This window comes from Mobula birostris, chromosome 1, assembly GCF_030028105.1.
Source record: "Mobula birostris isolate sMobBir1 chromosome 1, sMobBir1.hap1, whole genome shotgun sequence".
In the NCBI taxonomy this organism is placed as follows: domain Eukaryota; kingdom Metazoa; phylum Chordata; class Chondrichthyes; order Myliobatiformes; family Myliobatidae; genus Mobula; species Mobula birostris.
Window position 1 is genome coordinate 204041347 of NC_092370.1, and position 72089 is coordinate 204113435.

At 39.5% G+C, this 72089-nt stretch overlaps 1 protein-coding gene and 1 long non-coding RNA gene across 3 annotated transcripts; one reads left to right on the top strand and one right to left on the bottom strand.

Annotated features, from left to right (window-relative positions):
• The first annotated feature begins 6580 nt into the window (after positions 1–6580).
• Positions 6581–54048, top strand: LOC140211717 (uncharacterized). Of its 2 annotated transcripts, XR_011889566.1 has the most exons (4): positions 6581–6648; positions 6783–6840; positions 51031–51231; positions 53393–54048. It is a non-coding gene; the product is annotated as an uncharacterized lncRNA (long non-coding RNA). The 2 variants fall into 2 exon arrangements; XR_011889572.1 differs by lacking the exons at positions 6581–6648; positions 6783–6840 and adding an exon at positions 48445–48513.
• Positions 54049–56638: 2590 nt separating this feature from the next.
• Positions 56639–59850, bottom strand: arf6b (ADP-ribosylation factor 6b). The gene is made up of 2 exons (XM_072269411.1): positions 59723–59850; positions 56639–59636 (listed from the first exon to the last, which is right to left on the bottom strand). Exon 2 carries the CDS (start codon positions 59414–59416, stop codon positions 58886–58888), a length of 531 nt encoding a protein of 176 aa, XP_072125512.1. The 5' UTR covers positions 59417–59636; positions 59723–59850; the 3' UTR covers positions 56639–58885.
• Positions 59851–72089: the final 12239 nt, after the last annotated feature.

Below are 72089 nucleotides of genomic sequence, written 5' to 3' on the forward strand. Positions count from 1 at the left end.
TCGATAAATAAATAAAAGTATCCTGTCACCTGCTAGTTTAATTCTTCATCCACTCTGACCTATGTGTTTGTAGACTTCTGTACTATTATAATGAAGCCCAATGTAAGCTGGAAGAACAGCACCACATCATCCAGATCAGCACCCTGCAGTCCTCTAGACAATTCTACAAATTAAGATTTATCACTTTATCGATATCAGCATTGACCAGTCTGTCATCTTGGCTCAGTTTCTTTGCTGTCATTATTATTGCCTGGGTTGTGCATTTCACATCTTTTACGTTCCTTTCTTTGTATTCTTTCTTCTTGACAACTCCCCTTATTAACCTCGTAACCTGAATACTTCTACAGTTTTCCCACAGAGCTACTCCGGACTCACCCTGTCAGGGAGATCTGTTTATTTCTGTCCATCACCCATCCTCCTGCTGCTGAAAATAACTTTTCTCATTTTCTCAGTTCTTATGAGAAGTATTCAACTTGAAATGTTAATTCCATTTCTCTTTCCAGAGATGTTGCCTGAGGCTCGCAGGCATTAGTTTAATTGTCATAAACATTCCAGTATCTACTATTTCAGTTACTGACACAAAACATGATTTGGGCTTGTTGAATATAAATTATCTTTTACAAATTCAAATTAGACCTTTACACCCCTGTACTAGAATATAGCTAGTTAGTTCTGTGAAAAGGGTCAGTGCCAGTAGAAGTGAAACTAATTGTTGTCGTTATTTTTTAAACAGCCATTTTTGTTAGTTTTCCACAGTCAATTTTATAACAGTCTGCCTTGTGCTATGTGATACTGATTTCTGATTAGTCTATCTCTAAATGGGCATCTTATTGAGAAACCATTGGTCTCTCAAAATTAGTGCATAATTGCAAAGGGCTTTTGTGCTGAAAAAGATGCATTTTCATCTCTTGTGCACCTATAGGATTGTAGTATTGAAATGGGCTATTTGGCCCTTAGTTTGTTTCAGGGTTTATACCCCACTTCAGTGTCCTCCAGCCTTTCTTATCCTAATCTATCAGCATGACCCTCTATTCATTTTTCTCTCTTGCACGTCCTCCTCTACTAATGTATCTTTATTATTCACTTAAGCACTCCTACTTACGGTGAGTTCCATATTTTCATTGATCTTTGAAAAGGGTTTCTTCTGCATTCATGTTAGATGCCCTTGTTGTTTTTTTCTTTGATGATATTAGTTATGATGTTCCCACGAATGGAAATATTCACCATCACTCTGCCAAAACCTTTAATAATTTTAGATCCGGTAGATTAACTATCTGACTACTTGAGGAAAAGATGAGATCCAGTCTAGTAATCCTTTCTTGATGAATAGATCTTCATTTCAGGTATACGTATACATTCTCTCTTCACAGCCTCCAATCTATCTTTTGATGTGCACTGCTGGTACAGAGGCAGAACCTGGGATAATTAATGTGTTTTTGTAAGTCCTGATTTGGTGTAAGTTTGCAATAAATTTGTCAGGTAATTTTTGTCTTGGTATATGGATTTGTCAGCAAAGTATTTACCTGTCTTTTGGAAAGATCTGATTGAAATAGACTGGTCCTGGACTTATTTTTCATCTGGCATAGTTTGCATTTTGTTGTTTGATTGTTTGTGGTTTTTGTATTGCTATATTTATGCTCTATACTTGGTTGGTGTGGCTATAACGAAACCCAATTTCCCTCAGGATCAATAAAGTATACCTATCTATCTATCTTGTATGTTGGACATTCCATGCAAGTTATTTTACATATGAATATAGACAGGAACTTTAAAATTGTAGAGAACTCTTTCAACCAAGCGATTTTCTCATCACAGTCTTCAGAAGCTATTGTTTCAATTATTGTTGGATGAAAGAAGGAAATAGAATTTTATTGAAAATCCCTGCATAAAATGTTGGTTTTATATTAGATCTGAAGAACCATGGCCATTCTAGTGTTTTTCTGCTCAACTTTGAAAGATCTCTTCTGGAATGGCTGTAGACTTCCTTATTTTGTTGTGGGAATTCATCCATCTTCACAGGGAGACAACATCACTTCATTTTTTTTTGTTTGGAAAATAATTACATTTGTGAACTCAATGAGTTTTACAAGCATATTATTTGGATTTTTTTTACCTCACAAGTGTGAGGTTACACATTTTTGGATGTCAGGATCAAGGATCAACCTTATCTGCCATGTACTGTACATTTACACATGTTAGGACATTGTTGTGATGTGTTGGGGTGACATGCAACAAAAAACATCCAAATTCAGCAAGTAAACAAAGATTCTATAAAATAAATTTAGAAGTACAGATATGGAATAAAAGGTGCATAAATACATAAATACCAGCATGTAAATACCACAAAATAAAACATAAAAAGTGTTTATAATGCGATGCAATGACTGAGGTAATAGATGGGGGGAAGGTTAACTAGAGTAGATGTTCAGATTAACTGCTTGGGGAAAGAAACTTTTAAGATGATGAAGTTTTTATTTTAATAGCCCTATAGCACTTTCCAGAAGAGAGCTTTTGGAAAAGGCAGGTAGTTGGGTGGGTAATGTCCACAATTACTTTTCCTACCTGCTTCTTTGACCTGGACACATACAAGTCCTGCAATGATGGTAGACTGCAGCCTATGTCCTGACAGTTCGCTGAAGTTATTGCATATTGTGAGAGGATGCTGTGAGGATGACATAAGGATGCTCTCTGTGATGGCAGTGTAGAATTGCATGAATATATTCCGGCGAAGGTGAAATTTTACCAACCACTGCAAGAAACCACTTTGGAGGCCCAATCAGCGGAGGGACTACTGCTCTTTGACGCTGTTACTTGCAGGTCAGCAAATCTTGTATAAAAGGAGAGCTTTGCGGGCATTCAGACATTCCAGAGGCCCAATCAGTGAAGGGAGCAGAGTACTGTGAATTAAATAGAAGAACAGAAGGGACAAGTGGGGCGGCCATTGGTGGAAGTAGGCCAGTGGTGAGAGTAGGAGCTTGACTCAAGAGGCTTTGATGAGAAGAGGCTGAGGCCAAAGAAACAGGTAAGAAGGGTAAGTTTTTTCTTTTGTTTTACCTGAGTTGGTCTTGGTTGCCCACTGTACCATGTAGACAGGATGGCAGATAATGCTCTTCCTGTGGGATGTGGGATTTCATGGAACCTGATGGTCTCTCTGATGACTACACCTGTGGGAAGAGCAGCCAACTCCAGCTCCTGAAAGACTGCATTAAGGAGCTGGAGTTGGATGGACTTAGGATCATCCGGGAGGCAGAACAATTGATAGATATGACTTTTGAGCAGGTGCAGCATTCGGGGAGTAGATGGGTGAACACCGAGAGAGATAAAGGGAGAAGGAAGGCAGGCCATCTCCCTCAGCAACAGGATACTGCTGAGGGGGGTCACCTATCTGGGCAAGGCAGCAGCAGCAGCAGCCAGACCAATAGCACTGGGGTCGGCTCTGAGCCTCAGAAGGGTAGGGTGAAGTCAAGTGGAGAAGTAGTCAGAGGGGACTCGATAGTTAGGGTGGCAGCAAAAGCGATTCCAGGATAGTGTGTTGCCTCCCCTGGCTGCAAGACTCATTCAGAAAGTAAGGAGGCATGGGATCCAAGGAGACCTTGATTTGTGGATCCAGAATTGGCTTGCCCGCAGAAGGCAAAGGGTGGTTGCAGATGGGTCATATTCTGCATGGAGGTCGGTGACTAGTGGCATCTGTTCTGGGACCTCTTCAGTTTGTGATTTTTATAAATGACCTGGGGGAGGAAGTAGAAGGGTGGGTTAGTAAGTTTGCTGATGACACAAAAGTTGTGAGTGTTGTGGATAGTCTGGAGGATTGTCAGAGGTTACACCGGAATATTGATAGGACGCAGAAATGGGCTGTGAAGTGGCAGGTGAAGTTCAATCCAGATAAGTCTGAAGTGATTAATTTCAGTAGGCCAAATTTGAAGACAGAATATAGTATTAATGGTAAGACTCTTGGCAGTGTGGTGAATCATTAAGATCTTGGGGTCCATGTCCACAGGACACTCTAAGCTGTTATGCAGGTTGGCAGTTTTGTTAAGAAGGGATATGGTGTGATGGCCTTCATCAACCATGGGATTGAGTTCAAGAGCCATGAGGTAATGTTACAGCTATATAAGAACTTAGTTAGACCCCACTTGGAGTACTGTGGATACTATAGAGAGAGTGCAGAGGAGATTTACAAGGATGTTGCCTGGATTGGAGAGCATCCCTTATGAGAATAGGATGAGTGAAATTGGCCTTTTTTCTTTGGAGTGATGGAGGATGAGAGGTGACCTGATAGAGATGTATAAGATGATGAGAGGCATTGATCGTGTGGATAGTCTTGAGGCCTTTTCCTAGGGCTGAAATGGCTAACGCAAGGGGACATAGTTTTAAGGTGCCTGGAAGTGGGTACAAGGGGGATGTCAGAGGTAAGTTTTTCACACAGAGAGTGGTGGGTGCGTGGAATGCATCGCCAGCGAAGGTGGTAGAGGCAGATAAAATAGGGTCTTTTAAGAGACTCAGATAGGTACATGGAGCTTAGAAAAATAGAGGGCTATGCAGTAGGGAATTTTAGGCCGTTTCTAGAGTAGGTTACATAGTCAGCACAACATTGTGAACCGAAGGGCCTGTAATGTGCTGTAGATGTTTATGTTCGATGTGACAAGAAACACATCCTCTGACAAACCTTTTTGTTAATGGAGAGATGTGATTATCCAACAAGAGGTCCTGTGAAATAATGATGTCCGGGTATCTGAATGTTGAAGCAATGCTAACTGTAGTGTTGTTAATGATGAGTGGGTGGAGAGGAGACTCATTTTTCACAAAGTTGATATGCATCTCGATGACTTTGAGTGAGTTCAGCTCCAAGTTGTTATGATTGCACCAGGACTCTAGCTTGTTTACTTCCTGGTGCTACTTTGATTCATCACCTCTGGCGATTAGTCTGATAAAAATGGTGCCGTCCATAAACTTCATCAGTTTATCTAATAGATTACTGGAGGTTCAGTCATTGGTGTATAGAGAAAATAGGAGAGGAGAGGAGAAGGAAGGACACCCCTGTGGTGCACCAGTGCTGGCAGAGCAGGATGTGGAGATGTGCTTGCCTAGTCTCACATACTGCTTCCTCTCAGACAGGAGGTTTGTGATCCACTTGGAGATATGACCTGGTCAGATACTAACAGTAAATGGCAGGCACCTCAGGCGTATTGGTGTACAGTGCAGAGGAACCCTGGGATACAAATTCATAGCTCCCTGAGAGTGCTGGATAGGACAGTGAAGGAGGCATTTGGCATGTTTGCTTTCATCAGCTTTGTGTGCAGGAGTTGCACTGACATGTTACAAATCATTGGCCAGGACACACCTGGAGTATTGTGCACAGTTCCAGCTTCTACTCCGTAGGATACATATGACGAGTAGAGAATGGATTGATCAGGATGTCGCCCGGAATGGAGGATTGTACTTGTCAGCAGAGACTGGATAGGCTAGATTTATTCTCACTCTAATATAGGAGTCTGAGGGAAGACCTTAGAGACTGATAAAATAATGAGGCGGAGAGAGGAAAACTGAGACTCGTTCCTAGGGTGGGGAAAGTCTAAAGCTAAATGACACAGGTTTATGGTAAAATGGAGAAAATAAAAAGAGATCTAAGGCCACAAATGATGGTCGGTATGATGGGACAAGCTTTCAGAGGATGATACAATTCACAGCATTTAAAAGGCATTTGAGCAGGTGGTTTGATAAGGAGCAGAGAGAGAAAAGTGCCTAATGTTGTCAGACAGGATAAACACCACAGTTGGCATGGATGAGTGGGGCTGCAGATCCCATTTTCTATGCTGTACTACTCTGTGACTGTAACTGCTGTCAAATGATATAGTTATACCAGATCCAGAGGCTGAGGCTGCTCCTTGCTATCTTAAAATATCAAAATTGATTAGTCTTGGACCAGCACTAAGCAATCCAGTCTGTGTTCTTGTGGACACACTGACTTAAGAAAGATAACTCTGTTGCTTCTGCTTATACAATTGAATGTTTCTGTGTTTGGTTGTGCTCTCTGTCTGAATCACAGAGTTTCACCATGCATGGTTGCATTTATGGGGCAGCTGTGTGATGGGGCAGATTTGAAGCCACGTGCTTCTGATTCAGAACATGAGTTAATGTGCAACTTCAGAAACTGAATCTAGGTTGACGTTTCAATGCAACGTTCTCAGAGATGGTTTTTGGATGAGACATCAGTTTGGGTTTCATTAGTATGGTCCAGATTTATTTTTCAACAGAAGAAAAAGATGATCTGACCTTCTTCATGTTGCACTTATAAAAAAAACTAAACCTGTGCTATATGAAATCTAGTTGCAATGCTTTTTCGATGACAATAAAGACCACTTTCAGAAGTGTTTGAAAACTTGTGAGACAACTAAAGCCCAAGAGAAACACACTTTTCCACTCAGTGTCCTGGAAATTATCTAGGTACAACAAAGTGATGAATAGTATGATCCAGAAGCCTTTTCCAGTCAGATTTCCAGTTGACTAGTCACTGTTGAAAGCAATCCTGCAAGTTTAATTCCTGTCAAGTTAGCATTGCAACAGCATGCTAGTCACATTATAGGACAGCAACATGAATGTGTCTGAGAGATGTTGACTGCCATTCAGCCAGAGCTAAAGTGATTTCAGGTAGGATTAGAACTAAAATAGAACGATGTAAAATCTGCAAAAGAATGGATGTAATCATTGGGTCAACATAACTTTGACCAAGGTTATGATGATTTCTGTCTCCTGGACTTATGTTATTTCTGGATTGCTTTCAGAGCGATAAGGAACATTTTTATTCCTTTGTACAATCAACTGCAGCAATTTAAGTGGCATGTAAGTAAACCCAGGCTTTCTGCATCTTGCTCCTTTTATTCACTTTTTAACCTTTAATTGAAAAATGCCTTGTTTAAAGAGTAATGAAACTTCATAGCAAATGTAAATTTGTTAGATTCAGTCATTCATTGGTGGTTGTGTGAAAGATTGTTTAAAATAGTGTGAACCTTATTTTTAAAAAAACTTCAAGAATCACAGTGAACTCACATTTATTGCAGTGGTCAATAAGCTACATAGTTAGAGGTGTTAATTGAGACATATAAAATTTTAGGTGCTTTTATTTAATTACTGGTACTTTGAACAAATATTCAGAAAGGATATTTGGCCTTTGTGGACAGTGCCAGTTTGCAGACATTACAGATAAATCAGATGAAACAAAAATTCATATTAGAGAGAAAACACAAGGAATGTGTTTCCTTTTAAAAATGCTGGAAACCTGGCAGGCCTGGTAGCCTCTGTGTGTGAAAAATGAGTTAATGTTTCAAATCAAAAATTTTTACTTAGAACTGGAACACAGCGGTAAAACGAGCTTTATGAAGTGGAGCGAGAGTTGGGGTGTCTATGGGGGAGGAGGAAAAGCAAAAAGGAAGATTTGTGATAGAATGAAACACAAAAGAAATTAAGTGGAACAAGAAAATTCAAGTTACTTACTGAAAAACCAACTGCTCTTCACAGCAGTCATTGCCTCAGCACAGCTGTTAAACTCGTAAAGTCAAAGCAGTATTACCTTTTAAATAAACATGCAAGAATTATTCAAGAAATCTAATATCCCCTTCTTAGATTCCCTTTATATTCAGCTTACGCCCAGTACTGCAACTTCTCTCTTCCCCTTGAGGATGATATAATTATACATATTTAGATTACATGACTGAAAAAAACCATGTGCATACAACAGTTAAAGGAAGTAAGACTGCATGACTTAATAGCAGTGCATATGTATCTGTTAAAGGATGTGGTGAATCTTTACATGTTCTTGTAATTGAGACCTTGCATGACAAACTACTGGTTACATACAGAATTTACGATATTCATCGTAAGTGCAAAGTTATTGCTCATTTCCAGGTTCAGATGTTTGTGGTGTGGAAAATCGTTTCCTACAGTAACAAACTTGCATCAGTATAGGCAAGTAAGCCTCAGATTTCAGAGTTATTGGACTCTCAATTGTCAGTAAAGTGAAGGGGTGAGTTGTTAACTATAAAATCAGGTGGAACTTACCAATAATCTGCTCGTTGATTTTCAATTGGTTCAGCCAGGATGACTTTGCTTTTGACCTCATTACAACCTTGCTGCATAGATGAACAGAAAACTTGTGGTGTGTTAGACCATCTTTGAAAGCAAGGTCACGTTGAATTGCTTGTATGATAAATGAGCTCTGGAAAAGCTGAATGGTACTGGGGGAAATCCATCCCATGCCGTGAATCATATTTAACATATAAGTCTGGAACTGGGCTATGAATCGTATTTGATAAATGTGCATTTGTGTGCCATCCTTAGAGAGCTGTGTTCTGTTCTGCTCTATGATGGAATCCACTACTTTTAAAACAATTTCACCTTGGAAAGTGTTTTGTTTGAATAGCACGTTATTTATTTTGTCTGTATCTGATGATAGATCTAATATTTTTAAATGATAATGTTTCAAAGTTCCAGTGTGTTTGAACATTATTAGTGTGTACAGCCCCCACTATCTGATAATTGGTGCAGCTAAACATAGAACAGTACAGCACAGGAACAGGCCATTTGACCCACAATGTTGTGCCAAACCAGCTCAGAAAATCAAAAGCACCCAAACACTAATCCCTCCACATAGGTCATGTCCATATCCCGGTATCTTCCTTACATTCATGTGCCTATCCAAATGTCTCTTAAAAGCCTCTAGTGTATTTGCCTCTACCACCAAACCAGGCAGTACACTCCAGGCATCCACCACTCTCTGAGTAAAAAACTTACCCTTCACATCCCCTTTGAGCCTAGCCCCTCTCACCTCAATACTAGCCCCCTGGTATTTGAGATTTCAATCCTGGGAAACAGATATTCTCTGTTCACTCTATCTACGCCTCCCATAATCTTGTAAACCTCTATCAGATCTTCCCTCAGCCTCCAGTGCTTCAGAGAAACCCCAAGCTTATCCAGCCTTCCGTGATAACACATGTCCTTTAAACCAGGCAGCATCCTGGTAAACCTCTCCAAAGCCTTAACATCCTTCCAACCAGAACTGTATGCAATACTCCAGATGTGGCCTAACCAGGGTTTTAGAAAATTGCAATATTACCTTGTGACTTTTGAACTCAATGCCTCAGCTAATGAAAGCAACCATTCCATAAGCCTTCTCAACCACCTTTTTGACCTGTGTAACCACTTTCAAGGAGCTATGAACTTGGATCCCAAGATCTCTCTTGCTCAGCAACACTGTTAAGGACCTTACCCTTAGCAGTGTACAGTCTCCTTGTATTTGCCCTACCGAGGTGCAACACCTCACATTTATCTGGGTTAAACTCCATCTATCATTTCTCAGCCCATACCTGCAACTGATCTATATTGTCACAAACACGAGGAAATCTGCAGATGCTGGAATTTCAAGCAACACACATAAAAGTTGCTGGTGAACACAGCAGGCCAGGCTGCATCTCTAGGAAGAGGTACAGTCGATATTTCGGGTCTTGACAAAGGGCCTTGGCCTGAAACGTCGACTGTACCTCTTCCTAGAGATGCTGCCTGGCCTGCTGTGTTCACCAGCAACTTTTATGTGTGTTGTATTCTTTGCCAGTCTTCTACACTATCCACAACTCCACCAATTTTGGTATCAACCGCAGATTTACTAACTCACCCACCTATATTTTCATCCATGTCATTTATATACATCACAAACAGCAGAGGTCCCAGCACAGATCCCTGTGGAACACATTAATTATAGACCTCCAGCTCAAATAGATCCCTTCAACCACTACCCTTTGTCTTTAAAATGCAAGTCAGTTCTGAATCCAAACAGCTAATTCACTGCAGACACCATGCCTCTTAATCTTCTGGATTAGCTTCCCATGAGGAACTTCGTCAAACGCCTCACTAAAATCTATGTTGATAACATCCACTGTCCTACCCTTATCAATCCCTCTTGTCACTTTGTCAAAAAACTCAGTCAAGTTAGTAAGGCCCAACCTGCCACGCACAAAGACAAGCTGGCTCACCCTAATTAGGTCATGGGTTTCCAAATACTCATATACCCTATCCCTAAGAATTTTCTCCAGCAATTTCCCTTCAACTGATGTGAGACTCACCGGTCTATAGTTCCCAGGATTTTCTCTTATTCTCTTCTTGAGGTACAACATTAGCCACCCGCCAGTCCTTCGGGACCTTGCCTGTGCTAGAGAGGACATGCAGGTACTGGTCAAGGGCCCAGCAATCTCATCTCATCTCTTGCCTCCTTCAATATCCATCAGGTCTTGGGGATTTATCCACCTTAATACTCATTAGGAGACCCAACACCTCATCTCCTTGACCTCTAAACATCCTGATGTATTTAGACATTCAGCTCTGATCTCCAGGCCTTCCATATCCTTTTCCTTGGTAAATACTAAAGCAAAGTACTCATTAAGTATCTCATTCACATTCTCTGCATCCATGTAAATGTTCCACCTTTATCCTTGAGTGGTCCCACCCTTTCCCTAGTTACCCTTTTGGTTCTGATGCATGTTTAGACTGCTTTAGGATTCACCCTAATCCTACTTGCCAAGCACTTTCCATGACCCCTCCTGGCTTTCCTAATCTCTTCTTTAGTTCTTTTCTGGCTTCTTTATATTACTCATGCACTTCATTTGATCCTGACTTCCTGAGCGCACACCAATTACTGATGGTCCCACAGTCGTGCCTGAAAATATTAGCAGAGCAACTGGTCAGGCATCAACATCTTGTTGTGCTGTCTTATGATCCATGGGATACCCACATAGCATCTAATTCCCAAAGAGAAAATATACAGACTCTTCCAGCCTTCACTATGGGTGCATATTGGCTTCAGCACCACAAAAATCCTGAGTTCATCATAATGGAGTCAGTGATGCGTATCCCTAACCTGCCGTTCATTTTTCCTTTTAAGCCAGGTTTGACACATTGATTGCTGTGGTGTCAGAGAGCCGGTCCACAGATTTGTGATTTTCCATCTCTGATTAATGCTTTCCAGTAATTGACTACCACTGTTGTGTAGAGTTCCAATATCAGGATGTCTAAGCTCATTAATTCCCCAAATACTGTAAATACAGTGCTCAAGATCGAATTTGTGGCAGAGCTCTTACAAAGGAATACTTTGTCCTTAGCTGAAGCACACCAGTCCTTGCACCATCCTTGCAGGTGGTTGAGTCAGATTGACTTTGGCCCTCTGATCAATCAGTTAATCCTTTATTTCCTTTTCATGACATCAGGATGTCACAGAGTCATTTTATAGTCAATAAACTACTTATTTAAGTCAATTAGAGTGCTGTATGACCCTATTAAGCTTGTCAGGGCCTGTCCTTGCTGGGAGGAAAACTTCTTGTAGAGGAGCATCAACAGTTCATAACCAACATTGTTTAAAGAGAGATATTTCCTGCCAGTTGTGTGGTTTGAGGTTACTTTCCCCAAAATATTCCTCCATCATCTCAAAGTTCAGCTATTTTATCATTATTCCATGGGTGGGTATCATGTTCGTGATCTCCTTCCTGTTTCAGCCACGTGCTGTTCTGTTGTTAGTGTGAGGTTTTCATCAAGGTACGGTGAACCAATCCTTAACATTTAGAAATAATGAACAGCCCCTGCATCAGAGATGCTGAATAAAACTACTTAAGCATTTGGCCCACTCTCCGAAGAGTTCTCCCTGTGAATACATGGAACAGTTACTTGCTCCACAGTATGTTGGAGCTTCCCAGTGCAGATGCCTGCACAGATGAGAGATGCTGTGCTCTGGGTTAGAATCCACTACTACTCCCCCATCACTGATCCAACAAGAGTCTCTGTAAAACATAAACACTTCTGATTTGAATTATTTTATAGAATCAACTCCAGAGAATCCAGCATTCTATTACCAAAAATAGGACATTGTTCCTGCTTAATTTAAAAATAACACATTGATTGGAAAAAAATTTAAAATATATTGAATGGAAATATTTATTTCATATCTGGTTGAACTTGAACAAATTGACTTTTATGAACTCATGAGCTATGAATTTCACTTTTTAGACCTTGATTGAAGATTTTCCCTGGGGAAACTGCTTAATGAAACAGTTAGGTTCTAACTTTTATATATTTCACATGAGCTAGTTATGAAATGGTGATTCATCTCCTGACATCTTTCTCCCTTCTCCAAGGCACAAAGCAAAGTGTGGTACTCTCCTTTTCCCTGTATGAGTGTAGCTTCAATAGCACAGGAAGCCTAACGCCACGTAGGACAAAGCAGCCTGCTTGATCAGCAGTCCATCCAATCTCAAACAGTCTCTTCCTATACCACCCATGCACAATAGCTGCAGTATAAAAATGCACTGCCGTTCATCCCAAACCCACAAAGTCTGATACCAAGTAGAATGAGGCCAGATGCATGGGGACTTCCCCAGTGCAGGTCCCCTGACTTGTGAATAGTTGCTGTTCCTTCATTATAGCTTGGCCTGACCAAACATCAGCAGAGGGGGTACCTTCACTGAGTCTGCAGCAATTTCAATGCAAGTTTAACGTATCACCTCAATCATTTAGTTCTTTCTAAAATGAGATCCAGAACTCTGCCTTTTTAAAATAATAGGGGGGAGGGGAGGGAGGGGGAATGTCTCCCCTCCCCCCCCTTTAAAATAATAAGTACTTTGTTAATCTATATGATTCTGATTTTAATAACTGTAACTCTAGATTCTTCTACTTTTTACATTTGAACACACACTTTCTAGGGGATATGCAAAGGGAAGATTGGGGTAAAAAGACTATTAGAGGAGATCAGTGTTGTGCAACTAATTTTAGATTGCTACTGATGAAAATTAATTGTTGGGTAGGAAATCTAAAGTATGTAATGAGTGTTTTTATATACATATATAATACTGCATAAGATTATTTATATTATGAAGCACCATCTGATCTATATTTTTCTGTCAAATTTTTACTGATGAAATACCTTGCAAGGAATATTTCTTTGGCTATGTACAGTAAATGTTTGCCGTGTCATGGCCATCGGCTGTACCTAGTTTGTAATATTCAGTTCCATCAAAGTCAACAGAAACTTTTCTATTGGTGATGACCAAAGTCACAGTTCTTTAAATTATTTATAGGACTGTACTATGTTTTTTTTAATATTAACAAAGATGCAAAAGGTCTCAACTGCACAAAGCAGAGTGGAAATAAGTTCAGATAAAACTAATGGTTTCTAACTTCCAAAAATTTGTTAAGAATCAGGATTAAATGAATGGCAATTTTTAACATTCAGAGCCTTTGTTCAAAAATGCCTTTGCCCTGAAATTAATTAATAACATTAGTCTTTATTTTTGTTCCTAAATCTTTGGTTATACTGTATTTATATATCTTTTTCTTCATAAAATGTGCAGAGTTGGAGTGTCTGTTCTTGTAGATCACCACTTCATACCCAAAATTCCTCAAACTTCATTCACTTAAAATATTTCTCCAGAAGCTCAATCTCCACACAGCTGAATGTGCTCAACTATCTTACATTTGTGGGCTGTGCTATAGCTCTGACATAGGCACATGTCCAAATACAATTCAAATGCATGAAGCAGCAAGGGGGAGGGCCAGAGACAACACATTACATATGGACCTTATGTTATTCTTATCATCTGCAGACCAATTTATGTGTGTGTTTTAAGTTGGGGGATATTGTCAGAGATTAACATTAAACTTTCTAAAGCCATGTTAAAAAAGCACAAGACACTTATGAAAACTTAATTTCAGCTAAGATTTTTAAAACATGTCTTGAGAAATACTAAACGGACTCCTCCCTACCAGCCCAGCTTGTCTGGCTATAGTTCAAGAAAATCCATGCATCACTTACTTTGACTAAACTAGTTTCCCTGATGCATTCCATATGTCCTTAAAACAATAGAAATTAATTTTGTATATTTTTTTAATTTCTCAAAAAAATATTTATTTTAAGAACTTTAACTTCAAAACGCATGCAAAGAAATAGAGTGAAATTGATCTGGGCCAGCAACACAAAATGGACAAGGGTAGGATGTCATCTCCCTGCCTGATTTTTATAAGGCCATAAGGAAGAAAAGAATATCATAGGCAATTGCTGGCAGCAAAGTTCCCCTTTCAATACTCCAATTCATTGAACTGCAGCACTTAGGCAATCTAATTAAAGACATGTCAAAAATAATTAAGTTCCTTCCTTTTCAGAATGTTCTTCCAGCACAAAAACAGAGAAGGCAGAACTAAAATTAATGTTGCATTGGGACTGGATAAGGAGTAATGGGTGAGATTGCAAAGGAGGTGGCAGGCAGCAGGGATTTCTGTGGAGATTATCCCCCTTATGCAATGACTTAGCTTTCCAACATTTCCATAGCCTTCTGCCAAAGGCTTGATAGAAGAATGATGGAATCTTTACAGAGGTCAAACATCCCTTGAGATTTGTAATGAAATCCATCCCAGATGTGCTAAAAGACTTAGTTGAGAGATCTTAGGGTCCCTAAATGGAAGTAACTTGAATAATTCTCAATTCATTTTTATTTTACAAGTTAATGGAAAATAGTAATCAAATTTCATATTAATGGCTAGGAAGTATCTTGCATAATAAATAGAGGGAAAAAAATTACACTGCTGAACAGTATATTGTTCTCATTTGGAACATCATGTATGTTATTAAGTTATGCTAAATGATATCATGATCTACATCAAAACTGGGACTGATCAAATCTGGCAGTGCTTGCAACAAAGGATGTAAAGTGTGCAAAATATTCCATTCAGAAGCTTTATCATCTGTCATACTGACAAGCATGAAAATTGTCAAAATTGACATTATTCCATGATTAACTGGTTAAAAAAAAGAATCCAACTCCTCTCCTGCCCCTTACATTCCCCAATTGAGAAGAAACATGTCATGCAACGTATTTTATCTGGAAAACCAGTTTAAACTGAGTTCCTTCTTTTTTTTGTTGGGAGCCGTTAGCTCTTCCTTTTCAGGGACAGATGGTGAATGGGTGAACATCTGTAGAAATTCATCCAGCATCTGCCCTTGCACCACTATCCACAATTTTGGCAACTTTCTTCCTTGTCTAGCCATTCTTTATATTCTTTCCAGCAACACACACAAAATGCTGGTGGAATGCAGCAGGCCAGGCAGCATCGATAGGAAAAAGTACAGTCAACGTTTTGGGCCAAGACCCTTCGTCAGGACTTTCATATTCTCTCATAGGCTGGAAAGATGTGTTTGGTAGTAGTATCCCATTAAGGTGCTACTCTTGCTCAAATCTTACCCAACTCTCCCCCCCCCCCCCCCCCCCACTATTCACTTTCCACAGGGATCATGCTCTCCCTGATACCCTTGTAAGGCTGGCATTTAATTGCCTAGTCCTAGGTGTCCTTAGAAAGATGGTGAACTGCCTTCTTGGACTGCTGTGGTCCTTGAGGTATACCCACAATGCTCATAACTAAAGGTTGAGAAGCAGGATAGTTTAGTTGCATCATAAATGGGTCTCACTTCCCAGATAGAATCTTCTTTAAATATTAGGTTTGAAATAATTGTAGGCTAGAGATGCACTCACTGTTGGCTAAGCTGAAAATTAAAAAAAAATCATTGAGCTTGTTTTAAGAGTGGAGGAAATTACGAAGCCAAATTAGGCCACAACTGGATTGGAACCAGAATCAGCAAAGTTTTGGGTGGCTCCCCATTCAATTGTCCACTTGGTTGAAATATGGTATTTAAGCCAACCTAATTAAAGACATGTTAAATATAAAGTGTTAATATTTAAAAATGTATGAGTGGAAGTGATTCGTCATGCTTCAGATAAAGTATTTGATCTCTCCTACTTTAAGTCTGCTAGATTCCTGGCCAGAAATGATCATAAATTCATTACATTTTCTTCCTAAAATCTAAGTTTACCTTTGTCCTAATTTTACTGCCATATGGCTGCCTGCATGGATAGGACACAGTCTGATCACAAACTGCCAAAATGACTCAGTACTTAGTAGCAAGGAGATAAGGTGAGTGAGATTTATTCCTCGTAGTTCCCTCCCTTTCAGCAGGGGAATGCTGGTGCTGCTCATGTTACTGCTTTATAAATACCCACATGTGAAGACAGTGGAAAAAAAACTTCCAGTAAGTTTTTTTTCCTCCCTAAGGTGCTTAGATTTCTGCTTTGTATTTACAAGCACATTAGTTCAGTTTGCAAATAATGGCCTTCGGCTGTATTACATCAAAATGATCTAAGAACTGACAAAATTCTCCCTCTGAGTTGAGACTTAGGAATTCACACACATAAAATTCTAGTATGCATCTTCTAACAGTAATTGTTTTATAACTAGATACCAAGATGAAATTGCTAAACTGAACATACCTCACACAAAAAAAAATGATGTTTGAAACCAAAAAAGATGAAAACAACAAAAAAAGAGGGAAATGCTCAGCAGATCAGGCAGGGTTTGTGGAGACTATTACAGAGTGAATGGTTCAGATTAATGACCCTTTGCCAGAAATTCTACTAGTCATTTACTTGGAATGTTAGCTCTGCATCTCCTTCTGCAGGTGTCACCTGACCTGCTGAGGTTTTCCAGCATTTTGTAATCTTACTTTAGATTTTGGGAATTGTGTAGATAAAATGCAAGGATTAGTGAAATTTCCAAAAAATAGCTTTCTTTTTCATCATCTTTGTTGCTAATGAACATGAGATATGTGTATGGGTTTCCACAGCAGACAACTGTATTTGGTTAACAGGGAGCAGATCTTAATAAATATGGTTGATTTTAAAGATATATATATATACATAAATGAAAATGATATATGAAATATCATGAAGTTTCAAAATTTCATAAGTTGAAGCATGATTGAAATTACAAAGACACTGCACAACGCAGTATTTCCCAGCCAATTAGAATAAATTCCTGGAGACTTTTGGCTTCCAAATTTGTAAGCGGTGAAGTGTTTACAGCTGCATAGCTTTGATTGTGGGGAAATGTAGGCTAGTGCTATACAATGGAACTTAAATTTGCTTCTGTTTGCATCAGTCCTCGAAAAACATGCAAAATTCTGGTAGGCACTAACAATATGGGTGTAACCTTTGGGGTGGAAATGGGAAACACGAGCGGTTTGGAAGAGTTTGGGCCTCATCAGCTCCCTTATCACTGGTTTTGTGGCCAGTCCTCAAACCCCAAAAATGATGCACTTATTACTCTTGATTGCTTCCTGGGCTAAAACAGTGGAGTCTATCTCTGTGGCCTCTTATTCTGGTAATCAAACTAACAGCAATAAAATAGACAGTGTACGCTTAATTCCTAAATGACGATGAATTATAAACAAAGATAATTGAAATTATGGTTTGTCTATTTAGCATCAAAGTGCAATCTAATACAATACAAGGGATTAGGACAAAGCTATCCTAAACTGGAAAATAAAAACAATTCATTCACTTTTAGCCACCAACATCTTAAGTGAACTGCATTTGAACTGTTTGTTAAACATAGCTACTGCTAGAGCTTTGGTTTATGCACATTATGGTAAGCAGTCTTGCCCTAACATCTTCCTTACATAGTCAGAACCAGACTAAGACGCCTACAGGCCACCAGGGACAGAGTCTGTGTGCATACTGAAGTCTCCAAATAATTTTTCCCAGCAGTTAACAGAAAGAAATTTCTGCTCATACAGTGCAGGACAGAGAGACTTCAAATCAATGGAGACTTGAAAGGAGTGGTGATGACAAAGAGCTTGATGTCATTATAAACATGTTTTCGAATTACTATGAGGGTGTGAAATGCTGGCATTGTGTGTAAACCTCCAAAGCAATGCACTATAGAAAACATAGTTGAACTTTATGCATACACTATACTCCAGGCAGGAACATGAGTGGACTGAATAGTCTGAACAGTAAGTAAAAGATATTTTTCTTTAATTCTAAATTCTGCATTAATTTGCACTTTTCTTAGTGGCAGAGAGAATTTTGGAACAGACAATTCCAGACCGTTATGTGGAGGCATTGGAAAGGGTACAGAGGAAATTTACCAGGATGCTGCCTGGTTTTGAAAGTATGCATTATGATCAGAGATTAAGGGAGCTAGGGCTTTACTCTTTGGAGAGAAGGAGGATGAGAGGAGACATGATAGAGGTGTACAAGATAACAAGAGGAATAGATAGAGTGGATAGCCAGCACCTCTTCCCCAGGGCACCACTGCTCAATACAAGAGGACATGGCTTTAAGGTAAGGGGTGGGAAGTTCAAGGGGGATATTAGAGGAAAGTTTTTTACTCAGAGAGTGGTTGGTGCATGGTATGCACTGCCTGAGTCAGTGGTGGAGGCAGATACACTAGTGAAGTTTAAGAGACTACTAGATAGGTATATGGAGGAATTTAAGGTGGGGGCTTATATGGGAGGCAGGGTTTGAGGGTCGGCACAACATTGTGGGCTGAAGGGCCTGTACTGTGCTGTACTTTTCTATGTTCTGTTATTTCTTGTTCTTGCGCTTACGTTCATGTTTCCAGAGGAAGGGAGTAAATTTTGTACTCTGATGAGGTAGTCTACCTATCAGAAAGTAAAAAGGAGATGGAACTAAATTAACTCATTAAAACTTCTGCTAAAAGGAAGCCTCTTTTTTTGCAATTTTGTGACTTTGCACAGATGCAGTATATTTTAAGAGGCAGGCAGCTGCTTGGTAAAGCTGACAGAAATGGTATTATGTGAGGCAGTCCTGGAACTAACTATATCAGGTTAGGTGCATCATTTAGAGATTTCAATGTGTTCAACAGCCCCAGCAGCAAATTCCAATGCAGTGGCAATTGAGAACATTTAACAAAATTCAGTCATACGAGATCTATATTGACACAGTCATACAGAAATGCCTTAATGCTTAATTAAATAGATTTTAAAAAATAGAATGTCATTCCTGAAAAAGTTTTTAAAACTGGTAGACATACTTAAGATTGGTGTGAACTATGTCACATGAGCCTTAATTTTGTGATTTAGTATTTACTACCTTGCCTGAGTTGTCTCATTGAAAGATTGGTTTTAAATATTTAAGGGCCGGAGGAATCTTAGATGAATTAATCTCTGATCTAGTTTGTGCAATAAAAGGAAAATAAATACACATATTGACAGGCAGCGGCCAGTTAAGGGACGTGGACTTTGACTTTTATTATTCATCCTTAATTGACCTTGAGATGGTGATCCACCTTAAATCTCTGTTGGCCTGATTAAGGTACTCCCACATTATTAGGTAGGGAATCTCACAACATAGCTCCAGTGATGATAAAGAAAATGAAATATATTTAATTGTCAGGATAGTGTACATATGTAACAGGGCGAACTAACAGATCGTCACATACCTAAGGCTTTGCAGCACCACTTCTTGGCAGAGGTTGTTGCTCTTTGGAGAAGTTGTTGCAGAAGCCTAGGGAGGTAATTACAGCACATTTTGTAGAAGATGTGAACAGCTGAGGTGGTGATGGCATACTGTACTGAACATTTGAGTTTTGAGACCTGAAATCCTGCAGGGAACTCCTGATTTCCATGTTGTAGGGGATTTGGGGAATCGACCAATGAACCTGTTCACTATAGGAAAAACAGTCTTTGATCTCTGCTTGCAATCATAGTATTTTGTGGCTGGTCATTCAGAGTTTCCAGTAAATGCTGATTCTTAGAATGCTGTTAGTGGGACATTCTGTCTGGAGAAGTAGCACCATTAATACTGAGAGAAAGTTGTTCAACACTGAGTCTGTGGCGAGGAAGGCAAATATTAGCATTCATTTCAAGAGGACTAGAATATAAAAGTAAGGATGTAATGTACTTGAGCCTGAAGACACAAACTTAACAACAGCTACTTCCATTCTGCCAACACACATCAAAGTTGCTGGTGAATGCAGCAGGCCAGGCAGCATCTCTAGGAAGAGGTGCAGTCGACGTTTCAGGCTGAGACCCTTCAACAGGACTAACTGAAGGAAGAGTTAGTTTATAATGTTAGAAAGATATGACTAAATAAGCAGGTCATATAGTAACATTTATTGATACAGAATGATAAAAATACATGAACAGTTAATATAATTTGTCAAAATATCAAGGGATAATGTGATTGAATAGTTTATTATTTGGATTAATTTATAACCTGTCAACTACCTTTGCTAACAAGCATGACCATAGCTCTGTAACATGACAAAACCGGTTTTAAACAACTTGTTCTTAGAACAAGTGAATTAAACACTAGTACAGATTTCAGTACATTGGCATCTGCTTCCCTTTCACCTCTAATTGATGATATTCAACACCTTAATTCGATTTTATGCGCAGATTCGCTGGTTGTGGTGCCACTGCATGGACATTATGCTATTTTTTTTTCCTGTCAGTCTACTTAGTATCAAGTGGAATAGGAAGTAAATCTTTAAAAATTAATCAGAGTCTGCATTTCACTTTGAGATGGGTCACATACATTTGCCAGTTCTCCGTGTTTCAACAGATAAGACTGTAAGACCATAAGATAAAAGAGCAGAGTTAGGACATTTGACCCACCCAGTCTGCTCCTCCATTTCATCATGGCTGATCCAATTTTCTTCTCAGCCCCACTATCCTGTCTTCTCCCCGTATCTCTTCTAGCCCTGACCGGTCAACAATCTATCAACATCTGCCTTAAATATACAAACGTACATAAAGATTTGGCCTCCACAGCTGTCTGTGACAAAGAATTCCACAGATTCACCATACTCTGGCTAAGGAAATTCCCCCACATCTCTGTTCTAAAAGGATGCCCCTCTATTTTGAGGCTGTGTCCTCTGGTCTTAGGATCTCCAACCATAGGAAACATCCTCTCCACATCCACCCTATCAAGGCCTTTCTCTATTCAATTGGTTTCAATGAGGTCACCCCTCATTCTTCTGAATTCTAGTGAATACAGGCCCAGAGCCATCAAACACTCTTCATATGACAAGTCGTTCAATCCTGGAATCATTTTCGTTAATCTCCTTTGAACATCTTGTCTAAGATAAGGGGCCCAATACTGCTCACAATACTCCAAGTGAGGGCTCATCAGTGTTTTATAAAATCTTAAAATTACATCCTTGATTTTATATTCTAGTTCTCTTGAAATAAATGCCAACATTGCATTTACCTTCTTCACCACAGACTCAAGTTAACCTGTAGTGAATCCTGCACAAAAGTCCCTTCGCACCTCAGTTTTTTTTGTATTTTCTCTCTTATAGTCAACCCTTTCATTTCTTCTACCAAAGTACATGACCATACACTTCCTGACGCTGTATTCCATCTACCATATCTTTGGCCATTCTCCTAATCTAAGTCCTTCTGTAGCCTCTCGACTTCCTCAAAACTACCTGCCCTTCCACCTATCTTCATATCATCTGCAAACTTTACAACAAAGCCATCAATTCCATCATCCAAATCATTGACATGCAACGTAAAAAGAATTGGTTCCAACACAGATCTCTATGGAACAACACCAGTCACCGTCAGTCAGCCAGCCAGAAAAGGCTCCCTTTATTCCCACTCTTTGCCTCCTGCCGATCAGCCACTGCTTTATCAATGTTAGAATCTTCCCTGTAATACCATGGGCTCGTAGCTTGTTAAGCAGCCTCACGTATGGCACCTTGTCAAAGGCCGTCTGAAAATCCAAGCACACAACATACACCAATTCTCCTTTGTCTATCCTGCTTGTTATTGCTTTAAAGAATTTCAACAGATTTGCCAGGCAAGATTTTCCCTTGAGGAAACTATGCTGACTACGGCCTATTTTATCATGTGCCTCCAAGTGCCCTGAGACCTCATCCTTCATAATCGACTCCAACATTTTCCCAACCACTGAGGTCAGGCTAACTGGCCTATAGTTTCCTTTCTTCTGCCTCTCTCCCTTGAAGAGTGGAATGATATTTGCAATTTTCCAGTCTTCCGAAACCATTCTAGATCCTAGTGATTCTTGAAAGATCATTACTAATGCCTCCACGGTCTCTTTAGCCACCTCTTTCAGAACTCTGAGGTGTACACCATCTAGTCCAGGTGACTTACCTACCTTCAGACCTTTCAGCTTCCCAAGAACCTTCGCTCTAGTTATGGTAACTTCACACACTTCATACCCCCTGACACCTGGAACTTCCACCATACTGCTAGTGTCTTCCACAGTGAAGACTGATGCAAAATATTTATTCAGTTCATCCCCCATTACCACCTCTCTAGCATTGCTTTCCAGTGGTCCGATATCCACTCTTGCCTCTCTTACACTTCATGTATCTGAAGAAACTTTTGGTATCCTCTTTAATATTATCGGCTAGTTTACTTTTGTATTCCATTATTACCATCTTAATAACTTCTTTGGTTGCCCTCTGTTGATTTTTGAAAGTTTCCCAATCCTCTAACTTCCCACTAATTTTTACTCTCTTTGGCTTTTATGTTGGCTTTGACTGCTCTAGTTAGCCATGGTTCTGTCATCTTTCCTTTAGAATACTTCTTCCTCTTTCTGATGTATGTGTCCTGTGCCTTCCAAATTGCTTCTAGAAATTCCAGCCATTGCTGCTCTGCTGTCATCCCTGCCAGTTGTCTTTTCCAATCAATTCTGGCCAACTCCTCCTTCATATCTCTGTAATTCCCTTTACTCCACTGTAACATCTTCTCCTCTCAAATTTCTGGGAGAATTTAATCATATTATAATCATTTTCTCCTAAGGGTTCCTTTACCTTAAGCTCTCTACTCAATTCTGGTTCATTGCACAACACCCAATCCAGAATAATTGGTCCTCTAGTGAGCACAACCACAAGCTACTCTAAAAAGCCATCACATAGGCATTCTAGAAATCTCCCCTCTTGGGATCCAGCACCTACCTACATATTGAAGATGCCATGACTATTGTAACATTTCCCTTTTGACATGTATTTTCGGTCTCAAATAATCCACAAATAATCAAACGCATCTTTATTTTATGGCTTTGTGTGCAAAGGTTTAGGCCACTGCACAGGAATTATGCTTGAAGTTTATTGTTTAGCTACCAAAACTCTTGGAGGTGACCAGGTTGAAGCCATAAGGCTTGAAGATTGCAAACAGGCCAAAGATATGGATTGTGGATCACCAAAATTTTTAGTGGCACCATTAGTTTTGGCTACCTTTTTATATTTATACTCAAGTTCGTAATTCTTAAGGAGAGCTTAGGGATCCTTTTTTTTAAAATTGTAGATGAAAAAGTTAATTCTATGCATTGAAACATTTATAAGATAATCCTGTATGGAAAGGAAGACACACTGGGCTGGAGGTGGCATTTGTTTACATAAAATTGATGCTGGGAAGCCAGCCTGAATCTGGACCTTGGGTTTTATTGATATTATTTCGGCCATTTGTTACTACCATTTGTGCTGCTACAATTGATTTTTTTGAGCATAAACACCTTGTTAATGAGGGAGGTCAGAGGAGAATAGCCAGGCTGATTCAAACTGACAGAAATATAACAGTAGCTCAAATAACCACGTACAACAGAAGAGCACCGCTGCATGCACAACAGGATGAACCTTAAAGTGGATGGGCTTAAGCTTCAGAAGACCATAAACGTACTCAGTGAACATTTTATTAGGTTCAGCAGGTACCTAATAAAGTGGCCACTGAGTATAAATTGATGACAGAAAAATTGGAGGGGGGGGAGAGGGAGGGAGGGAGGGAGGAAAGGAGGAAGTTTATAGACATGTAAAACAGAATAAGTTACAGGGAAATAATTGAGGGAATAGGGTGATAGGATTGTTCTGAGAACTGGCAGAGGATTGATGGGTTGAACGGCCTCCTATGTCACAAGCAAAATTACTAAATGAACAGTGGAATGTTTAACTGTTTGGCCCAAGCACAGAAGGTCAGTGGGCTATGTTCCAATTGGGATATGTCTGGTGAAATGCCATATATATGATTCCTTTCTTTTTAAATCATTTTATTGAATAAGTATACAAAAGGTAAGCCATATAGGCACTAATACACTGTTAGAATATAATAAAATTACAGGAGATATTAAAACAGAAAAGAAATGATACAATGTAATTTAAACATAAAATAATAAGGTAACATAATAGTATACATATATATATATATCTCTCAATAGAAAAAGGAAAAAAAACCCCAAAAAAACCACCGTGCAACTAAACTAAAAGCAAAACAAAGCAATGGGCTAACTTGGAAACAAGTAGAGTTAAAAGACTTAAAATCACGTCCTCAAACCCGACCTCCATTAAAAACAGTAGAGAAAAAACAAGAAGGGAATACATATATATGATTCCTAGCATCAGAGGAACAAGTTAAAGTAATGATTATAAAGAGGCTAGCAGACTGAAACTAAAAATCTGGTTACTATATAAACAAACATGAAAAATTATGTTAAGATCTATTCCAAAATAGCAAAGAAATTCCACATTCAGATCTAGGAGTATTTTAGTAACAATATTCAAAAGGATTTAATTTCAGTGTTAGGCTACTATGAATTGTAGGGAAAAATAGATACCTTATGGAGGGGCCTTCAGGGGGAAGGGGCAAACGTGAGGCAATATGACACAATATAGTAAACAGATTAAACCATTAAACAAGTACCCTTTACCTCAGCCCAACTTCTAAGCTCTTAAGAATAAGCTGTTTATGTTGAAAATTGAAAGAAAAACAGCAAAAGCTGGAAATAATCCGCATGTATTCTAAGGAGTTCTGGCCAGAAACCTGATTGTACGTGGTCTGCAAATGCTGATTGACTAGCTGTGTTTCTCCAGCATTTTCTATTCATGCCCTTTGGCAAGCATCTACTCAGTCTGACAATATTTTCCAAGTCTATTCATTACTTACTCACTCTATTCACTGTTCCCTGGGTACAGAATAGCAGCTATTGACTAAGCAGCATTACTTTTCATCTGCCTGCTTCCTTTTGCCTGGTTTTTTAAAAAAATATATAGTTCAGCATTTTTTTTTAAAACTCAGTCACAGGATGTGAGCATCACTCATTTCCAACTGCCTTTCAAAATATGTCAGAAAATATTCCTGAGCTGCAACAGTCCTAATGGCAGAGGGCTCCTCATTTGCTGTTAGGTGGGAGATTCCAGAATTTTGAGGCAATAAACTAACTAATGAATGAAATAGCCGGGATGATGTTTAACTTGGAGTTGGCGATATTTCCACAGCCTCTTATCCTTACTCTCCTGGGAATATCAGTCAATGGTTTGTGAAAATCCTTCAAAATAGCCTTGATGAATTTTTGCAGTACATCTCAAGGTGGGAGGCAAAACAGCTGCATTAGACTAGCAGTGGAGGGAGTGGCAGTTAAATGAACTGCTTTGTCTTGGCTTGAGCAGCATTCATTCAGGCAACTGTTCCATTATCCGTTTGACTTGCAGGGAGTTACCCATTGCGAAATACCAGCCTCCCTCCCATACAATATCTATGAAGGAGATCCTGCTAAATTTCTGGAGAATGATTCCCCCTCTCCCCTCCCCAATAATGATGTTGAGGGAAATTCAGAGAAGGTAATAGCATTAAATGTCAAAGAGAAATGGCTATATAAACAATCAGCTGTCCTCACAAAGGCTAACATGTACATTTTGAATATATGCCTTTGCCTAGAAACTGTCAAACTCTGAATGGAGGTTTTCTTCATCCTCTGTAGAGAGGCTTAACAGCAATGATCCTGAGTAGTTAGTCATAGAACAATACAGCAGGGATATAGGACTCTCGGCCCAAGTCCGTGCCCACTACCATGTCCATACATCTCGTCCCAATAGCCTGCTTTTGGCCCATATCCCTAAGCCCCACCCCTGCATTTACCTATCTAAATGCTTCTTAAATGATACTATTACACCTGCCTCAAGGAGCTTGTTCCATATATTTACCATCTTGTGTGGGAAAAAGTTACCCCTCAAATCCTTTTAAATCTTTCCCCACTCATCCTAAATCTAGGGCTCCTAGTTTTGGACTCTCCCACCCTGGACAAATAGCTTACCAAGGCCCATCATGATTTAATTAACCTCTACAAGTTCAGTTCTCACTGCTCTAGGCCAAAGACCTAGCTGAGACAACCTCTTTCTATAACTCAGGTCTTCTAGTCCTGGCCACATCCTTATAAGTGCAACCTCACCAACAACTTATAAAATTGCAACAACAGCCCAACTCCTATACTCAATCCCCTGAGTGAAGTCCAGCATGCTAAGTGCCCTTTTCTACCCTGTCTACCCATGATGCTGCTTTCATTGAACTATAGACTTGTTCCATTACAGTCCCTTGTGGCTCACCATTTATAGTATTAGTCCTACAGTCTTTTGCCGTTCCAAGATACATCACCTTACATTTATCTGTATTGATCAGCCCACTTTCCTAACTGATCAATATCCTCCTTTGATCTTCAATAAGCCTCACGACCAACAGCACAACCTAACTCCATGTCATCCGCAAGCTTACTAATCAAGCCTTGTGTGTTAACATCTAAAACATTTATATATTTAATGAGTAATAAGGGTCTTAATGCTGACCCCAGCAGCACACCACTAGTCTCCAGCCTCCATTCCGAGAAACAACTTCAACCACCTCCGTCGGCTTCCTACCTCTCAACCAATTTTGAACCACCTAACTAGCTCTCATTGGATTGCATGGGACCCCATTATTATTATTATTATTATTTTTTTTTTTTTTTTTAAGACCAGCCTACCTTGCAGGACCTTGTTTGTTCCCAGTTTATGTGACAATTCTTCCATGTGCATATCAGTGAAACTTCTCTAATCCCAAACAAGCAGCTCCTCCTTGAGTATGACATGCCTATAGGTTTCTGTTTCTTTTGCTGGTATCTGAAAGATCAGGCATGATTTCATTGAATGGTAGATTAGCATTAAGAGGTCTACACTTCCTCTACATATAAATTATCATCAACTCCAGCCTGAATGTTGTTTGGATTCTTCTATATAGAGGCACAGGCAATTTAATAATCTGGTAAATTAATAATGTAACCAATATCTCTGCACTGAACAGTGCTGGGATGGGAATTATTGAGTTGAAACCACAATAACCAACCAACTCAGTGCGAGGCATGTCTATACCCCATACAGCCTCCCCACTGATATCAACAGAATAAAGTTGCTTGATATTAAACTCAGTCAAATCATGTAGCATTGTCAAAAGCCGCCTGTGTTCTGCTTATATTTGGACCAGGCCTGTAAAGAGCTCCTGGCAGAACCTAGATTGAGCAACAGTGGACAGGTTTCGCATGACTGCATTGTCAGTAGCATTCCCATGAATTCCACTTACTTTTTAATTCTACCTTTGCATCTGTCTATACTCAGAGCTCATAACCACACAAATTGCTAACTGTGTCACCAGGTGTAGCAGTACCTGATAGTTTGAGAACCATTGCTCTGAATTATTTGAATGCTTTCCTGGCTGGTATCCCATTTTCCATCCTGGGTAATTGGAGAATGACCAACCTCTAATCAAATTCTGGTTTGTGAGCAGATAGAATACCAGTTTTAAAATGCTCATTACTGCTTTGGTCCATATCTGTAATGTCCTGCAGCTATGCAGTCCTCCTATCTCCGGACTTCAATTCTAATCTCTTGCATTTCCCTCATTACCGCTGATGGCTATGCATCCAATTGCTAATCATTGGAACTACCAAATCAAACTCCAACCAATCATTGCCTTGTGGCTTAATGACTAATGCGAAACACAATTTGATACTGAGCACCTAGTGACTACACAAGGGGAACTATGTAATTGCAAATATATAACTGCACAATGAATATTACATTACATTCATATCTAATGCTTACATATGAAGATCCAATCACACTTCTATATACACAGCAGCATCTAATACAATATTTTAGAAGAGTTTTACTTTAAAACAGAAAGACATCTGCAACTCAATGTTTCACATTAATCAAAATTCTACTCTCACAGTTGCTTTCCCTGCATCCACAGTAAAGCACTTCTTGAAAGCTACCATTGTTTTAAAAAAATATCCAGGCTCAAGGTGACCAACATTTGTAATAGGGCGAGTGCTGTTCACACAAGTCAGGAACCATGACGTTACTAAAAAGAATAAGGAAAACTTGGTTCAAAACTTGTTAATTTGTCTTAATACATAATTGGGATTTAATGAACTTCAATTCGGTGCTCTCTTGGAGAGCATTTGCAGGACAGCCCCGAAACAATCCAAATATCTCATCTGGAAAATCATAAAGTAGGACTGACCTTTCTTTATAAATTCCTCACTGGATTATGGCAACAGATTACATTCATACATATTATCAGTAGAAATATCTTAACCAACATAATTATAAAAAATGACTGCACCATCATAAAATAGACTAATATTAGAACTATCTGGGTAACTAAGTTCTCCCTGCAGAGCAATGTCAACTAACAGTGTTTCAATTCTTTCCAATAAAGAACCATATTACATGTTCTTAGCTCCTATAAAGAGTTCAATTATTTGAACTATTTGTCAGAAACACCATACTCAATAGATTGTTATTCACCCGTGTCACTTAATAAGTCACTACAGATTTGATGGTAGGTAACACACCATATCATTAATTGCCAGTTACAGCTGTGCTGCTATCAGTCAATGCATAAGCCCATTACTGCACAAACATTGTCAAAGGTCCTCCCTGGATACTTTAATCCAGCCATAGTACATCACCTACCAAACTGGCAATGTGATTGATGTAGTTTTCAGCTATGTGACGGAAATCTTTTGTTAAAAATATAAAATGCATTCAGAAATAACCGAAAACAAGAATGAACCTCCTTCATTTAGCTGTAATTTTCCCTGTATAATATGGGTGTCCACCTCTGGTGGTGGGGCTTGTGTCCTTTCTCGGGCAGCTCACTCATCTTTGGTCCACACCGGGCACTCAGCACTCACCTGTGGCTCCAAGTAGCTGTTTGCATGCCACACCCCAGTATACCGCTTCCATGAAGGGGGCTAAACCAGGTGAGGGTAGCCATCAGCCTCATACCCTGGGGAGGTAGAGACATGCCTGACTAGCATATGACATCAGCTCCAGTGGGCAGATGAGATCATAGAAAACATTGCTGAGGCATAGAAAACATTGTGGTCATCCACTACAACCAAGGAAGGTTCCAGTTTGTAATGCTTGTTAGTCCCACTGAACCCAGACTTCTGAAGTCGAGAGAGTGGAACTGCCCCAGGGCAATGGCTTTCCCACTTTAAAAACTCTCCTGCACAGGTTTCCTGTCATCATCGGACATGGACAACCACCACCAATATCCAGTACTTGTAGTCATTGAAGAATGCAAGTCTATTTACAAAGCTTGGATCAAAATTGTTCACAGCTACTTTTCCTAATTCTAGATTCTTGAGGAACTCCAGGCGAGGCAGGGGGCAGGCGGTATGGAGGGGAAGGGAGAGGCAAAAGTGGATTATGATCATTAATGGATAACAATGTGTCCAAGAAGCAGCTTTTTTTTTTACTGAAAGTATTTTTTTCTTTGAAACCCATCTGTTTAGTTTTTAAAAGCTGATATGGTTAATAATGAAGTGACAAACTGAATGAATGTCTCTCGCTTTGGTGGATAGGAGGTCTCTACCTCTTATGCATTTTAGTTGTTTCAAATCAAGTCCTGGAATATATGCAAGCCAACAGCATAAAAATATCCTTAGTTCAAGACTAATCATCAACATCCAGATATCATTTATAAACATTTGATGTAAGAAATATAAAAATATCCTAAATTGGTACTATGGATATTTCTTAAGGGTTGGTTAAAGTGGAGTTATTTTCTTGGAATGATCTTTCTTCGACTCCAGAGTATAATTTCTGAACGGAAGTGCCCAATACTGATGTTGGCTGTCTGAAATGGAAATGTTCCATTATGAAGTAAAATGAACCGCAGTTGGAACTAATTACTTAAAGATCAGCCTGAAAAGGGCCATGTTTAGAAGCAGGAATAGATTAAGAAAATAAATCCCGCAACAACACATATTAAACTGGGAAACAGAAGAAATTGTGGGAGGTCAGTTGTTTTCCTTGATGAATATCCTTTTTCTGGCATTGATGGTTTTCTGGGATTGATTACCAAAACCATGAAAAAGTACAGAAAGAGCTAGGCTCTGCAGAGAAACACAGAATAGAAACACATGAATCCAAGCAGTATTTGCCAAATTTGAACCTAACAATTGCACTAATTTGCATTTGAATTATATATTCTATTATTTCAATCAAGTAAAGAGGTGTTGTTTGGAGGAACAGAAATAAGTGGCTATCTTCAAAGCACCTGCATGGAGAGGGATAAAGTCTACTGATTTTTGCTCAGTTTGAAGGTAAGGATTGGAAGTTATCCTCTGTTCCAAGTCAAGCAAGGTTACTGCTGGATCTACGTTAGCTGGTCATCCTTTTGTCACTGATATTGGGGCTTCTTCCCTGATGCTATAAGTAAAACAAGCTATAGGATCTAATGTCCTTGAGTTACAAATCTTTGATATTTGTGAAAATTGCAGATGTTATGATATTCTTGGTTTACAAGATAGAATTGTCTTTGTCCAGAAAATGGTAACAACCTTAGACATTGAAGGTTATCAAAAATTAAAGGGGATATTGATCATCTAAGTTGACTGAGGAATGGCAATTGGAGTTTAATTCAGATAAGCGAGAGGTGTTGTATTTTGGAAAACCAAATCTTGGTAGATCTTTCACTTTAGAAGAGGGACTTGGAGTTAAATACACGGCTCCCTGGACGTGGAGTCACAGGTAGATAGGGTAGTGAAGGCAGCATTTAGCATGCTGGCCTTCAATCAGGGCATTGAGTGTAAAAGTTCAGAGGTCCTGTTGTGGTGAGGCCATACCTAGAGTGTTGAAATGGTCACCCAGCTATTAGAAACGCAGTAATAGTCAAAAAAATGCTCAAGCACAGAAACAGTCCCTTCTGCCCACCTAGACTGTGTCAAACTATTACGCTGCTCAGTTCCATTGACCCACAACTGATCATAGCCCCCATACCACACTGAGCAATGTGCTTATCCAAATTTCTCTTAAATGTTGAAATCAAACCCACATCCAGAACTTCTGACGGCAGCTCAACCCACTCTCACCACACCCAGAAGTTCCCTTCACATTCCCCCTAAAGGATGTTATTAAACTGGAAGAGATTTAGCCAGGATTTGAGTGACTGGTTAATAGGGAAAGGTTGGATAGGCATGGACTTTATTCATTGGAGTTTAGGAGACTGCGGTCATCTAGTAGAGTATAAAATCAAGCAACACACACAAAATGCTGGTGGAACGCAGCAGGCCAGACAGCATCCATAGGAAAAAGCCCAACTGATGTTTCGGGCTGAGACCCTTCATCAGAACTAACTGAAAGAAGAGATAGTAAGAGATTTGCAAGTGGGAGGAGGAGGGGGAGATCCAAAATGATAGGAGAAGACAGGAGGGGGAGGGATAGAGCTAAGAGCTGGAAAGTTGATTGGCAAAAGGGATACAAGGCTGGAGAAGGGAAAGGATCATAGGATGGGAGGCCTAGGGAGAAAGAAATGGGGAGAGCAGCACCAGAGGAAGATGGAGAGCAGGCAAGGAGTTATTGTGAGAGGGACAGAGAGAGAAAAAAAGGAGGAAAAAATAATAAATAAGGGATGGGGTAAGAAGGGGAGGAGGGGTATTAACAGAAGTTAGAGAAGTTAACGTTCATGCCATCAGGTTGGAGGCTATCCAGGCGGAATATAAGGTGTTGTTTCTCCAACCTGAATGTGGCTTCATCTTGACAGTAGAGGCTGTGGATAGACATATCAGAATGGGAATGGGACGTGGAATTAAAATGTGTGGCCACTGGGAGATCCTGCTTTCTCTGGCGGACAGAGCGTAGGTGTTCAGCGAAACAGTATCCCAGTCTGTGTCGAGTCTCACCAATATATACGTATAAAATCATGTGGGGTATAGATAGGGTAAATGCTCCCAGTCTTTTTCTGAAGGTTTGGGGAATCATGAGCTGGAAGGTATAGGTTTAAGATCAGAGGGAAAAATTTAATAGGAACTTGACAGCCAAGTTTAAAAAATACACAAAGAGTGATTTGTATGTGGAATAAGCTACAGAGGAAGTGGTTGAGATAGGTATAATGATCTTTAGAACACAGATACAAGGATTGGAAAAGTTTGTACAAAATTAGACCCCTACATTTAAGACCACAAGACATCGGAGCATAATTAGACCAATCAGCCCATCAAGTCTGCTATCCCATTCCATCATGCCTGATTTATTATCCAGTTCAACCCATTCTCCTCTTCCTTCTGATAACCTTAGAAAACCTGACTAATCAAAAACCTATCAATCACCGCTTTAAATATACTCAATGACCTGGCCTCCACAGTCCCCTGTGGCAATGAATTCCACAGATTCACTATCCTCTGGCTAAAGAAATTCCTCATCTCTATGTAATCTAAGGCTGTGCCCTCTTGTCCTATACTCACCCGCTATAGGAAGCATCCTCCTTAAACCCACTCCATCCAGAACTTTCAATTTTCAATAGGTTTCATTGAATGTCCCTCATTATTTTAAGCACAAGCAGGAACAGGCCCACAGCCATCAAATGTTCTTCATACATTAACCCTTTCATTCCTGGGACAATTCTTGTGAACCTCTTCTGAACCCTCTCCGATGCCAGCTCATCCTTTCTAAGATATGCTCATAATACACTGTGTGGTCTAGCCAATGCCTTATACAATGCCTCAGTATTACATCCTTGCTCTTATATTCTAGTCCTCTTGAAATGAATTCAAACATTGCATTTGCCTACCTTACCACCAACTCAACCTGCAAATTAATGTTTAGGGAATCCTGCACAAGGACTCCCAAGTCCCTTTGCATCTCTGAGTTTTCAATTTTCTCCCTGTTTAGAAAATAGTCTATGACTTTATTCCTTCTACCAAAGTGCATAAGCATACACTATATTCCACCTGCCACTTCTTTGCCCATTCTCTCAGTCCAGGTCCTTGTACAGATTCCCTGCTTCCTTAATACTACCTGCCCCTCCACCTACCATTCATCTGCAAACCTGGCCATAAAGCCATCAATTCTGTCATCCAAATCATTCACATAAAATGTGAAAAGAGGTGGTTCTAACACAGGCCACTGTGGAACAATAGTCATTGCCAGCCACTCAGAAAAGGCCCTCTTTATTCCCAGTCTTTGCTTCCTACCAGTCAGCAAATCTTCAACCTATGCTGGTATCTGTCCTGTAATACCAGGAGCTCTCACCTTGTTAAGCAGTCTTATGTTCAGCACATTGTCAAAGATCTTCTGAAAATCCAAGCAAGCATCCTTTGTCTACCTTACTTGTTACTTCCTCAAAGAATTCCAGCAGATTTTGTCAGGCAAGATTTCCTATTCAGGAAACCATGCTGACTTTGGCCTAACTTTTTCATGCACTTCCAAGTACCCTGAAATCTCATCCTTAATAATGGACTCCAACAGCTTCCTTTCTTCTGCCTCCCTCCCTTTCAGACCATCAATAACTCCAAAAGACTGGAAGTAGAGTCAATACTGAAAGGCTTTTATTCACAGTAAAATGTGACCTCCAGCATGCTGAGTGTCTGCCTCTGGACTGAGAGGAGGAGCCAAGACCCAGTCACCTTTATTCAGGGATCTGTGGGAGGAGCCACAGGGACAGTCAGCAGGGGCGTGTCCAGACAGGTAACCCAGTTACAACATATATGTATCATTTACCACAGTAACACTTGCAATTTCCCAGCCCTCCGGGGCCATTCCAGAATCTAGGGATTCTTGAAAGATTATAAATGTCTCCACAGCTACCTCTTTCAGAACCCTCAATGTAGTCCATCTTGTCTACCTTCAGAATTTTCAGCTTCCCAAACACCAGATTCTCCACAGTAATAGTAACACACTCACTTCTGACCTCTGACACTTTTGCATTCTTGGCATTCTGCTAGTATATTCCACAATGAAGAATGACGTAAAATACTTAAGTTCCTCCACCACTTTTTGGTCTCCTATTACTACTTCTCCAGCGGTCTGATATCCACTCTCACCTCTTTCACCTTAGATATTTGAAAAAAAAAACATGTGGTATCCTCTTATACTATTGGCCTTCATATTACACATTTTCTCTCCTTATGGCTTTTAGTTGCTTTGATTTTTTAAAAAAAGTTTCCCAATCCTCTAACTTCCCACTAATTTTTGCTATATTGCTCTCATCTGTCTTTGAGTTCCCTTAACAGCCATGGTTCTCTCATCCTCCCTTTAGAATACTTCATCTTTGGCACATGTTATCCTGCAGCTTTGAATCGTCCTCAGAAACTCCAGTCATTGTTGTTCTGCTGTAACCCTGCTAGTGTCCTCCTCCAATCAACTTTGGCCAGCTCCTCTCATCCCTCAGTAATTCCCTTTACTCCACTGTAATACTGATTCATTTGACTTTATTTTCTCCCTCTCAAACTACAGGGTGAATTCTATCATATTATGATCGCTTCCCAAGGTTTCCTTTACCTTAAGTTCCTATTCATATCTGTTCTATTACGGAACAACCAATCCAGAATTGCCTTTTCCCTAGTGGGCTCAACTACAAGCTGCTCTTAAAAAGCCATCTCATAGGTATTCTACAAATTCCCTCTCTTGCATGCACATTGAAATCCCCCATGGCTATTGCAACATTGCCTTTTTACATGTCCTTTCTATCTCATTGTAATTTGTATCCCACATCCTGGCTACTGTTTGGTGGACTGTTTATAATTCCCATCAGGGTCTTTTTACCCTTGCAGTTTCTTGTACAGTCGATTTATACACCATTCGATCTTCAGCACAATCATTCCAGTTCCCACTCCTCTGCCAAAATAGTTTAAAGGCTCCCCAACATAGGAGAAGAATTAGGCCATTCAACCTGCTCTACCATCACTCATGATTGACTGGGGCAACACGGTAGCATAGTGTTTACCTCAACATTTTACAGTTCCAGTGACCCAGGTTCAATTCCTGCTGCTGTCTGCAAGGAGTTTGTATGTTCAACCAATGACTGCGTGGGTTTCCTCCCACAGTGCAGAGATGTATTAGTTGGTAGGTTAATTGGTCATTGTAAATTGTCCCATGATTAGGCCAAGGTTAATTTGGAGGTTGCTGGGTATCACGAAGGGACAGAAGGGCCTGCTTTGCACCGTCAATAAATAAAAATAAAATTTTTTTGCTTTCAACACCATTATCCCCGCCTGACCCTTCACATCATTACTAATCAAGAACCCATCAACCTACACTTTAAATATACTTAATCACTGGGCCCCCACAGCTCTCTATGGCAATGAATTCCACAGATTCACTACCCTCTGGCTAAAGAAACACCTCCACCTGTCTTTTAAAGGGATGCCCTTCTATTCGGAGTCTGTGCACTCTGGTCCTAGACTCTCTCACTTTTGGAAACATCCTCTGCACATCCACTCCAACTAGGCCTTTCAATATTCATTAGGTTTCAATGAGATACTCCCTCATTCTTCTAAACTCCAGTGAGTATAGGCCCAGAGCCAAACATTCCTCATATCAAACCTTTTCATTCCCAGGACCATTATTGTGAACTTGCTCTGGACCCTGTCCAGTGCCAGTACATCCTTTCTTAGATATGGGACTCAACACCACTCACAATATTCCAAATGTCGTCTGACCAATGTCTTATAAAATGTCAGTAGTAAAGTCTTGCTTTTTTATTCTAGTCCTCTTGAAATGAACTTCAGCATTGCATTTGCCCTCCTTACTGCTGACTCATTCGCAAGTTAATGTTTAAGGAGTCCTGCACTAGGACTCAAGCCCCTTTGCACCTCCGATTTCTGAATTTGCTTGCCGTTTAGAAAATAGTCTACACCATTTTTTCTCTACCAAAATGTATAACCATACACTCCCCTACACTGTATTCTGTCTACCATTTCTTTGCCCATTCTCCTAATCTGTACAAATCCTTCTGCAGACTCTCTTCTTCCTCAACACTACCTGCCCTTCCACCTACCTTTGTATCACTTGCAAACTTGGCTACAAAATTCCGCCATCCAGATCATTAACGTTTGGGGGTTGGTGGGTGTACATATTCACCCAATGGAGGTTACATGTTGCATTTAGGCAATTTTTTGTGAACAAGTTTATATACAGCATTCTGTGAGAACTTTGAGATTCTTTCTTTCCTCCTCTCTTGAAGTAGTTATCAGATTTCTCCTGAAATTTAACTACTTGCAGTGGTTGGTGGGGTGATTTTCAAGAGGTTGACATAACTTCTATCAAGCTTATGGCTTGCTGTTTGCATCCTCCTCCCTTAAATACATCCCTGGCATAAGCACTATTTATACTGACTTTGCAGGACCTCAAAGCTGATGGGCATTAGTCACAAGTAAAAACTACATGCTTAGCACAATTTTCTTCTGAATGCGTTATTTTTCTAATCACTGTGAAATAAGCAGCACAAAAGAACTGAGCAAAGTATCTGCACAGCTTGTCTGTGTTAATCAACTATTTAGCCAAGGAAATAAGCAAAAACAAAATTTGTCACCCGAGATCCTTAAGGGCAGAATTTAGTCATTAGTAAAAAGGAAAATATTACAAAGTAAAAAATTTGCATCATTTACAAATACTCTCAAACAAGCAGTTCTAGTGTCCCAGTGCTGAGAAATTAACTTCTGTTAGTTGTCACTTGTATGTATCTCGGTGTCGGTAGGTGTTAAGTATAGGGGAGAGTTGTGTGAACATAAAAACCCTAAGCTGATACTCCTGGTTTGTAGCAGGAACTTCAAAATAAAATGTTAAACTATCTATTTTGGAAACTGGCCCATGGTTGACATTTTTTCTTCAACCAATCTAACTGAAAGCCGAGGAGTTTAGTTGTCACTTAGTTTAATATTTCGAACATGCCCCAGATTTCAAACACACTTCATTAGCTGTACAAGAAACACCTTAAAGACTGCATACAAAAGTTCAAAGCTGTTTTTTTTTAAAATTGGTTTTGTTACGCAACTTTCTTGTTCAATAATATAATGGTTTGGTTTAACAATCCTGTTAAAAGAAAAATCTATGTAGGTGTAATAGGAGAGACCTTCTGGAACAATTTAGATCAGCTTATTTACACTCACTATGGTGGGAAGTCGGTGGGGTTACTTTTCAGGCACAAGCTCTAACCAACCCAACTTTGTATACTTATCAGAAAGATTTGCTTTGTTTTGCAAATAGCCTGAACATTCTAGCTGTGTCATGATTATTCTTTCTGACACACCTTTCTCTGCACCCTCAATTCTCAAACCACCATCTATACTGGGGTAATTTACCAACTAGTCTGCACACCTTTCAAATGTGGAAGAAAACTAGAGTTCCTGAGGGAAACCCACAAGGAGACAGTGCAAACTCTATACAGACAGCACTGAAGTTAGCTTGAAGTTGAGGTAGCAGCAGTACCAGCTCCCACCTAATGGCACATTGGGAATATTTCCTCCACCGTACCAACAGTGGAAATTCAATCCTGAAACAGTTTGTCTTGGCTATGCTGCTATTTTACACCAATTGCAATAGTCCTCTCCTTCCCCACCCCCAACAAATTTTGCAAGTACTAGTTAATATTGTTTGGCCTTAACTTCTTAAAGCAAGATGCTCAGGGGAACTAACATTAAAAATCGTCTCAGCAATAGAAAGATAGAGTAAAATAAAACTAAAAATTAGTGATAAACAGCTTGACCCGTGTCTCTCAACCCAATATAAAATTAGAATTAACTCAAAATTAGATTGCAAATTTACAAAGTACAGCTAATACGAGCTCAACTCACCTCCGCTACTGTCAAGCAAATGAAGAGAAAGACTTGTAGTTATAGAATCTTTCAAGTCCCTTTTAGGACTCCAAAAACACTAAAACAAACCAGTGAATGACTACATAATCTATTTTACTATTTTGTATGAGAAATATACTGAACGGGGTGAAAATTTCTCCCTTCCTCAAAATAATGAGAATGTATTTCCACAAAGCAGCTTGAATTTTTGTACAAACAATGAGCACCACTAGTGCTCCTCCTGGGCCATGTCATCAGCAAGTGACACATCTATTTTTGTGTTTATTCCTGATTACAGTTTAAAAATATTTTACTATTAATGGCACTTGAATAAAATGCACACTTATGACAAATTTATTAAAAAGCTGTATAGTAAGCAGAATTAGAAAATAAATCAGCTGTTTATGATATTCATAAACAATTGTGTAAATACTTTGCAACAGTATGTGCAAATTATTTTTAATACCAACGAAATTTTCCAAGTGGAAGCAAAACAATCCTCCTTTTGCCATACTAAATCCTCATAGTAGGTATAACTAGTAGTTTAACATCCTCAAAAGGGGATAATGTTGCAATTTCCAATCATTAAAGTTTAATATACAAGGTGTTTAAGTTATTTCTGATACATAAACAGCTGTACTTTGATAGTCTACAAGTAATCATGCAGAATCAATTACATATCCAATCCACAGGGGTACCACTATTGTCAAACACAAGGAGCTTGTATTTGTAAGAGGTCATAGAAACATTTACATGCATGACTGAAAACAATATACAAAGAAAATTGCTATTACAAATAAAAAGCCTTCCTAACAGTGCTATTAGGCCATGTCAGGAAACCATATTGAAACCCATATTAGCACAATTACATATCAAATCTTTAAATTTAAATTGAAGTTCGAAGGAGAGATTGAGCTTGTTCTTTTTTTAAAAAATTAACTCACAAGCAATATTTAACTGAACTGCTACTATGCTAAATTAGATTTACATAAACCCTATTTCTTTTGCTAACTTTACAAGCTCAAACTTAAGCCATTTAATTGAACATCTGGATAATAAAGTTTGAGGTCAGCAACACAGCACTTAAATTCAGTATTTATAATTACACAGGTTACCATATTGGATTATTTTGTATCTTGGCAACCAAACTTACTTTTAAACATACCAACCTGTTCAAATCAGCCATACGTAGGGCTCTTAAATCCACCAACCAATTAGCTCTACTGTTAAAACTGACTTTAAAGATTTACGGTTCTATTTATACACACTGATGATTTGCAAGTGTCATGTTTCCAACTGGTATTGTTTATTTAGAATCTAGCATGCACTTGGCCAGCTTTTTAGCTATTTGAGTTTCTCCCCCACTACCACTCTATTGATGCCTCCAAGCTAAACAGCTCTCAAATGTCAGTTAACATTTGATATGATTATCAAGGATCTACATTTTCCATACATATAATCAGGCAGACAATAACATTAAACAGTTTGGTACTTCCTGGAAAGATGTAACTAACCCAAGGTCAGCAAGTCCTAGGAATTGGAGGTCCTTGCAAGCAGGAGGGATGAGGGCGACACCCCCTCACCACCCCCCCCACCAAAGGTCAGTGTGTCCTGAGATTGGGGGTCCACGTGAGTCTGGAGTTCAAAGCCATGATCGAGTCCTGGGGTCGCTACCGGAGGTAGCAGCCCGAAAGTTGAAGGTCGAAGTTGGTGAGTCCAGAAGTCGAGGCCTGGAAGTCGGAGGCTCTGTGTCTGGGCCAGGGACTGGAGGCTAGAGGCCCAGACACAGCCTCTCCTGCGGTCGGAAACATGTGTGAGGGAGGGAGAGAGGGAGGGGGGGGGAGTGAGGGGAGGGGGGGAGTGAGGGGAGGGGGGGGAGTGAGGGGAGGGGGGGGAGTGAGGGGAGACTGGTTTTGCTTTGCTGCTCTTATGTGTCATTGCTTATGTCGTTCTGCTGAACACGTTGCTGTATGGCAACACTCGCAGGCTGCCCTCTGCACATCCCTAAGTTGTGCTGGTTGTTAATGCAAATAGCACATTTCAATGCATTTTCGATGTACGTGTAATAAATAAAGACTGCCAGAACTCCTAAAACGTTTGGCTTCAAAAAGCTGCAATGTTGCATGTCAGACAATTTATATAGAAATATATCCACATTGAAAGAAGGCATTTTAAATAGGTTTCAGAAAACAATTAAAAGATTAATGAGTGCTTATGTAATGATCTTATAAATTTCAAAACCTTTTGTAGAACCTTTAATGTCAGAACAGTTGTAGTTAACAATGCAACATGTCAGTGCACCCTGGAGATTCAAGTCTACTATTTACAGACATACGCATTTGTATACACCACCAGCAAGGACAGAAAGGCGTTTATAGAAATTTAATTGCCCTGCTGCATGATAAATCAGAAAAGAAACATTTCTCCTTTTGAAATGTGTCATTAAGATAAAGAATACCTGAATTCAGTTCAAACTTCAGCCAAATGGAATTGTGGTCCTAACAAAATTCCAACCCAGATCTCAGTATCTTCCATTGTATGGAACTCTGACTACAAAATACTAAACTATACTATTACACTAGGTTGGTAAATACTCCATCTAGTTTTCAAAATGACTGGTTTAAGGTGGCACTACCGAAGGTGTGCAACAGCTTACTGGTACTTCGAATTTGATAATTTGGTAATTTGATTAAAACACTACCAATAACATTTTTTTTTGCAGTGAATTGTGGTGAACTTTCATCGCAAACAATAAAGAGGCAAGCAAAGGCAACAGCAATCCATGTGTGTGCAAACGGAATAGCCGTTGCCTCTCCAACCTGAGTTTGGACTCATTGTGGCAGTAGAAATGACCATGGACTGACATATTGGAATGGAATAGGAAGTGGAGTTGAAATGGGTGGCCACTAGGAGATCCCACTTTTTCTGGCGGATGAAGTGCAGATGCTTGGCAAAGCGGTCTCCCAATCTATGTTGGGTCTCCAATACACAGGAGGCCCACACCGGGAACACAGGACACAAGATATGACCCCAACAGACTCAAAGGTGAAGTGTCACCTCATCTAGGAGGACTGTTTGGGCCCATGAATTGTAGTGAGGGAGGAGAGGGAGGAGGTGGAGGGGCAGATCTGGCACTTGGTCTGCTTGCAAGGATAAGTGCCAGGAAGATCAGTGGGGAGAGACAAACGGGAGAAGGGAGTCACGTAGCGAGCTATTCCTGCAGAAAGCAGGAAGAGGGGAGAGGGAAAGATGTATTTGGTGGTGAGGGATCCTACTGGAGATAGCAGAAGTTATGGATGGTTGTGTGTTGGACGCGAAGGCTGGTGGGGTGGTAAGTGAGGACAAGAGGAACCCTAGCCCTGGTGGGGTGGCAGGATGGATAGAGTGAGGGCAGACGTGTGTGAAATGGAAGAGATGCAGCTGAGGGCAGTGTTGATGCTGGAGGGAGGGAAGCTCTTTTTTGAAGGCGGCAGCCATCTCATTAGTTCTGGAATGAAAAGCCTCATCCTGAGAGCAAATGCAGTGGAGATGGAGGAATTGAGAGAGGAGCTGGCATTTTTACAAGTGACAGGGTGGGAAGAGGTTTGTCCAGGTACCTGTGAGAATCAGTGGGTTTATAAAAGACCAGCAAACAAACTGTCTCCAGAGATGGAAAGAGATCAAGGAAGGGGAGGGACGAATCAGAAACAAACCTGGTAAATTTGACAGCAGGATGTCAGTTGGAGGCAAAATCTCTCTGAGTTCTGCATGGGTGCAGAAAGTAGCACCAATGCAGTCAATGTAATGTTGCAAAAGTTAGGGAGTGATACTGGTGTATTCTTGAAACGGACTGTTCCACATACCTGACAAAAAGGCAGGCATAGTGGGGACCCATGCGTGTGTCCATGGCTACGCTTTTTGTTTGAAGGAAATGGGAGGAGCCAAAGGAGAAATTATTGAGAGCGATGACCAGCTCTGCCAAACGAAAGAGCGCAGTGGTGGAGGGGAACTGGTCGCATCTGGTGTCCAGAAGGAAGCAGAGAGCTTTGAGGCGTTCCTGATGGGAGAATGGAGGTGTATAGGGAGTGAACATCCATGGTGAAAATGAGATCATCTGGGCCAGGGAAATTGAAGTAATTGAAAAGATCAAGAGTACGTGAAGTGTCACGGATGTCAATAGGAAAGGACTAAACCAGGGGAGTAAAACAGAGTCGAGGTATGCAGATACAAGTTCAGTGGGGTAAGAACAGGCAGAAACAATGGGTCTACCTGGACAAAAAGGTTTGTGGATCTTGGGTAGGAGGTAGAAATGGGAGGTGTCGGGTGAGGGAACTGAGGTTGGTGGCAGTGGATGGGATATCCCAGAGTTAATAAGGTCAGTGATGGTGCGGGTGACAATGGCCTGCTGCTCCTTAGTAGGGTCCTGTACAAGGGATAAGTAAGACGTGATGGCTGAGAGTTGTTGCTTGACCTCAGAGGTCAGTCCACCAGACTACTACAGCACCTCCCTTACCTACTGGTTTGATGGGGAGGTTAGGATTAGTGCAGAGAGTGGAGAGCAGTGCTTTAGCAAGGAGTGAGGTTAGAAATGGAGAGAGGAGTGCTGAAGTCTAGACAGTTGATGGCTGATCATCACTTAGCAATGAAATGATCCCAAGCTGGCAGAAGATCAGAGTGGGGTATCCAGGAGGAGGAGGAGGATTGAAGATGGGAGAAGGGGTCATCAGTGCGGGCTGGCTAAAGAAGTAGGATTAGAAGCGGTGGAAGAAGAGCTCAGTGTCAGTGTCACAGTGGGAATGGAACTCAGATGTGGGTGCAAGGAAGCTGTGATCTTACATTTAATTGTTTTGCATTTAATCACAGTATTTCTAAAACACGCAACATATTTCATTAGAGTAATCAGAACAGATTACCACAGTTGTTGTTCAGTAATCCAATTTGTAATGCATCGCATGAAACCTACACAAATTATCAGTCAGCTCACTGCTTTCAATTTCCATTAACATAAGGACACTTGAATAAGGAGTACACATTCGTTCTTTTATTTTTAAAAGGGATCAAATCTGCTGGTTGACATCTTGGGATGTTGATTTTCCAGGACATATTATGTCATAACTCTGTTGTACTTTGCTGAAGTTTGAAATATAAACAAGGACATACCTTCCTTTTGGCAGGAGAGGGTGCCAACAGAGGGAGAAGGTAGAAATTAGCAACAAAAATGTGATATTCAAACAGAATAACGTAGAGTAAGGTGGTGTAAGGTGATGACAGACTGTTCAACTTAACATTATATTTTCAAATTAAATTCCATGTACTTCAGTGAACATGGAGATGCAACATGACTAAAGTTGGGTTTTTTTTCAAGCTCCAGTATTGAAAGCCAGCGATAATATGTTAATCACAGAATACTTGTATCAATGAACATTTTAAACAGAATCCTGTAATTCACTTATCTGAGTGCAAATCTGGCTCCGCATACATATTCAATAAGGCCAAAAGAAAAGCAGTCAATCAATCTCCTAAATTACAGGAACTTAATCTTTTCATGCATTCTGTACAAATCTGGTTTTTTTTGATGCAGCCAAAGAAAATTAAAAGATTTTCACTGAATTATACATAGTGGAAAAACTTGACATATCCAATCACATGGTCTATTCTAAAAGATATCACCTTTCACAAATAAGCTAGGAACAAGTTTCTTTGTCCCCTTGCAAGCTGTCTAATGATTACTAGCTTAACTGTGCCTGCAGAACAAGTTAGTTGCAAGGTCACCTCCAACTCCTAAACTACATTAATTGGTGAAACCTGTTCCTGATTCCAGAGAATGAAAACAATCTAATTTTGTGGAAACTGAGTGCATAATTCCAACAAAATATTTTCAGTTTCAATCACTTTAGAGAATACTGATTTATTAATTTTAAAAGTTGTGTGTGTGTGTGTGTATATATGTCGTAGGTAGACCAATTCAAACTGAATCTAAAAGATGTTTAAAGTTTGAAAATATTAGAGTTTGCTAAATATCATTTCGCATGTATAATGATAACATTAGATGCATCTGCAAGGTACTAAATTGCTTTTAAATGCACAAGGTGATAGGAGAATATTGGTTGTTGGATGGAACATTAATACCATATGAAAATACAATCTCCTCATCAATACATGAGGGATTCAAGATCTTTCATTCATGAATACAATCAAAAATGTTCATGGGTACAAATCACAAAATTTGTAAATGGTTTGTGCCATTAAACCATATGCCAGATCTTTAAAATATTTCTACACTGCCAACCTTGCCAACAATTTTCTCTTTTATATGATTAATGGCTACAGGTACTTCCTTGATCTTCAGATGTTTACAGATAAATATTTTCTCATGTTACTCTTCAGAGTTTTATTGTTATTCCTTTCCACACCTTGTGGTGCATTGGGCAGCAACCTTACCATTTCATTTTTTTTTTTTTTTTTTTTTTTTTTTTTTTTTTTTTTACAAGGCCGAGTTGCTAGCTCGACGCTCAGCCCAGCAGGGATGGAAAGCATGCTAGGAGCCGGCTGGATTCAAACCTGGCACCACTCACCTCAAAAGTCCGTTGCGATGCCACTAGACCACAGGCTGGCTAATTTAGAGTTTCATTGCTGGATTAATAACTGAAGAATGCAAGTGAAAATTAACAAGTATGAGCGCTCTATGAAAAGACTGGTAGACAGAGACCGCAGCCATTCAGATCAATCACAACATACAGCCCCCACCTGCCAAAATAAATACTGTACAGTATGCACATCCCAAAACTTAAAATGTTTCCTCATCTAAATCACATTGTATAGTCAGCATATTTGATAATATAATGCAAGTTTTAAAGATGTACAATATTAAGTGTTACCTGTTAAATACAAAAGCTGTAAAATGTACAAAAATAAGAATGTTGTATGCACATGAAATCCTGATAATTTCCTCTACTGGTTTGGTTTCTAATCTCAAAAGACACTTGTCCTAAAAGCAAGAATTGGTAGAGTATATTAAAAGTAATCGCTATTCAGCTGGGTAAAGATTTGTATTTGGGTGATAAAAACCAAAGTAGAATATTATTAATACCATCTCTGTGGTGTAAACAGATATAGTGGCAGCACTGCCTCAAAGTTATCATTTATAACATTTGATCATGCCACTTACTGCCCCAGCCCCAAGTGGGATCAAGATCTAGGGATGGCTTGTTACAAATGTGAAATCAATTAAGTTCATAATACAAAATACTTCTTAAAAATCAATATGCAACTCTGTAAGATAAAGGGAAGAAAAAAAACAATGCACTGAGAAGCATCTCCCACTTGAATGAATCAACCCTACTGTTCTCAGGCTGTGCAATGCTAAGCTGTAGCTGGTTAATAATTCAGCATATACCAGACACTTATTTGAAAAACAAAACTAATTTACACTGTGAGAGTTAATTCATGGAAATACCTGTATGTTTGTTGCAGGAATAGCTTTGCTTGATATTCACCTGCAAGATGTAGTTTGCACAAATTTGGAAGTTTATTTAAAAATTCAACCCATCAAAGGAACAATTCATGCAGAATTGTCAGTCAATATTGACACGATTTTTCCACTACTTCAAAAGTAAAATCCTGTTTAGGAAAAGCGTCAACTTTGAAAATTATTGATAAACCAAAGAACCAAAAGCAACTGAAAACCAAAAACTTGCAGGTAGTGAATTAAGAATTGTTGCAAACACTTGAAGGATATGCAGAAAAATAGTCTTTAGGTTAACTCTGTAGAGAAGTGAGAGAACTAATTAGTTTTAGGTCGCAGAAATGGATGGATAGCACAAGGAATGATGAGGAAGTTTCTTCCCCCAGGCTATTAGGCTTCTGAACTCCCGGACGGATCATATTCAAAGTGTCACTGGTTAATCTGTTCCATACTACCAATACTTAAAATTAATGCACTTTAATTTGTTACTTACATGTGATTCATCTGTAGATTTTAACTGTACCTTCAAAAGTTATTGTGTATTATGGGTACTACTGTATTTTATACCCTAGCTCAAACAAATGTCTCGTTTCTACATAAATTATATGGTTATATATGTTATATAAATGACAATAAACTTTACGTGATACTTAGCAGAATGAAATCCAGGTTACCAAGGTGATCCCATGGTTAATGGAGCTGAAAAGTAGACTGAAGAGGACAACTAATGAAAGACAAAGCAAACAAATTGCAATATTAAGGCTGAGAAATACAGATCAGAGCTATTGCTAAAATCAGAAGCTAAATGGTGCATCCTGGAAATGCCCTGCACATGTAAAACCACAAGACCAAGAAGCAGAATTAGATCATTCAACCCAGCAAGACTGCTCTGCCATTCCATTATGGCCGATTTATTATCCCTCATTCTCCTGCCTTCTCCCTGTCATCTTTGACACCCTCATTAATCAAGAACCCCCATCAACCTCTGCTTTAAAAATACCCAATGACTCGACTTGCATAGCTGAGGAATTCCACAGATTCACCACCCTTTGGCTAAAGAAGTTTTTCCTCACTTCTGTTCTTAGTGGATGTTCCTCAATTCTGACGCTGTGTCCTCTGGTCCTAGACTCCCCCTGTATTGAAAATATCCTCTCCACATCCACTGTATTCAGACTTTCTATTCAATAGGTTCAACGAGATCTGCTGCCCCCCCCCCCCCCATTCTTTTAAACTCCAGAGTGCAGGCCCCAGAGCAACTCATGTTGATCTTTTCATTAGTGGGATCATTCTCATGAACCTCCTCTGGACCCTCTCCCATGCCAGCACATTCTTTCTTAGATAAGAGGCCCAAAACTGCTCACAATACTCTAAGTGTAGTCTCACCAATAACTCAAAGCCTCAGCATTATATCCTTGTTTTTCGTATTCTAGTCCTCTTGAAATGAATGCTAACACTGCATTTGCCTTCCTCACCAATGGCTCAACGTGCAAGTTAACCTTTAGGGAATCCAGCATGAGGAATCCAAGTCCCTTTGCACCTTTGATTTTTTTCCATTTAGAAAATAGTCCATGCCTTTATTCCTTCTGCAAAAGTGCCTGACCATACACTTCCCTATATTCCATCTGTCACACCTTTCCCATTCCCCAAACTGTCTGTCCTGTAGACAACCTGCCCTTCAACTATATTTGTATCACCCACAAACTTGACCACAAAGCCATCAATTCCTTCGTCTAAATCATTGACACATAACGTGAAAAGCAGCGGTCCCAACACTGGCCCTTGCAGTACACCACTTGTCACCAGCAGCCAATCAGAAAAGACTCCACCTTATTCTCCCTGGTTGGCTCCGGCCAGTCAGCCAATCTTCTATCCATTTCCTTTCCCGTAATACCTTGGGCTTTTTGTTAAGCAGCCTCATGTGCGACACCTTGTTAAAGGCCTTCTGAAAATCCAAATTAACAAGATCCACTAATTCCTTTGTCTATCTTGCCTGTTATTTCTTCAAAGAATTCCAACAGATTTGTCAGGCAAGATTTTCCCCTTTAGAAAACCATGCTGACTTTGGCCAATTTTATCATGTGCCTCAAGTACCCCCAAAATCAAATCCTTCATAAGACTCCACTGTTTTTCCAACCACTGAAGTCAGGCTAACTCACCTATAATTTCCTTCCTTCTGACTCCCTCCATCCCTTCTTAGAATAAAGTGACATTTAAAATTTTCCAGTGCTCTGGAACCATTCCAATATCTAGTGATTCTTGAAAGATCGTGACTAATGCCTCCACAATCTTTTCAGCTACCCCTTTCAGAACCCTGGTGTATATTCCATGTGGCCCAGGTGTACCTTCAGACTTTTCAGCTTCCCAAGCACCTTCTCCTTAGTAATAGTAACAACACTCACTTCTGTCCCCCCCCCCCACCAAAAACACACTCACATTGTTATTCTGCTAGTGTCTTCTTCAGTGAAGACTGATGCAAAATATTATCTCTCCAGTGTCACCTTTCAGTGATGTGATATCCATTCTCATCTCTCTTTTACTCCTTATATATCTGAAAAACTTTTTTTGTATTTTCTTTTATATTAAGCTAGCTTACCTTCTGAAAGTAGATATAGGCAGTGTTTGGAGAAATTAGTGAGTTATTATCATAAATGGGTAAACTTGTAGCAGAATACTGTACCAGTGTTAGACAGGATGCCATAGCTTGGGCTGCTGTGCATTTCCTCCAGTTCTGCACTTCACAGCTTTACATACCTTTTCTGTGTTCCCCCTTAACCCCTCTATAAACATATCAGCCAGATCCTTTCATCTACAGCTCATCACTATGGCACTACCCCAATAATATTGCCTTTGTCCAGTGGAACATGTTCAATGGGACCAAGTTTTCTTCTAGTTAAAATGTTTTAATCTAAATTTACAGTTATCCTACCTTTCTTTTAAATACCTCTGACCCTAGCTCTCGAATTCCCAGCCAGGAAAACATCCTCGCCATATTTATCTTTGTGCGCTCTAAGAATCTTCAATACTTCCATCAGCCGATCTCTTTCTTTTGAATCCAAGGAAGTCTTAGCATTTTGAAACTCTCATATAACACAAAGCAGTCTGGTAATCAGAGCTAACGTTTCACGTTTCAAACTCTTCCACAACTGAAAATAAGAGGCTCCCTGCTGAGTGTTTACAACATTTTCTGCTTTTATTTCAGATTTCCAGCATCTATGTAATATAATTTTTTAGTCTGGTGAATTATTGCTGTACCTGCTCTGAAGCCTATTGATATTCAGGTGAAGAGACTAAAGCAGTCTACAGTACTTCAGCTGAGTGTCACCAAGGCCTCAGGTAATTGTAGCAAGATACAAATTGCCTTCCTCAGTGCCAACAAGTTAGCTCTGAAGTGAAAAGTGCTTTTGGACTCCCACTTCTCTTTGAATCCCTCACCATTTAAAACTCAACATTTCCTACTACTACCAAAGATGATAATCTTACATTTTTCTATATTGTACTTCATCTGCCATGCTGTTGATTCACTTAGTTTGTACATCTCTTTGAAACCTCTTTCCTTACATAGCACCACTCACAAACCTACATGGTTTTGTATCAACAGCAAACTTGGAAGTGTTACATCTGGTCCACTCTTCTAAATCATTGATCTAAAGTAAAAATAGTTAGGGTTTAAGTGCTAATCCCTGCAGTACACCAATAAAAGTCTGTCAGCTAAGGAAAGACCCATTGATCCCTACTCATTGCTTCAATTAACCTTTTACCCATTTTCAGTTCTGCACGTACAGCACATATTATCCCCACTTCCACACGCTCTTAACTTCATTCAGCAACTTCCTGCATGGAAACTTAGTGAAAGCTTTCCAAAAATTCCAAATACATCTCACACATTTGTGTTCGTAGAGAAGATAATGGAAAGCCAGATACATGTAATAAATCTGGTTTGCCTTTTTAGCCATTGTACTTATGCACAAGACTACCACTTTCCATTATAATTTAAAACATGCTACACTGCAACAAAAGTTGAGTTCTTTTTTTGCTTCAAAAACTGGGACCAGAAAGGATTTACTAAAATTCTCAGTTCCCTGTGAAATTAATGGAAACATTAAAGTAAATGAAGGGTACCATTTTTAAAGTAAGTAGAGAATCAAAACTGAAGTCACTAACTTTTCTAATTCAAACTCTTCTAGTATCAATATTTTCTCTTAATCTTCATTTAAAAATTCTAATGCTGCTGCTCTATTTTCTGAATGCTGGAAGACACTGTAATAACGCAAATCTTGGTTTTGCATCTCAATAAGAGGTAGCTATTAAGTGACACAGCTGTTCATAGATCACCATATTCATTAGGCTTTCTAAAGTAGTTTTAAAATTCATAATGTTTTTTTTAAATCAAGATAGAGTCAAGAACCTAATGGAGAGGAAAAACATGACAATTGTGTATCTACAATTATTCAACATTCTTACAAATGGATTTTGGCGCAGATGAAGTCCAGAAACAATGTAGCTCAAACTCCCAAAATGTACAAATCAACCATTCACTTAACAATTCTGTCAAGTGTGAGGTACTTAGTCAATTTACAGAAACAGAATTGTTGCAATATAATTCCTACCTAATGTACATGACTTTGGAACAATTGGTACATTGTTGATTTCAAGCTACATAATGCTTGCTCATTCAAATAATAGCAATTCAGTGTTATGAATGAGTTTGATGCCAATTACAAGGTTCAGGCTCTTGAAAGATTACTCACGATATTGGGAGTAATGAAATGTTTCAAATTGTAAAAACTTACAAGATAAAGTTACATCAATAATTAGAAACACTAGATCCTTAAACAATAGCATTTAAGCACTCACTTGAACAGTGCTGCCAGACATCTGGAAAGCAGAGGTTAATCCAATGATGAAATGCCAGAAAGAGAAACCTGATACATTCCACATATTCATGGAGTTAAAATCAATTATCTCAAGTCCTGCAGGAGCTTCCAAATGACAAAAATGCTGGCGCATTTAACACCATGTGTAGCATGCAAGGGATGTAGCAGGATTCACTTGGAAACCTAGCACTATCACTAGGATCCAGGCAACTAAGCAATTTCTTGCAGATAGGGTAGAGGCCACAGAACAAGATGGCCACTTAGAAGGCTCAAACAATACCAAAGTTGAGAATCCAAGAACACAGTGAAACACTTGTCTCATTGGCTTCAAGAGGAGGAAATCGGAGGTCCATGAGCTAGTCTTCATTAGGGGATCAAAGGTGGAGGTGGTCAGAAACTTTAAACTCTTCAGTATCATTTTAGAAGAGCCTGGGCCCAGTACGCAAGTGCAATTACAAAGAAAACACAGCATCACCTCTGCTTTCTTAGAAGGTTATGAAGATTTGGCATGACATCTAATACTTTGACAAATTTCTACAGGTGTGTGGTGGAGAGTACATTGACTGCTTGCATCACAGCCTGGTATGGAAACACCAGAGCCCTTGAACGGAAAATCCTACAAAAAGTAGCGGATATGGTCCTGTCCATCAGGGGCAAAGCCCTTCTCTCTATTGAGCACATCTACACGGAGCGCTGTTGTAGGAAAGCAACATCTAATATAAGGGACCCTAAACATCTACATCATGTTCTCTTCTCACTGCTGCCATTAGGAAGGTGGTACGGGAATCTAAGCACTCACACTACCAGGATCAGGAACAATTTACCCCTCAACCATTAGGGTTTTGAACAAGTGGGGATAACTTCATTTGCCCCATCACTGAACTGTTCCCACAATCCATGGACACACTTTCATGGGCACTTCATCTCACGTTCAATACTTATTGCTTATTTATCACTTTCTCTTTTATACTTGCAGTTTGTCTTTTGCACTTTGGTTGTTTGCCCACCCAGCCGGATGCAGTCTTTCATTGATTCTAATATGGTTCTTAGATCTACTGAGTACGCCCGCAAGAAAATGCATCTCTGGTGACGCATTTGTACTTTGAGAAATTTACTTTGAACTTTGAAGCAGAAGTGGTCTTCAGCTCAGAGATATGCAACTGCATCAGAAAAGCAGGTAAACTTTCCCTCTACCCCATGCACTATGCAGGACCTTTCTGGGGCTAATTTGTAAGTGTCGAAATTTGCTTGTCACTGGAAATAAAGTTTTGATTAAATGACGAAGGAGAAGCACAGAGTACCAATTGAATGGTTTCTTTGTTACTAGCTGTCTGAATACTGTAGGTGAGATGACCTTTTAATAACCAAATTGTTCTAGTTCCAGTACTGGACAAACATTGCAGTATGTTAAATTGTAACAAAAACCTCCCACCAACCTGTAGAACTGCCAAGAATTTAGGGAACAAATTCAGACTTCAAAGTCTCAAGTATACATTAATCAGAACCAGCTAATTTACTGTTAAAAAGTTACATCAATATTCTTTAGGCAGATCGTATTTTAAACAGTGCAAAGATAAAAAAAAAAAAATGTCCATCAGACAGAGGAGGCCACCTGGCTTGAATTCAAGTCAGGGTTCAAAGGAACGTCATCAGTCCCATTTCACTTAAATCTCCCTGCAACATTTAATCCAAGGTCAATAAGGATATCATCTGCAAAAATTTGCAAGAGATGGCATGAATTCACTTTTCATCATGGAAAGAAGTTACATGGAAAGAAATTATATGGAAGGCAAAATAATTGCAAAGCCAGCAACAAAATCACAGGAAAGAATTCTAGTGCAGCTTTTTCTACATGCATTAAGGTAGATACAAGTGATAGCTTACCAGATGCACACTTCTGAAGCCGCTTACAATTCAAGAGCTACAATTCAGCAGGAGCAATCTAAAGAGAGGTTTGAAAGAACACCCAAATTGGAGTATAGAGCAAGTTAGCTGATTCTGGTATCTATCCGATAAGTGAAACAAACATTTGATTAAACAGCATTTTAGTGAAAAGACTTTAGCTAAAACACGGCACCACCATAATGCAGCGGTTAGTGCAACGCTTGGGGCATTCCGTGAACCATGCGAGTTTCCTCCAGGTACTCCGGTTTCCTCCCACAGTCCGACGACATACCAGTTAGTGGTTAATTGTTCTGTGACTAGACTAGTGTTAAATAGGTGGTTTGTTGGGTGGTGCAATTTGTTGGGCCTGAACGGCCTGTTCCAAGCATCATCTCCAAATAAAACATACATTGCCTATAAAGACAAGTCCAAGGTTATTGCCTCTACGGCTTTGCCTTTAAATAAGGGTTTGCACAGTCACATTACTTCCAATACTGTACCTTAAACAGAAAACGCATTTTCTAATTTGTAGTTCCACATATAAACAAATATTTCAGATTAAGATTCTGTAACAGCTTCAATGAACTAGGAATAATAAAATTCTTACACTTTGTAAATAAAGCTTTATGTGCATGATTTTGAGAATGAAGTTAGAAGCCTTTGTAACAATGCCCGTGTAATCATGGAATAAGACACAGTTATGGCTCCTTTGATAGCTTCTGAAACAAAGAAAACTCATGGAAGAAATATAAAGGCTGACATTGCAAACCAATGATAGCTTTGCTTTGTCAGAAGTGGTCTTTGAGGTGAATCTTTAAACCAAGACTGGAAAAATGCAAAATATGCCACACTTTAGAGAAATATTCAGTATCCTAGCTAATATTACACCCACATATCATTAAAATTACCTGGTCATCAACACATTGTGGTTTACAGGAGCTTGCTGACTGCTACATGCCCTACAGCAGATAATTTAAACGTATGTCTCTGACAGGTTGAGGGGCATCCTTAAAAAAAAGGGATACACAGGTGCAACTTAAATGCAAATCTCTCCTTTCTCCATTCAAACTTTACAGTACTTCAGTCTTGTGAGCAGTGCAAGAGAGAAATACTGAAAGCTATGATAGGGCCCACTGCAGGGGATATATTTACAGCATCACAAAGTTTGTTTCATTAAGGTAATACAATCAATAGATTTATCAATGCGTTAAATGAATATTATACCAAACTTGTAGATAAAATAAATGATACTACATACAATTTCTTGAGACAGGTTAATGGTTCTTGAAGTCCACTGCAGTCTTAGAAAAACACTCCTGTTGAATTTTAAACATAGATCAACTTATCCTCAGAGGTGGAGTGGAGTGATGATGGTGCTAAACGGTGAATCCTTTGCTTGCATCTTTGGAAACAGCTCTATTTCCATCTTCAATATCTTTATTTTTCCCTTTCAGGGTTCTTTTGAAGATCTTGGCCCAGAGTTACACGTTGACTATGGTTCTTTGTGGGAACGGGACCCGCTATCAGGATTTCATAACCGGCCGTTGCTGTTCGGCATGCCAAGGGCTCAGCCTAAGAGTCCGGCTCAGCTTTGAAGGCCTAGGATCTCAGGGCTCTGGAGGTGGGCAGATTTAGGGGTCGGTGTCATGGCAGGAGACCCCTGTGTTGTCAGGGGAGTCTGAGGCTGTGTGCCCAGAGACCCAAGATCTTTGAGATCTTCTGGCAGAGCTCAAAAAAAGTGACTTAACGGACTTTGAACATCATAAACCAGCAAGTTTGTTATGTCTCCCGGCTCGCTGTGAAAATGGAGATACCTCTTTCTCCCTTATTAGGGGGAGAGAGCGCCTGTGGTATGTCGAATACCGGGTGAAATGCAAAGTCCTTGGGTTAACTGCAAGTCTGTGTCTTCGCTGTTGCTTTGCTCACGCTTGAGTGCTTGGTGGCAGGTGACGACGCTTTTTTGCCGTGGGGGGAGAGGGATTGTTATTTGCTGCCGCTTACGTGTGGCAGGGGAGCTGGGGGGGGACTTTGGGGTTCTAACATTTAACTGTTGTTCATTCCTTGGGGCATTCCCCTGTTTTCATGGATGGTTGTGAAGAAAAAGCATTTCAGGATGTATATTGTATACATTTCTCTGACATTAAATGTACCTTTGAAACTTAATTTATAGACTGGAGATAAAAGAGATTGTAGACACTGGAACTATGTCAAGCAGCTTCTACAGAGACAAAAAAAAGTTGACTTTTGGAGTCAGGACCTAGCATCAGATTGTTTTTTCTGCTCAGAAGCTTTAACAAGCCGTAGACTTTAATAGATTTAAATTCATGTAGATGAAACAAGCACGTAAAACATTACCTAATAACTTTTGAGGACCACAAGATAACTGCTCTTCAAACAAAATTACAATCCTTGAACTTTGACAGGTGCTTACAAATAGGCATAAAGGAGGAAAATTGCTGAGGAAATGATTTGTAACAGAAATTTCTGAATCTTCCTCAGTGACATTAACAGATGCCAAATAAGTTCAATGCAGGATTTCACAAGATTTGAATTCTATTTATACTATTAATTGCTACAGTGGGTAGATGGCCATGGATGCAAACTATGTTTAACGACAGAAATAAGTTATATCTATACACACACACATATGTGTTGGTCTCACTGTTTTGAATAGGTTAACATTATGTATTGCTATACAATTAAGACACTGTCATAACAGTTAAGATATTTACACAGAATATTCAATTCTGCAGTATTTTTCTGATCCACTCTGGGTTACTTTGACTTGTTCAATATCATACAAGCTGCAAACAACATGAACCAGAGGTGTATTTTCAGAGATTCAATCTCCAATCAATTGTTTAATGTGGACTTATACGTATTCATTTGAAAAACAGAAGTGTTTGCAACAAAAATAATTGCAGTCAAGCCAGTCCTAAAATACTCAAGATAATTTTATAATTCAAAAATTTAAAAAAATTTAAATGCTGGAAAAATCAATGATCTCTGGTCTACAACATTAGGTCATTCTGATTATACCAATGCCGATTAACCTGTTGAGTATTTCCAAAGTTTTGTTTTTATTTCACATTATCAATTTTATCCTCTGTCCTTACCTACATTTGTCTAACATCTGTTTCCTTAAGGATTCCTAACAATGAAATGTATTCCATAAAGGACTCCTAAATTGACCTCCTTTAACTTTTACTAGTGCGCCATACAATTGCCATTAATCCAAAAAAGTTTCCTATAAAATGAGTTTCTATCCCACTGCAAAGCTATCTTTACAGGCTTGTGTTTAACTTCCACTTCGAAAGAAAGGAAGAAACGCATTAACTAAGAATTTGAAATAATGAGAATGACTTTAAACAACAACATTTTAATCATAAGATGCTGTCCTAAGTTTACCACTGATTTTGCTATGAACAAGGGGAAAGTCATTTGCAATTAGAATTAAGAGAGTTTACCACTGATTTTGCTATGAACAAGGGGAAAGTCATTTGCAATTAGAATTAAGAGAGGTACTTTCACAACATACAGGCCATCTGACTGGTGAAAATACAGGTTCATACTAAATTTTTTCAAGGTAAAAATTACATTCATTGCTAAGAAACTTGAAAGTGCAGTGTTTCCTCTGAGAAGTTAGATCATAGTTTGTTTTGAAATATCTACAAAATATACTTTGACAACAACTGTTAAAATTAATGGCTATTATAATTAAGTTTATAACGTAGCATGTTCAGATCAGCCAGGTCCAGAAGCATCTCTGGATGCATAACATTTCAAACTTAAAATGTATCAAGTATTGTGTGTGTGTCTCTCTCTCTCTCTAATGTAATGGTCACAAAACTGGATGAAAAAAGGTAACTTGTTCAAATCCCACATCTTAAAAGTGAATCAACAGATGCTCTACTCTAGCATATGCAAAAACAGATGAAAACAGCTACTGGTCTAAAAGAATCACTGTCAACCTACAGGAAACAAAATTTGCAACCTCCTCTCAGTCTGACATGTTTGATTTTTGGATGACTGTCAATTATTATGTTAGAATGAACAGAAACAAAGAAATGATGCCTCATGTTGTTCACAATCTACAAGAACAGAGTAAAATCCAATAAGATTGGGAAATCATCAGAAAATTTAAATACAATTCGAGTTCCCTCTAGAAGGGAAAATAGACACAAGTAAGTTTATGTAGAACAATAAATATTGGTACATTGAGCTTTAGGCAGATTATAAGTAAATAAAAGAAAGCTATACATACTAGGCGTCCAACAAAAATAATTACTGGAAAAAATGTGGAAAAGAAGGTTAATGTTTCTAGGAACCTTTCATCGGACTTTCTACAGAGAAATAAATTAGGCCAAACAGCAGCAAAATGTGGGTGAATCCAAAAGAGTTTCTCTTATAAAATGAAGACATATAGCAGTGGGATAATTATTATGATAGTGTAATTTGTGGCTAATGTGGTTCTGGATTAGTGAGGCATGTTCAGCAGGGCAGAAAGAAAAAAAGTTGCCAAGCTCATATATACACAGGAAGAGCATGTTATCTAAAATTAGATAAACAAATTAGAAGTATCATCCTTATTCAAGTGTATAAATCAGAGGTTTGATGAATTTCTTGTGATCAAAGTAACTTAGATAAATCACGAATTTTCAAATTTACTAATTTATGTGCACCAGGCAATTTTCATTCAACATAAATTCAAATGTCCTGAGCTAAATTCGAATTTTGACTTGAACCAGCAAATGATAAAGGCAAATAGATACTTGACTCCCAAATTAGTTTTAAATGGAATAAAAAAATAATTGAACTCATCTAAATCTGCAGACATTTATCTGTACTAACCAATCTTCCTTCCTCCCCAATAATAACATTTGATATTTGAACAGTAGATTGATCATTTACTGAGATTGCAAATTGATTTCAAATTAAGAATATTCCATGCTGAAGTCAGAAAAATCTTGCCCAAATACCTGCAGGTTAAGTCACATAATATTATAAATAATAAACTATAAGATTGTATCAGATGGGGTAGACTGTAGGAAACTTTACCCCCATATCAGAGGTAGATGAAACTACAGAACATGGGTTTGGAGGGGCAGGGGAAAGAGAAGGAATTGAGAGGATATGACAAGACCATCTTTATCTAGAGAGTACACTGCCTCAGAGAGCAGTTGACACAAGGATGCTGATAGCAATTAGATATCTAGATGAGCATCTGAATTGCTTAGATACAGAAGGAGCATATGCTGGGCCTAGTAGTTAATATGAAAAGGTGGCTAGTGTGCATAAGTTGAACCCAATGCTCTATGCTCAATGCTCTACCATTCTATGACACTAAAATTAAAATATTCAAACAGTACTAAATTGCCATAAGTTTAACTGCAATTTAATGCCAGAGGTTACCCTAAATCACTTAAAGTTCCAATCCAATGTTCAGCGAGTGTATAGATCTCATTTGTCAGTCACCTTCAATACATCATATATTAACACAGAGTGTTAACAGATTTAAAGCCATAATATTAACAATGGAATGCAAAACTGGAAATGGTACATTTACTACAAGCTATGAATTCTGACCAATGGCATTTCAGGACCAGAAATTAATGACTAGGAACTGTTTCTTCAAATAAATAACCTTCAAAAGCTGCTTTAATGTCTTTACATTTGTATTCAATATGCTACTAATTTACAATCAGCTATAAAAGTGGCCTTGCCTCCCCCGAGACCTCTTTCAGTTCTGCGGAAAGCCACAGGCACAGGAAGTTGCAAGTGACAGCACTCATTGCTACACGCATACAAGTACATTAAACTATTACTGCCTTAGATTAAACTGAAAAAGGTTGCCCTTGCTAATCCTCAGTGGAAAAGAAGTACCATTTCCTCCCACAAATACCGAAGGTAAACGCTGGCCTGCAAGAACACCAGTCTTGAATGACATTTAAGAATTTCAGTTGTCCTCTTTAGCTGATATTTGGCAAACTGAATGGATGCAGAATCAACAATCTTGCTTCAGAATGATTGTATTATTTCAGCCATTCTAGCTTTCACCAAACTTTAAAATGACATCATTCAATTTGGAGATTTTTAAATAATTATAAGTGGCAAAAATATAAAGTTTCATCTGTGTTAGCATCTGCCTCCCCATTAGAAAATAATTCAAGTCACATATGCACCATTCAACTGATTTCCCACCACTAAAATAACTGATTAATTTTGGGAGTATTTAACTTATTTAGTAAACAAAGTGCATTCATTGAAAGGCAGCATGAAAATATATTAAGCTGGTGCCTCCAATAATTTCTTTGCATTTTTCCCCCTCTTCTACTGGCCTGCGAACATTTTCCTTATGGCTGCACTTTTGTGTTAGAGGTATTATAAAATTGTTAATCTAAAGCTCAGCAGTCAGAAAATGCAAGTAAGCCATTTGTTAAGGATACACCCTATTCAGAATACAAATAAAACATTTCACTGAACCTTCAAATTCAAGTTGACACATGACAGGGCTCTATAAATTGCTTACGATCAGAATTTTTTAAAAAAGACAAATTATACAGTGACTAGTTTGTTCAAATAAATTTTCATATTTACTAATCGAAATATAGTCCAGACATTTTTTCCATTAATGTAAAATCGGCGATCTACAGCAATTATAAAGGAAGTCTAAACAGCTTTAAGTATTGGAAAACTCAAATCGAATCATAATACAGAAAGAGGAAGTTATTCAAATCATAGCAAACATTTTAAAGAAAAACCTTTCAAAATGCTTAATATTGCGATGTCGTTCTCAAGGTTAGAAAATTTCATATGCGCTGAATTAAAGCAAAGCCAACAAATGCAAAAAAAAGCAAACAATGATTAGTAAAAGGGCAACGATCACTTCTCTCAGTATATATTCTTCCGAGAGGCAATTATCTGCCATAAGTTTTGTTTTGATATACTCATTTAGATTTGTAATTGGACGTTAGCCACGTAAGGCCTTCAAATAGTCCATCTCCTGAAGTTGCACAGGACGGCTGCACGTACCAATTTCTATCCCGGATACGAGTTAAACCTAATTTCTCTTGAATTTCATGTGGCTTCATAGCATCGGCCAAATCTTGCTTATTTGCAAATATCAGGATGATAGCATCTCTCATCTCCCGGTCGTTGATGATGCGTAAGAGCTCTTGCCTGGCCTCATCTATCCGATCTCTGTCGGCACAGTCTACCACAAATATTAATCCCTGGGTCCCAGTGTAGTAGTGCCGCCACAGAGGCCGGATTTTATCCTGACCACCCACGTCCCAGACATTGAATTTTACGTTCTTATAAGTCACTGTCTCCACGTTGAAGCCCACGGTGGGAATGGTGGTGACTGACTGGCCCAGTTTTAGTTTGTACAGGATCGTGGTCTTACCGGCTGCGTCAAGTCCAAGCATCAATATACGCATCTCCTTGTTCCCAAATATCTTCGACAGTACCTTTCCCATCTTCTAGAAAGTACATAAGAGACTAGGGCAGCGAGAGGCGCGTGGCGGACGTCTGGGGTGGAGGGAAAAGGGGCGAAGGCCTCCTGAAATCCTGCCGCCTGCTCTTGACTCGGCAGCTCAGGGCGGCAGCTGTCAGTGAGTGTGTGAACCCCGCCCGCGCTGTAACTACAGCACCGGCACCGCACTTTCGGACAAGCTCATTGATTCGGGCTCCCTTGCTCTGTAACGGTCACAAGAAGACAGTTTATACTTAATGCAAAGTCCTCTGAACTCTCGAGCTCTTTTAAAAACACTTTTTTTTGTTACCTGAGTGGTCTGGGTTGCAGCCGTTCCGGTCTGTTCTGGGCGCCGCTCCGCTTCGCTCCTGTCCGGTCTCGGCAGCACCGGAAAAGGCGCGGAACGAGTAGCCACTTCCCGTGGCCACCGCGCATGCGGCGAGGCGAGACTCGGGGCTTCGCGTGTAGCCACGCGACGTCCTGACACGTCACAAAGCGAGCGGTGTGATTGACAGGCGGGGCGGGGACCGGGGGAGGAGCGAGAGCTGGAGCGGCGCTCTGGTCTTGAGCAAGATGCCGATGACGTGCCAAGTGTTTGGAAACGCTGATGTAAATATGCAGAATAGTTTCCACATACACCGCTCGAACAGGGTATGCGTGCAACAATTACCCACTTTGGGGTTTTAATTATAAACCGACCTTGTCTTGAAACACGTCGGTTTAAAATTAAAACTCAAAAGTGAGGGATTTGAGGCGAAAACTGATGATCTCAGTTGAAAAGTATTCTGTTGTGTTCCATTTACATTACTGATGCTTGAAGAATTTGAAAAGCTAAAAATTCACAATAAACGGCCAACAGGTGCCAGAGGTCTCTCTATGCATCACTTTAAATATATTTAGTATCTAATGTTTCGTAGTGATTAATTTGATTGGCCGCTTTGCAGATCTTGAGGTCAAACGTTTCTGGTGACCAGTTTTCAATTTGCCGGAAACAGTTGTTTCTCGTTAAATTAGAGCACAACCATGGTAAGATGACCTCATAGTCAACTGATCCGGCATTACTCAACGCACTTTTGTCTCAGAGGCCGTGAGTGAAAATGGTGAGAGACAAAAGTCGTGGCACCGTTGATTTAAAATCTGTGTATTTCGCCCCATTGCTGAAATATACACACTTTCATGAACAATGACTGAAGCCCAAGAAAACAATATTCCAAAGGCCCTGTCTATTATAACATATTAAAAGTACAGCACAATAATAAGCCCTCAATGTATAGACTGCGATGTATATTAAATTTGCACATCTGTCTGCACGTGGTCCATATCCCTCCATTGTGTCAGTTCTTGTAACTGTGTAAATCTGCACTGTTATCGCCTCTGCTTCTACCATTCCAGAAACCTTTCAACTGTATAAAACAAACACACACACACACTCAGCAGGAAGAAGCCGGGCAGCATCTCTGGGGGGCAGAAAAAAACTTACCTCACAAATCTCCTTTAAATATTCTCTGCCTCACCTTAAAGCTATGCCCAATAGTATTTGACATTTCCACTCTGGGAAAATGGCCCATCCACCCTATCTAAGCCTTTCATAATTTTATACACTTCTTTCAGGTTCGTTTGTCTTCCTTGGCCTCTGATTGTCCAGATCTAATAACCTTGTTATTTGTTTATAATATGTACATGACTTGGATGCAAATACACAAGGCTTGATCAGTAAATTTGCTGATGGCATGAAACTAGGAGAAGTGAAGAAGGTTATCATTGATTACAGGGGGTCTTGATTAGTTTGAGAAATGGGCTGAGGAGTAGCAAATGGATTTCAATACAGGTAAATTTGAAGTGATGCATTTTGAAAAGTTTGATAGGGCACCTTGGAGTGTAATGGAACAGAGGGACTAAGGAGTACAAGAGCATAATTTGTTGAAAGCAGTTTTTTAGTTGGCGAAAAGGTCATTTCACATGCTGACCTTCATCAGTTAGGTCATCAAGTATAGGAGTTGGGACATCCTGTTGCAGTTGAATAAAACATTAGTGAGGCTGCACTTGGGAGTACTGTGTGCAGTTTTGTCACCCTGTTATAGGAAAATATGCTTAAAATGGAAAGGGTGCAGAAAAGATTGATAAGGATGTTACCAGGATTAAAGAATCAGAGTTACAGAGAGAGGTTAGACACTCTACGTCTTTTTCCCCTGGAACATAGGAAAATGAGGGGTGACCTTATAGAAATGTTTAAAATCGTGAGACGCATAGGTAAGGTGGATAGTCACAGTCATTTCCCCAGGACAGTGGAGAGCAAAATTACAGGACATGGTTCGAGTGTGAGAGGGAAGAGATTTAGAAGAGATCTGAGGGACAACCTTTTACACAAAGGGTGGTGGGTATAGGAACAGGCTGCCAGAAAAAGTGGTCGAGGCAAGTGCAATAATAACAGCTTGGATAGGTACATGGAGATGCAGAGTTTAGAGCAGGGGTTCCCAACCTGGGGCCCACCAATCCCTTGCTTATTGGTATTGGTCCATGGCATAAAAAAGGTTGGGAACCCCTGGTTTAGGAGGATACGTCCAAATACAGGAAGTTGAGTTTAGCTGGGTGGCCACCATGGACAACATGCACCCAATAGGCCGAAGGGCCTGGATCTCTGAACCTACGTCCTCTCACTCAACATCAGCAAAACAAAATAGCTGATTATAGACCACAGGAGGAAGAAATCGGGATCCTTATGACAGTGCTCATCAGGGGATGGGAGGAAGAGAGGATCAGTAACTTTAAATTCCTGGGTATTATCATATCAGAGGATCTATCCTGGGACCAGCACCATTTCACCAATGACCAGTGCCATTTCAAAGAAAGCACGGCATCACCTCTACTTTCCTAGAAGTTTGTGCGGATTTGGCAAGGGAGAAAGGGAAAGGGGCGATGGTAACTTGGCAAATATCTGGGGGACCCACAAACCCAATGGGGCGGAGTTCTCGACTAAAGTAGAATCAAGGCATTTCAGACACACTGATACAGAACACAGCAAAGCAGAGCAGCTAGAGTGAAGGTGGAGAGAACAGTGGTCCAGGGATTAAGGAACTGTCAGCATAATAGTTGTGGGAGCCAGCACTGTTGCAGTTGACAGTAGTGACAGCTGATTCCCTGAAATCTGAGATATGAAGAACAGTCCTCATTTCTCTTTTTGGGGACTTTCAAGCCCTTCGTATATCAATGACTATGTTGTTGCTGCTTCCTGCCTCATACAGAACTCAAAGATTTCAGTACTTTTGCCGCCAATTTGCAACCCACTCTCATGAATCATCTGTGATTCCTCCTCACTTTCCTGATCTGCCTCCACCACAAACACCACAGAGGTCCATTTCGAAGTTACGAATGTCCATAGCTAACTCAACCACTCTTCGTCCCATTCGGCCTCTTTTAATTACTGCTCTCTATTCTCCCAATTCTCCGTTTCCATTGTAATTGCTACAATCTTCATCTTCTCCTTCCACATAGCTAACCCACTACATCTCAACTATTTCCCAAACTTCCCTTCCCGGATGGAGCAAGGATAGAGGTCCCTTGGTCCTCATTCTCCATCCCACTAGCCACTGCATTCAATGGATCATCCTTCATAATTTTCACCGCTTTAAATGAGATTCCACCACCAGGCACACCTTCAGTATCGCAGTCTGCGACTCCCTTCTCTACTGTGGATTGGTAGATTAGTGGGTCACCATACGTTTCCCCTAATTCAAAGTACAAGGTATGTATAAATTATACAACCTTGAGATTTGCCTGCTTGCAGGCAGCCACAAAGCAAGAAACCTGAAAGAACCCAATTAAAAAAAGACCAACACCCAATGCATAGCATTTGAGAGTAATGGAATGTGTGATGGGTTGATGAGGATGTAGGTTACAGAGAAAACTAATGGGGGGAATGAGATTGCTCTGTGAGCAGACATAGATTCATTGGGCTTGAATAACCTCCTACATGTAGAACACGTATTATTGTAGAAATCGTGCAGATTAGGTGACAGCCTTGTAGAACACTTGTATTTAGTCTCCAGCCTCCTGTTGCCTGCCACATTAATTCTCCATCCTGCTCCCACTGTCTGACCGTGGCCAGCTGACCTACTTTAACATGGCCCAGTATTAGCTTGAGGAACAGCACTTTGCATTATGTCTGGATACATTGCAGCCTTCCAGAAGAAAATGTTGAATTTTGCACTTTTAGATAACTCAGTTGCTCTGTATCGGAAAATGCCAGATTGTCCATTCGAGATTTCTTCTCTCTCTACTAGCACTGCCTAACCCACACATTTTACAATTCCTACTTCCCTTAGTCCGTGATTTCAATCTCTTTTCAAAGCTTTAATGAGCAAAGCACCATATTCTCTCTCCCTTACTCCCCCACCATTAATCATTAACAACTTTATTTAGATTTTATCCCAGGGCAACTCTGGACTCAAACTATCACAGATTTTTTCTTTGCCTTTTGGTATTCACATTTTCTCTTCTTCCCAGTTCTGACACAGAGGATTCAACCTGACGCATTAACTCTTTCTCTTTCCATATGCTGCTTAACCCGATAAGTACTTTATCTATTTTCAGTTTGTACTTAAGATTTCCAACAATTGTTTTTTTTGATTTTGAAGGAGGAATGGGATTATACCCAAGATATCAGAAACGCCAGAGAATTATCAATTGATTACAGTGGCTAGTGAAATGGGTCAAGAATATAATTGTGTTTCTGGGAGAATGGAGACAGAAAAATTGGGAGAATAATGTAGAATTTTTGCTACCTTTGATTTTTGTTCAAGTGGTGTTCAACATAGAAAAGTGATGCATTATTTCAGGGACAGTGGTAGGTTGCAATCAGTATTTTTCCCCTCAATACTTTACACTAAAGTTAAGAGGCACAGTGTCCCTGAATCAGTTGGCTTCCATGATCATACCTTATCTGCCAAATAGCACAGTGCTGTCAGCTTTGATAGCTCAGTTTTGCCAGTGGGATAGGACATATCTGGTCTGGAGGAGCCTAAGACACTAACTGACGGGCACGCTTCTTTGAGTATCACTACATCAGGTTGTTTCTTTTTCAACATTATTAGATATCTTTTACGGAAGACAACTTTGCAGGATCCATCTTGGCTTGGTGACTGTTCATTGTGTCAGTCTTCTATTGTTCAGGTTACAGCTTACTGCACCACTATCCCCCCCCTATTCTTTTTAGCAGTTTGATACAATTCAGTGGCTTTATCAAGCTGTTTCACAATGAAGCTGAGAGACAACTGTGCTGATGTGGGACCAGAGTCAAGCATAAGCCAGACCAGATGACAGCTGCTTTCCTTCCCTAAAATATGTTAGGGGAGGAAATGTGTGTAAGTTATGCTGATATCACAGATGTGATATGCATGCATCATTGGACACTTATTTTGGCAAGAAAAGTACGCAGTCTGTGCACTCCAGATATTTTTGAAGGACCTAGATTTTCTTTAAGTATTTCTGTGATATCAGCAGATGTTATTCCAAAAGTCCCTGGTAATGGAGGAACCCGAGGAATGCACCTATGTTTTTGTGACATTTACAGTCCCTTGAAGAGCAATACCGACAAACAAAATTTCACTTAAATGGAAATAAATGTAAATGAATTAAAAACATAATTTCAAATATGCTTCTGTAGATAACTTCCATCAGATTTTATATAATATATATATATATATATATTGCCTTATCGGAGTAGCACTTAGTAGGTCTTACTTTCTAAAGCAAGTTTGGGAGTCCACAGGTTGAGAGAGGAGCAAAATATTGCGGAGGCCTAGTGAGTAGCAGTTGCAGATTCTTGTGATAGGTGCAGAACAGGTCGCATACATGCACTGTGGGCACGCTTAGAGGTTGCTAAATGTTTCCAGTTTGAAATTAAAGAGAATTTTTTTCACCCAGAGAATGGTCAGAATGTGGAACTTGGAATATCTGAAGTGAATAACTTGGCTGCGTTTGAACAATTTTGACAGTTTCGGAGTGAGTACACTTGTAGCATAGAATTAGGATCAGATGAAGAAAGATGGGAAAGGGAGTCATGTAGGCACTGACATGTTGGAATTAATAACTTCTTTGATTTTGTGTTCACTGTGCTGCAATCGCCAGACTATAATGTCTTCGTGGATTTTAGCTAGGCATTGTAAACTACAACATTCCTGGGACAGGGATAAAGAAAACCAGCCAGTGTGTCTGCAGTGTTATTGGGATATTCATCGACCTGTCTTATTACATGATGAGGACAGGTTTGGACTGGCTTTGATGCATCAACAGAATAAGACTATCAATATACATATGTCAAGTCTATTTAATGCGGTACCATAAACAAAGCAACCATCACAAGCAGATTGAACTGTGATGGATGTGTGCCACACCCAGGCACTATAGTATCATTCTTTTCTTTAACTTACTGATTTCCTATTCTTTTCAATTCTCATATCAGTAAAACAGCAATATTTCACACCCACATGATGGAAAATCCTCTCTTATCTATTTCACAGTATGGTTAGGCAATGTTGTCATTTCCAGTCAGATGATACGACAACATGAACATCACATAAGAATAGTACTTCTTTACGTGCATCACTCAGAAACTGTGCCCTACAGGTAGACATCAAAAGTTGTAAAAATATTAATTAGCACTATATTTGCAATCATTTTATTTTGTTTTAATAATGAAGAACCATTTTTACTAACAGTTGGTTTTATAATATACCATTATATATTTGTTTTACTCATGTTGCTTTTGTAAGAATGCTAAATAAGGCATTATACAAACTGAGGATTAAATTAATATTCTGTTCAAATGCAAGTACATATTTTCATTTTCTCTATGTACAGATCTATTTCAAATGCGTGCAAGAAATATTATTTATCTTACAGTTCATTCTTTCTATGCTTTATTGATGTCTATATCATTGAGAGAGTATTTTCTCCTGGGCTTCATGTGTATAGTCTTTGTCTTGTCAAGAATTCCATTGCTTCTCTATCACCAAAGTGGCAATGAGGCATGCAGGGATGTGCAGATTTTACAGCCGGATGTGCATTTAGAAGAGTTTCTTTCCTGCCTCTAGTAGCTTGGGCCTCACTTTGAAACATTATTCTGTCTCATTCAATTCATTGAGGATTTTTTTCACGACATCATATAATTATACATAGTTTCTACCAAATGTTCTGAAGTCAATTTCTACATCACACTATTCTATCTTGCCAGTGAGTTTTAATAACGTCATCTCTTAACTTTCTCAGTAACTCTCCGTATGGCTTAGAATTTTGGAAGAAATTAATTTTGCCTCTTTCTAGATCATCATGTACAGTCCCTGCTGATCTAGGTTCCAGCTTTTAAAATATACATTCAGCTAACAAACTTTACCTTTTGAGTTTTTATATATTGGATTCTTACATCCTCTTCAAACGAAATATACTAGCCTGCAACAAGACACTGATGTTGATTGAAGTTTCATTGCTACTTTATTCAATACTCTTGGATTTATGAAATTGCATCAAATGCCACCTACACAAGACCCATCATAATCACTTACAAATTTACTATCACTGTTATGCTTTTTGATAAAATGAATGGTGAGTAAATATTTGGAGCAAAGAAGGACTGTAAATACAATTGGTGATGGGAAGAAACTTAATCTTTATAATGTAAATGTGATTATATTTGCACATTTTATGTAATTAGGAACATGTAAAACCAGAAATGTCAGGGTTGAATTAATTGATGGCACATGTCCAATCTGCTGTGTTAGTAAGGATTAATCAGAATCAGGTTTACTATCACTGGTATATGTCGTAAATTTTTTTGTTATGTGGCAGCAGTACATTGCAAAACATAATTTAACTGTAAATTACATTATATGTACATATTTTAAAAACTTAGATAAGTAGCACAAAAAGAAAAAAAATAGTGAGGTGGTGTTCATGGGTTCAATGACCATTCACAAATCAGATGGCAGAGAGGAAGAAGCTGTTCCTGATTCATTGAGTGTGAGCCTTCAGGCTCCTGTACCTCCTCCCTAATGGTAGCAATGAGAAGAGGGCACGTCCCGAGTGATGGATGCCGCCTTTTTGAAGTATCGCTCAATATTCATGTTTTGAAGAAAAGGGAGATTACACCAGCAAAGAATGTTTGAAACCATTGATTAAAGGCTCAGTGAATGCAGTCTTAAAACAAACTAGAAGTTTAGCTATGAAAACTGGATCAAAAATTCTGAAACATGCAAGCTTAAGTTGATAAATCAAACAATAAAGGACAAAAAGTGATTGAAATTTCACCCAAAAAACAAAATATGAAATGTAATTGAAAATTTTTAAGAACTGTGGATGCTGAAAATCTGAAAAACAAAACAGAAAATACTCAGAACAATCAGACTGCATGTGTGATACCATTTCAAGTCCAATACCCTTCATCAGAACAAAGGTTCTTCAAACAGAAACATTAAGTCTAAATACAACGTCATTTCTGGGATCTTTATTGTAATTCATAACTTAGAGACAGTATCTGTTGTTATCCGCAGTCGGTTCAGAGGTGAAAAAAGCATGAAAGTAACAGTACCAATGGCACAGCACACACAGCCAACTGAAATCAGCACCATTTGTGAGATTCATGAACAAAATCCCCTGACAGCCAAACATGTGCCAGTGATCACACTGGCCAGAACAATTACACCCTTTGTGTATTGGTGGTTGGTGAGTAATTTATACATCAAATTGGGTTTACCTAAAGCAGTAGTGTGAGCGGTAACTAACATTTCAGCAAGAAACAGCTTGACACAAATAAGATGACCTAATGGCAACAAGACAAGACTGCTGAAGTTATGCTTTCCTCTGAACTTCAGTACTGCAAAAGCCATGGAAATGCTTAAACACAAGGAATTCTCCAGAACAGCAAACGCAAAATACTAGAGGAACTCAGCAGGTCAGACGGCATCTATGGAGAGGCTGAGAGTCTACTTTTAATTACAGTAAAAGTACGTGGAAAGAGGGATGAGAGTGCTTGGGTGACGCTGGTACGTTGAGGTCATATTAAATAGAGAAGGAGCCATAACAATGCGGATTATTATTTTGGCCACACAAGACTGAGCAACAAACACACAGTGCTAGAGGAACTCAGCAGGTCAGTCTGCATCGATAGTTTATTTTTAATTACAGTAGAAGTACGTGTTTGTGTGACACTGGTGCAATGTGGTACACAATGGAGATTATTATTTTGTCCACATTTGTCAGATCTTTCAACTTTATTTGAGTTTCCAGCCTTGCCTTGGGTGCTTTTATCTGTTTTGAATTCTCCCTCCAGTCTGCTGGTCATGTTGACCTCTACACTCGAGTCCCAGCAGAGGGGAAGATTAGGCCCCTGTGCACCTTCACCCTGCAGAAACCTATAGATATATATAGACACACACACACACTTACAGCAATTCACAGTTTTTTAAATTATGCATTGCAATATACTGCTTTTGCAAATTTCATGATGTATGCAGGTGATATTAAACCTGATTCTGATAACTGGGTGCCATTACCTATACTGTAACCACTTTAATACTCCCTTCGCTTGGTAACAAAGATGATAATGTCCTCCTGCTCTTTAAGCTGCCAGGAGGATTGCCTGAGGCCCTGGCATCCGCACTGGTGTACGGGAAAAATCATGGGCCATTCATCTAGCAAGTGGCAATGTTTTAGACCCCCCTTCTCTTTTCTACATCGATTCAACATGCATAGTTAAAACCTACCATAACAGGCAAGAAACTAACAGGTTACTGATGAAGCTCACATCTTATCAAAGCCATCATCTAATCAGCTTGATGGATTATATTACTTCAGGCTAGGACAGCTTGCAGTAGGGTGGGGCAGACACATATTAAACACATAATTTGGACACAGATGCACATACACTTGAGAAAATAACTCACTAATTTTTGGGGAATGGAGTTAAGCTTTGATGTTTCACTCTATCTGTACCCCTGCATGCAGAATTTAACACCTTCCAAAAAATGCTGTAAGTACTCTACGAGCCTCTGCAAGAACAGAATACCTATCCCTATGAATGCCACTATTACTTACTGTCTTATTTCTTGTCATTAAGATGATTCTTTATGAGATTTGATAACTTTAAATATGTGTTGTAAAATTATGAAAAATGGAAAATTGAAGTTACGAATTCTTGACAGAACAATTTCAAAAGAAAATCCTTTGCAAGTGCCATTTTTACAGATGATCTTCAGAAGGCATGGTATCTATTGTCCTATCCAACAGTAAGTCATTGTAAATTACTTATGGTGCTAATAGTGTACATCTGCCATAACGTTCTGTCTATGCTGCTAATATTAACCTGTTCTAATGAATTTTGTAGAGTATGGCGCCACCAGGTGGTGGGACATATAACTCAAGAAAGCTGGTCTGGCAGATTTGTTTGTTAAATAAGGTACTAAGTTTCACACATTTTAGCAGTTAGCAAGAAAAATAGGCCAGATTTTCTCTTTGGCAAAATTCTGTCCTTAAGAAATTGTCATAATTATAACCTCGTTACATTGTTGTGACATAAGACACAGAAGCAGAATTAGGCCCATCCAGCCTGTCAAATCTGCTCTGCTATTCCTTCATGGCTGATTTATTTTCCCTCTCAGCCCCATTCTCCTGACTTCTCCCGACTTCTCCCAGTAACCTTTGATGCTCTTACTAATGAATAATCTCTGTTTTAAATATAACCAATGACTTGGCTTCCACAGCAGAATGTGGCAATGAATTCCACAGATTCCCCACTCCCTGGCTAAAGAAATTCCTCCTCAGCTCAAAGTTCAAAGTAAACTTTATAATCAGAGTACATACACATCACCACATACAACCCTGAGATTCTTTTTCTGGGGGCATACTTAGCAAATCTTTAGAACAGTATCTGTAAACTGTATACATCAGGAACTGTTAACTGTAAACATACTGTGCAAATGCAGATATAAATAAATATATGTCCACAATCCCTTATCCAAAATCCTTGGAGCCAGTTGCATTTCAGAATTCCAGAATTTTTCAGATTTCAGAACCCGCCCCCCCCCCGCACCCCCGATACCAAAGACGTCATCCACCCGCCTCATCCAGGCGCCTAAAATGACACTTATGGGAAAAAAAATATTGACATGTAACATTCTTTCTAAGATAAGGGGCCCAAAACTGCTCATAATACTCCACAAAAAAGAGAAAATCTGCAGATGCTGGAAATCCAAGCAACACACACAAAATGCTGGAGGAACTCAGCAGGCCAGGCAGCGTCTATGGAAAAGAGTACAGTCGACGTTTTGGACGGAGACCCTTCAGGAGGATTGCTCTGACTCCACGTATGCTCTGACAAGCGCCTTATAAAGCCTTAACATTACATCTTTGCTTTTGTATTCTAGTTCTCTCAAAATGATTGCAAACATTGCATTTGCTTTCCTTACTTCTGAATCAACCTGGAAGCTAATCTTTAGAGAATCCTGCACTAGGGCTCCCAGATTTCTGGATTCGCTCCCCATTTGGAAAATAGTCTATGCCTTTATTCCTTCTTTCAAATTGGACTAATCATCAATCATCAACATTAATTATCCAGGTTTTGTAAATTTAAAAGAAGAGTGTCCAACGACCGGCCAAACTTTTCTCACTGCCTGCTTCTGGAAGCCACTGCCACTCCACAAGCAAGAGTGCTGAATCTGTATGACCATCTGCAGAAGGTGATGGGTTGGACATGATGTGTAGCACTGCGGCTGACAGTTTTTGGAACTGTTTCAAGTAGGTTGTCTTGAACATTTCAAGATAGTTTGTAAATCTTGAACTTTTTAACAGTGATATGATAGGGCAGAAGATTAACAGGTCAAAGAGATGTCTGCTTGATGTGTTGTTCTCTGCCAGCCTGAAGTTCAAGTCAAATTATGCACCAGGCATCAGTTCATACTAAGCAGAGCATTCACTCTGCACTGCACGCCATCCCTGCCCCATCCAACTGCAGCTTGTTGGATAAAAAGGATGACAAATTTGCTAGTACTTACCCTGACTGGCTGACATGCTACATTTGGAAAAACATGGCAGGCAGCTGGAAGATTACGTGGACATATTCCATAGTAAGGACGTGGGGAGGTTTTACTGAGGCCCAGAAAAAGTTTTAAATCTCTGGCTACTTTTTACAATGTCCTGCCAGAGGAATTCTTCTGAGTATCATTTGTTCCTGTAATTTGAGTAACATGAAAAGAAGGGTTTTCAGGACTAAGGGCGGAAGCAATTGAGTATGGAAGCAAGTCGGCAATATTCAAACCAAGGGAGAAGTCCTGATAAAAGGATTTACAACTCAAAGCAGCAAATCTATACTTCTCCCCACAAATGCTACCTGATCTGGTGAGTGTAATAATCTCCTTTTTCTCTGCAGGACAAGAGATGTCCTCCAACAAGACCACAACCTTGTCATAGGGTTTGGAGGCTTGCGCGCCTCAACGACCTGGAGAGTTGTGTTGGTTGACGTCAGGGCTTTGTGCTTTGACTTTTGGTATGGTCACCAATGCCAAACAGGTCAAAGGGTAGAGGCCAGACTAGTCCACCAGTCCCCCAGGTTCGGGGTTTCAACATAGGATTAACAACTCTGACAGGTCAGCAATGAAGAATCCTTCCACATCTGTGTGCGACAGTATTCC

Bases quoted from the DNA above. Each gene is read 5' to 3' on its own strand.
- arf6b (XM_072269411.1), bottom strand. From the start codon at position 59,416: ATGGGAAAGGTACTGTCGAAGATATTTGGGAACAAGGAGATGCGTATA.